The sequence below is a fragment of the Coptis chinensis genome, chromosome 4 (assembly GCF_015680905.1).
Source record: "Coptis chinensis isolate HL-2020 chromosome 4, ASM1568090v1, whole genome shotgun sequence".
Taxonomy (NCBI): domain Eukaryota; kingdom Viridiplantae; phylum Streptophyta; class Magnoliopsida; order Ranunculales; family Ranunculaceae; genus Coptis; species Coptis chinensis.
Genome location: NC_141459.1, coordinates 20,882,582 through 20,947,786, shown reverse-complemented (window position 1 = coordinate 20,947,786; position 65,205 = coordinate 20,882,582). Strand labels below are relative to the sequence as shown.

The 65,205-nt window shown below is 36.2% G+C and overlaps 3 protein-coding genes, 2 long non-coding RNA genes, 1 other non-coding gene and 2 pseudogenes across 10 annotated transcripts; 4 read left to right on the top strand and 4 right to left on the bottom strand.

Moving 5' to 3' along the window:
* Positions 1-5,509: 5,509 nt before the first annotated feature.
* Positions 5,510-10,212, top strand: LOC147502534 (putative choline kinase 2; annotated as a pseudogene). Its single transcript, XR_015221722.1, has 9 exons — positions 5,510-5,667; positions 6,690-6,826; positions 6,926-7,335; positions 7,451-7,572; positions 7,656-7,847; positions 8,368-8,488; positions 8,627-8,674; positions 9,582-9,682; positions 9,865-10,212. The product of XR_015221722.1 is annotated as a putative choline kinase 2 (transcript).
* Positions 10,213-10,583: 371 nt separating this feature from the next.
* Positions 10,584-10,654, top strand: TRNAG-GCC (transfer RNA glycine (anticodon GCC)). The gene has a single exon. It is a non-coding gene; the product is annotated as a tRNA-Gly (tRNA).
* Positions 10,655-11,151: 497 nt separating this feature from the next.
* LOC147502532 (type IV inositol polyphosphate 5-phosphatase 3-like) lies at positions 11,152-20,516 on the bottom strand. 4 transcript variants are annotated; one of them, XM_086607310.1, is made up of 11 exons: positions 20,352-20,516; positions 20,156-20,267; positions 19,984-20,070; positions 15,172-15,256; positions 14,915-15,018; positions 13,886-14,727; positions 13,569-13,753; positions 12,761-12,869; positions 12,052-12,194; positions 11,679-11,889; positions 11,152-11,600 (listed from the first exon to the last, which is right to left on the bottom strand). In XM_086607310.1, exons 1-11 carry the CDS (start codon positions 20,379-20,381, stop codon positions 11,598-11,600), a joined length of 1,911 nt encoding a protein of 636 aa, XP_086463436.1. In that variant the 5' UTR covers positions 20,382-20,516; the 3' UTR covers positions 11,152-11,597. The 4 variants fall into 4 exon arrangements, with proteins under 4 accessions (XP_086463436.1, XP_086463434.1, XP_086463437.1 ...); XM_086607308.1 differs by having other exon boundaries at positions 11,152-11,429; XM_086607311.1 differs by having other exon boundaries at positions 11,152-11,429; positions 20,008-20,070.
* Positions 20,517-31,964: 11,448 nt separating this feature from the next.
* Positions 31,965-32,516, top strand: LOC147502531 (secreted RxLR effector protein 161 pseudogene; annotated as a pseudogene).
* A 2,843-nt stretch (positions 32,517-35,359) lies between these two features.
* NF-YC13 (nuclear factor Y, subunit C13) lies at positions 35,360-36,051 on the bottom strand. The gene has a single exon (XM_086607306.1). It carries the CDS (start codon positions 36,049-36,051, stop codon positions 35,443-35,445), a length of 609 nt encoding a protein of 202 aa, XP_086463432.1. The 3' UTR covers positions 35,360-35,442.
* Positions 35,360-38,400, bottom strand: LOC147502529 (violaxanthin de-epoxidase-like protein). Its single transcript, XM_086607305.1, has 2 exons — positions 37,909-38,400; positions 35,360-37,656 (listed from the first exon to the last, which is right to left on the bottom strand). The coding sequence occupies exons 1-2, from the start codon at positions 38,206-38,208 to the stop codon at positions 36,346-36,348; spliced, it is 1,611 nt and encodes a 536-aa protein (XP_086463431.1). The 5' UTR covers positions 38,209-38,400; the 3' UTR covers positions 35,360-36,345.
* A 5,933-nt stretch (positions 38,401-44,333) lies between these two features.
* Positions 44,334-44,852, top strand: LOC147502528 (uncharacterized). The gene is made up of 3 exons (XR_015220289.1): positions 44,334-44,381; positions 44,467-44,634; positions 44,739-44,852. It is a non-coding gene; the product is annotated as an uncharacterized LOC147502528 (long non-coding RNA).
* Positions 44,853-58,957: 14,105 nt separating this feature from the next.
* Positions 58,958-60,495, bottom strand: LOC147502527 (uncharacterized). Its single transcript, XR_015220014.1, has 2 exons — positions 59,620-60,495; positions 58,958-59,529 (listed from the first exon to the last, which is right to left on the bottom strand). It is a non-coding gene; the product is annotated as an uncharacterized LOC147502527 (long non-coding RNA).
* Positions 60,496-65,205: the final 4,710 nt, after the last annotated feature.

The following is a 65,205-nucleotide window of genomic DNA, read 5'->3' as shown; positions in this document are numbered from 1 at the left end:
CTACAGCTGCAGCAGCATCACTCGCAGCACTCAACCCCAAACCACTCTCCAACTCAAAATCTAATTCACAGCTACAGCTGTAGCAGTAGCACTCGACCCCAAACAACTCTCCCACCAAAAATCTCATTAATAGCTATAGCTGCAGCAGCAGCACTCGCCGCACTCAACCCCAAACCACTCTCCCACCAAAAACTCTCCCACTAAAAATCTCATTCACTACTACATCTGCAAAGGCATCACTCGCCTCACTCGAACCCAAACATCTCCCTAACGGCAACCCTTTCTCAAGCGAAAGCAACCACTCTCTTCGAACACTGCTAGGTAAATTTGTAAAGGAACACACTCACTCTCTCAAGTATAGATCGAGAGTAAGACCAAATTGAAAGGAAACCTATTGTTAAGGCATATGCATTTTGTTAAGTGGGTTTCAATGGTCACAAATACGTATCATGCAACCACAGAAGTTTAAGCTGAGGGGTTGGGGAAAGGCATTGTTCGAGCTACACAGTTCAAACAATACTCAGAGGAATCACAACACAGGAAACGGAAACAGCTCAATATGAGAAGAAATAGCATAGTTATATCATCAAAAAAAAAAAAAAAAAAAAAAGGCATCAGCTGTTTACCACCTCTCAGAAAAACAATGCTTACAGTTCTCATGAAGATAAGCAATTCCATGAGCTGAACAAGCAGCAACTTTAGACGTGGTTCCCCATTCCATAACAGCCCTCCCCTAGCCTGAAAAATGTGAATGACAAAATTAAGAGAAAAGCTAAAGATACAATTCTTGAGAACACATCCACATAATCAGATACAAATCTTACCATGAAAATTGGAGCAATTTAGTTGAAAGGAAGCTGCATGGGAAAAAGAGGTATCAATTCAAATTTGAATTGAATTTGAGATACAATAACCGCAATTTGTTCGGCCCAGGCCCAACAGTAATAGTATGCTTATGGGTTTCTAAACCCAATAGCTTCTACCTAATTAAAAAAAAAAAAAAAAAATCTAATTTAAAATAAGGTGATTTAGCTTTAGGTCGTCCCAATAATATGGGTATTTGCATTGGACACAAAGTTTTACGTTTCTTAGCTTTAGGTAACTCTATCGTTAGTTAACGATTCATTTACCAAGTTTGACCATCTATTGTGGTGTGTCTGGTGTTATGCCCTTTCAAAATGCAACAACTACCCCTCACACGTTTTGCACGTGCCCACACCATAAAACTCAAAATCCAAATTTTAAAATATCCGACACGTGTCATAATCCATGCTCCTGATAGAGTGGAGGTTGCAAAAAAGGATAAGCCCACTGTTCCAAAATAGCAGAATTTAAGAGATATACAAAACTAAAAACCTACAAAAATTAAACTTCCAATCACTTAGTAAAACATAATCTATTAACCTAAAAAAAAAAATTTAACTACACATATCGAAAAAACAGGTAGCTCATTTTCTTCCTCTTCTCTATTATTTACAATTATTTATTGACTTCATTTTATTATGTATATTGTAGATAATGGCGTATGAAAATTACAGCTTATGTAAAAAAAAAATGTTAAAGGAAATTCTAGAAGCAGGACTTAACATTCAACAAGATCCAGTCTACAACACATAATTAGAGAGCGGACGATTCAAAAGCACTGTGACATTAAAGTTACCAAAAGACTTATTCTTTAACAGTGAAGACGTCATAGTTAAAGAAATTGATGGAAGCTTGCCCAACATATTCTGTTGCAAAAGCAGAGGATTCAGCATCTTTTCACGCAATACAGTTTATAAAGGATGAACGTGATATGGAAATTTAAGACTTCAATTTCAAAGAACTTATGAAGAAAAGAAGAGAAGTTGAAGAGAAACATAATCAACTCGACATCCTCAAAAATATTATGCTAGATTGTTTGGTTGATGATAAACACAACAAAGATAAAATATATTATCTCGAAGAAAAAATTAAAGGAATGAAGGGCATGGAGAGTTCCATAATAAAGAAAATAAAACCATGAGGATTAGTACTTTAATACCAAAACTTTATTATGTTGGTCACATAGTATTTTTTTAATGGCCGAGGTTTAACGCTTCTTATTTATGAAAGTTTGTCACTATTGAGTCCGTTAATTTTTAGTTTAAATTTATAATATTAGCACGCTCACTTTTCCAATTAGACTACTTCAAGTTATATTGTGTTCGATATCGAAAAAAATATAAGTCATTTGTCACCTTTGAAGTAGGTATTCGTATAATAGCATTGTTTCGTTTGCTAACCTTCTAAAAGAAGTGAGTAATTGTAAATAAGTGGATGCCCTGAGCATTCAACAATGTAAATACTGGACAGTGTCTTCCAAATATTAATGAGTTAGTTAGTTCCTCCTTCAGTATTCTAATGCCAAATACCAGATGGTCTTTAAAAAAAACACACACACACCATTGGGAGTGCGAAAGAATTAGGCAGTCAGCAACATTCTTAGATGTCTAGATTTTTTTAGTATTATTGGGGCAGTTTTGCAACTCCATTATATAAACTCTCCTAAATCACCACAAATTACCACAAGAGCACAATCGATTATGAAAATGGTGAAACATCATGTTATCCCTCAACAATCTCTCTCCTCATAATCCAAGACGCACCACACATCACAGTGTGGAAATCCTCACACACTCTGAATTTCTTTACAATCCTAATGGGGATTCCAACAGTCGTAGTAAATAGTCAAAATGATGTCTGTAAAAGATCATCCAGTGCTTCCTTGAACTCTTTTGACTTTGGGTGCGTAATGTCACCAGCAAATAAATCATGTATAATCCCATCCTTTGCTTCCATCAAGCTGCAGCCAAGTTTCTTTCTAACTCCTTTTTCTCTAATCAGGATTTCAATGGATCCGACAAGCACCAAACAGTGCTCCACACACGCTTCGGTAGGCATCATCGCTGCAAGGTTTAAGCCTTCTTCCAAGTATCCAGCACGACCAAGAAGATATACCATTACTACGTCAAAAAAAACACCAAGAAAATTAATATCTAGATTTTGGGCATATTCACATTTTGGACACTGCCTAGCCATATGACTCATTCGGACAGTCACGACCCAATATTGCCTATCAAATTTTTATAATTCTGCCATATCATGTCTAATAAGTTAATATATTGTTCTAAATATGGATCTACAAAAACTATAAAAGGTACGATTTACATTTAGTTATTTCGATTAAAAAAATAATCTTCTACTTACTACAATGTGAACATAACATTTTTTTCTTGGCTATCTTATACAAAAACACATAATAGGATCACTATGGAGATGAGAACAGAGCAATATTCAGGAGGGATTGAAGTGTCATTCAAACCTATGCTGTAATAAATAATTAAAAAGCTAAATCTAGATCAACCTGTTTACGAAAGTTCAATACATAACAGAATGTACAATGCAAGCGTCAGGGTGAGAAATGATGTAGTTGGTGTGGAAGGTGCATCTGAAATCATAAGTTTTAAAGGATGACCATCAAAATTCATTGAAGAGACTGAAAACAATGCAACAAGATGGGCAATTGAATTTACAAAAAAAGTTAATGAATACAAAGTTGTTGACTACAACTTCAAGGAATTGAAAATCAAGCGAAAATTCTTCAAAGAACAACAAGAAAGAATATAACTCCTCAAGAAATCAATGAATATCAAACAACAAACAGAGTCAAGTTTTTTTATTTAATATGATTTTTATATGTTATATATCACTAACTTTTTAAACTTTAGGTTGGAAGAATTGAAGCACGTAGCGGAATATCCAGTACAGATATTAAAAGTATTATTTTAGACAATACCAAACTCATGATCAAGGAGAATAAAGAACGGTACTCGAGTCTCAACAAATTCAATAAAAAGGTAAACAGATTTAACATTCATATTTTTTTGGTTAATTGTAATTTTAAAGTGTTTTACTAACAATAAATTGATCTATAAATTTCAAATTTCAAAAACTTATCCCTCTAAAATTCAAAGATATGATGATACACTACACCAAAATATTAAAGATAGACGACACAGAAGATTTAGAAAATTCAACAACTCGAGAAGATTCAGAAAATTCAGCATCGAAGAAAGCAATTGATTTTCTGCGCAGTGAGATAGACTTTGAAGTAGTAGACTATAACTACGAAGAAATAGAAAATTTTTGCAACAAACTTGAGATTGTAGAAAATAACAACATGCTTAGAAATCAGTACATACAAATTCAGGAAGAAGAAATTCAGAGTCTGAAAAAAAAAAATTGATTATCTAAAGGCAATTATAAATAAGGAATGGTAGAGTTATGATTCTTTCTACGTAATTATCTGTTCAATCTTGGAGATGAGATGACTTATCAGACATTTTTACATATATGGAATCATATATTTAGTAATAAATGTAATCATTTATCTTTGAACAGATAAATTGATCTAATCATATATATTAGAAAAATAAAATCAGAGATTAACTAATAGGTTTTATCAATGTCTGCTGCTTCCATTTTAATTTGAATGAGTGATTATAAAAAAAATTATATCTCATAGCTATGCATAGTTGCTAATATTTTTTAAAATAATTTAATATAACGGCACCCGTTCGTAGGACGGGTTCAAAAACTAGTGGATGGTATTATGTCTGCATAAAACATCTCCACGGAAAATAAACCAAATCTAAAAGTTCTACCATCATTGAGAGTGGAAAACTATAGAATTTCCTACAATTAATGTTCATATTTATTCTGGGTATGAACAATCAATATTTATAACTGGATCAACGTTCATATATGGATAGGTATGAACAATGTTTGTTCATAGCTCAAATAGGTATGAACACTCATTATTCATAACTAATGTTCATAATTGGGGGTATGACCAATTAATGTTCATAGCTAATATTCATACATGGATAGGTATGAACATGTGTGGGTATGAACAATCAATATTCATAACCGGGTTGTTTCGGTTGGGTCAGGCCTTTTATTTTTTTTCTTCAGGGATATACTTGACTTTTCATCTACTCGAGCCATTATTATTTCGTGTCAAGAGTAAACTTGAATTTTCATCAACCCGGTTCTTCTGAGTGATTAAAAAAAAATATGTCCTCTAAAGTTTTTTTTTTCGACCGATTTGTCGTCTAGATTCGCTCCCTGAATTAGATATGGAAACACACTTTTGTTTTGTAAAATTGAACATTGTAATTATTATGACTTGGGAAAAATAAAAGAAGAAGAAATGTAGTTATGTAATGTAGATATACCAGAATACCCATATACTCGGTGTTTTCTATTTCAAAGGTCGACCATTTTATAAAATATCGCGATATCTATTGAAATTTCAACAATAGATGCAATAATATCAACTATATGTAAAAGATATTTTCTAAATATAAAACTGTAAATATCCGTGATATATCGCTAAGTATCACAATAATAAACTGATATTTATAAATATCGTAATATCTCATCATCTTTTATCCTTGAGAAATTGAGAGTTGCTTTTCCAAGCCAATTCCTCCAAAATTTTACAACACTTGAACATTTTATTTTTCCATCAATTCATAACCCACCTTCAAAATTGTTAATTTTTTCTTCCTCAAAAAGATCTCAAAGATAAAACTAATTAAAGATGACAAATTGGAGTTGTGTGTGGTTGAATGAAGCTCAAAGGTAGGGTTTTTGATGAAAATGGAAGATGAATCAATTATATTTTTCTTTTAAATCTCGGATCAATCAATTGATCCAAATTTTCTCATTCTTAATAATTTATTTTTTTTCTTGGTAGTTTTTAAATTCCTTTTATGTGTCAATCATCATCAATTTTAACGTGAAATTGCCAAATAAATCATTATAACTTTGCAACAATTAAATTAAAAACTTATCACAAAAGACTTGATTTACTAATTTAGTTCATTTCCTTTTATTTAACATTTTAAATTTTCACTAATAATCCTCTTATATGTCGATATATATTGTATAAAATACCACTAATATCTCTTATAGTGTCGATAAATCATCACAAATCATTGATATTTTCAATTGGCACAGTATAAATTATCCCCGATATATCGACTATATATTTTGAGATTTCAAAGGTCGATATGTCCCTATTTCCTAATATTTTGTACTATGATCTGGTGTACTTTGACATTGTCCTAATTAAATGAGAATGACAGATAGTAGTCGTAGTCTTTGATATTTTTATTAAATACGTAACCAACACTTGTTCTTCAGCTAGGAGTCTAACTTGTACCTAATATGTGGAACCAAATGAGTTAATGACCTTTTCTTTTTATAATGGCCCATTTTATTAGATTTTTCTTGTAAGGAATTGCCAAATAAAGAAGGTGAAAATGACATAGCTGTGCTTATCTTGTACGACTTTTATAGTGGATTGCATATGCCGACTAGCAAAGTCGGTAAATCTTTGCGTGATGATGTTAGAGGTATAGAGCTAAAAATTTTGGGTGATGATCTGGGGGCTCGAACCCCAACAAAAAGTTACTGGTCACATTTAAAACAGATTTGTCAGTAATTTTTTTTTTTTCTAATGGATATATTTTTTTTATTATAAGTGATTGAAATTTGACAAAATTATCTAAATCTAGGCCTGGCAAAAACAACGCGGTCTAGAAACGCTATTGCCTAGATTTGAGATGTTGACTTGCGGAATCTACTTTGTGTTGTTATAGCTTTCGTCAACGTTGAAAAAAGGAGCAATAATATTAAATAAGGAGATGCTGCAGCAGCTCTTTTACGCTAACACACCGACGTCGTCCCATTACCCGAACACACGCCCCACTTATCTCCCACGTTCTTTGACTCACTGGTAAACGTTACCCCACCTCTGTTTTAAATTTCAAGATTCATATCATTGCAAAACTTTATATTTTGGTTACATCCTTTGATTTGATTTTTATTTTTACAGACAAAGGGTCACTCATAGTATAGTGGAAATTATTGTAGGTGTTTTTTCTGATGGCTGTAGAGAATGGTGATGTTGTGAACAACAGTGTGGAGGGCCATCTTCCGGGAGAAGCAAAGAAGATTTTGCATTCACTGGCTTCTGCTTGGGATGATGTCGTTGATTCCAGTGCTTTGGAGGTGACACCTTTGAAGGGGGCAATGACAAATGCAGTTTTTCAAGTAAATTGGTCCACGGAGAAAGGAAAGCTTCCTCGAAAAGTATTGGTTAGGATTTACGGTGAAGGTGTGGAGGTTTTCTTTGACCGGAATGACGAGATTATGACATTTGAAAGCATGTCAAAGCATGGGCAGGGGCCTCGTCTTTTGGGACGATTCCCAACTGGCCGTGTTGAGGAATTCATACATGCTCGGGTAATATGCTATTTTGATTTCTAATTTTGAGTCGTTTTCGGGGTGAAATTGTACAATGTTTATAGCCATTCTTAAATCGACATCATTACGGTTATGTGTTCTATTGGAATTTCAGACATTATCAGCCACTGACTTGCGTGACGCAGAAATATCTGCTTTGATAGCAACCAAACTTAGGGAGTTCCATGATCTTCACATGCCCGGTCCAAAAAATGTAATGCTTTGGAACAGATTGAGGTACACATTTGTTCCCCCGAAGCTTAAGCTCCTGTCAGTATTAAAATTTTGAAGTTGAATGATCCGTTTCTTGTTTCCTCCAGAAATTGGTTGAGCGCATCAAAGCGGTTATGTTCCCCTCGGTGAAAGCATTTAAGTTGGATGCCATAGAGATGGAAATTTCTAGATTGGAAAAGGAGTTATCAGGGGAAAACCAATGCATAGGATTTTGTCATAATGACTTGCAATATGGGAATATCATGATGGACGAAGAGACCAGAGTAGTAACTATCATTGTAAGTACCTATACTCAAATTGTTAATTGTGCACACAGACACGTTATCTCACAGTCAACATTGTTCAATCCATGGTTTTTCTTATGATGGTTTTGTGAGAATAAGAAATTTTTATATTTGTTATATAGTTTTGTATTAAAAAGGAGCTGTAAGAGAACAATCAAGGTCGCTTTACCATTTGGACATGAGAAAGTTCAAATGTTCCTATTGGACTCTGTAGAGTCTCTTATCTCTAGAACTCTATAAATATATAAACTGCTAGATATTCCACATGCCATAAACCTAGATATATTGTAGAAAGCTTCCACAACATATCTATAAAGAAACTCTCGGTAGAAAACATCTAAGGAACAATCTAGTTCTTGGGTCAAATTATGGGCCTATATCTAGGGAATTTATGGTTAAACCATTGGGCTGTAACATATCCCCCCCCCCCCACTCTGGTTTTCTGTTTGCAGCTACAAAGGGAAGATAAATCAATTTAAAGTTCAATATGTTACTGATTCTTTATTCTTTACAGGACTCACGAGTATTAGGTATTTACAATCCCATAGCGTTTGATCTTGCAAATCACTTCTGTGAAATGGTGGCAGATTATCATTCTGAAACACCTCATGTTCTTGATTATGATAAATACCCAGGTCAGTTGAGAAAAATCTGTTATTTAGATGCTTCCTTTCTAAAATGCTAAAGCTATATTATGCATGCTTGCACCATAAAACGTTTCACTCCAACCATAACTAATTACTTCCAGTCGTTATGGGCTGCTTATGCAACAGGTTTAGAGGAGCGTGAAATATTTGTGCGTGCATATCTGAATTCTTCAGGTTAGTCGACTATGTTCTGCTATTGCATGTCGCTACCAGATATACAAGTAGGCCCTGAACCGTGTCGGACTTGATTCAAAACTAGGCGTTAATGAACTAAACACGAACAATAGGAAGGGCACATTACAATTTTATTTAAAACATGGTTACGTGTTTGAACAAGATAGCCTTTTTTGGCTACAATGTCAATAGTATTTGAACAGCTAAAAAAATTTAGCGCGAAGCAGCTTGTTAAATTGTTTGCAACAAATCCAATTTGATTATGTGTGTGGTAACTCATTGATCCAAATTCAAATGCTTTGGATTCCACATGGGTTTGATATGATTGATTCAATGTCAGTTCTCCAGGATGATACATATTTGCTTATATTGCTTTGACAAATACCCTAAGTTACCTTGATCAGATGTCAGGCTGACCGATATTATGGGCTATCATATGGTCCAAGCTATTAGACTTCATCTTGGTTCATATACGGCTTTCTTGTACGAGTAATTTCACATTCTCAACAGCAAAAACTTTAAACAGTATTAAATTGAACTTTAGAGAAAGGATTGTTCGTCATGTATATTATTGTTCTAAGTTCTAAAACATATTTTTTTGAAAAGATTGTCATAAAATCTAAGAGCCCTGGATCCCTTTATTTGTTATTGAAGAATCATATCATTTAGTAACCATTATTCTTTTTCTTTCGTGGGTTATGGATATTATGGACTTGCACATTGAAGGAGTTTTCTTTTTCATTTTGGGAACAAAAAAAAAATCCTGAACTTATACATATAAACCTTAACCTTCATGGGATGGGCCAAAGTTTGAGATATTGTGGTCTTATACTCTTATTATGGCTTCTATTAATCTGTTATAGTGACATACTAACTTTGTCAATGTGAAAATTGCATTACCACTCAGGCAATGAACCTAGCGACTTTGAAGTGCAGCAGCTGGTCCAAGATGCAGAGAAGTATACACTCGCCAGCCATCTACTTTGGGGTTTATGGGGAATAATATCGGTAAGATTGACGCTAATTCTTATCACACACTCACTCGCATATAATATCCCATCATGAGATGGAGCATCCTAGCAGATCGTCTAGTTCGAAAGGCAACTCAACTGCTGATCATAAAAAACGTCAATTATCTTCATCTTTATTGGAACTAATGGTACTTCCTTTTACATGGTATTACTCAACAGGAAAAAGTAAATGAAATCGACTTTGATTACATGGAGTATGCAAGGCAGAGGCTTCAGCAGTACTGGTCAAGTAAATCCGTACTCTTGGAAGATTCTAAAGATGTTGCAGAGGATGGTTGTATAGTAGTTTCTTAGTACCTGAACCATGTTTCCTGGGACCAAGAGTTCGTGTAAATATTTTCATTCCATTCTATAAAATCTTGTAAAATATAGTTAAAGTACGTGGTGATAATTTTTCATGAAGCTTGTAATCTGTGGAATGGATTGTTGTAGAATAAAACTCATGATTGCTAAGATTGTAATAATTGTTAAATGAATAAAACGTTGGTTGCAAACTTATAAATATAATTGGATCTGCAGTTGAGTGCATTTCTTCTGTCGATGCCTACTATCTGCACTGATCCAACTAGAGACATCCCCAAAATCTATGAGTAGAAGATGTAAAATCTGGACAGAATCTTAATCATCAGCTCGTCTGTGGACATGTCAGCTTGCCCCTGTACACAATGTCAACGTAGACTGCCCCCACAACATAGAGCCAACGTAGAAGACTTGAAGCTTGCCGTATGCTTCAAAACCGTCTCTCTCGAATATGTAATTTGATGATGAAAAGGCCAGTTCAGTTTATTAGCCTTAATTTTATCTTTTGTTGTTTCTGTTGCATTGGTTACTCGTTATATTCTATGAAATTATTCTGTATTCGTTTGTTAACAACGGAAGCACCAGTGGTCTAGTGGTAGAATAGTACCCTGCCACGGTACAGACCCGGGTTCAATTCCCGGCTGGTGCAATAATTCTTGTGTGTTTTAAAAGATTTTTATTTGGAATGTTTGTGGTCTGTACTCTGTACCATGGACCAAAATATCGCTGATATATCCGATATATTGTTGATATATATTGGTATTTTGGTACACAGATATCGATATTTTTGACATATATCTACCGAATATAAAACTTTTTTTTTTCCGATATATATCAGAATTTCCAATATAAAATTTTATATTGCTGATATAATCGATATATATGATATTTATAATATATATCAGTTGACTTTTTGACTATTTTTTAATATAAATCCAATATTTCTAATATATTTTCGATATATTTCTGATATATCTGATATATATGATATTTTAAATAATTTGGACTAATCACCAAAAAAAAAATATATCCAATATATATCAATTTTTTAGTACACCAATACATTCATCGATATCGATATTTTGGGCTTTGGTCTGTACTCTGTTTATCTGCCCTAAACTTCAAGAACACTCACTCACACAAAAATTGAGAACTCACCTTATTAATGTATCATTCTAGTGCAACTGTAGTACATATGGAATCAGATAGATTTTTTTTACATTTACAACGAACATATATCATATACAGTACACACAAGACAAGCTTTACAACTTTTCGCGATGAAAAATGAATCTCCATCGATGGAATACGGATGAAGACACAAACATTCTGGTACTGGAACCTCTTGCAGTCACCCTATTTGCCAAGCATACAAGGTTTTATCTATGAAAATTACCATATCAATGCTCACACCTGGAAAAATCCTGCATCAGCAAAAAATCAACACATTGGATGAGATAAAATGCAAAGGACAGGCTGGCGTATTATTGTCTTCAAAAGTATGTCCAAAAGGATGTACGCAATGATATTTGAGTTCGTAATGTTAACAAGTACAGCATTCTTTGTCCGCTTGCTTGTCAAGTAGTATACCCTTACTGCAATAACACATGCAATTTGAGACTGAAGCAACTTTGATTAGTTCGCTAGATCTATGCATAAGGCAGAATGAATACCTCTCCATATAATTCCATATCTTCTATGACATCATCGTCTTCCATCTCTGCATCGGTGTATGTGAGGGCTTTTTGTAGTTTCCTATGACAGAACACCTCAACCTCAGCCACATAAACAGCAGTCACAGGCCGATGATCAGAAAGCATTTTCTCAGTACTCTTATAACTCACAAGCTTCAATCCTTTTCCAAATGAAAGAATGCGGTCACACCTGAATGTTTGAAGAAAGTTTAGAAGACCAGTTATACACCATCTAGGTTCTTTCTTTCTTTCTTTCTTTTCCGTGAGCATTGAATTGTACCAAATTGCTATTACAACCGGCCAGCTACATGAAATATCAACTAAATAACATGAAGAAATTAATAATACGTACCATGCAGGTACTCGTCTCCCAGCCTTTGGATCCTCTCCATAATATCTAGCAGAATTAATCTCATATTTGTATGTCGGGGGGAAGTTTAAACTTCCTTCTGTCCAACCATCAAATGCACGGTCTTTTTTTAACTCTCTGACCAGCTGCCACAATAAGGTGAAAGAGAGTCTATACGATTAACAATTTAACTTGACAATCAATGATTTAGCGAAAGACAGACCACATTAAAAGAATGAAATACATGATGGGGCCAAAAACTCTAGAACATTATGTCTAGACTAGACTAGGTAGAACATATACTTTCCTTGTTGGTCACTTGGTAGATGACAAATGGACTATTTCGGAGCTGTTCTGTTAAGGCCAGAAAGTCCATGTATTTGTGTATGAAAGTTCATGATGATCTAGTCCTATCCTTATCTTTTCAGAATTTTTCCTTGAGGAATTTATTTTTAATTTTTTGATACCAACTATGGAATTACTCTGTGAAGAATGCATGACTTACCAACCTCATTTTGTATGTGATGCACCTCAATTTTTTATGTTTCACCGTGTTAGACACTTTGTATCCATGTTGGATATGGACACACATATTTGTGTCAATGTAACTTAGCATATTTACAAGTAATTACGTAAATTTCAAGGAAATGAGAACTTCACATACTGCAATAAACATTTGTCGTGCATGTCCATGATAAACAATGATTCATACCTGGTCCTTCTCAGCCAACTTGGACCATTCTTTCTTGGAGATGAGTTCTCGTGCTTTCTCATAAGATATATTGAGACGATAGTTCAAATCTCCAAGCCATATAACTCTCCTGCAAATAGAACAATGGTACTTATTTATATAGAAAGGGGGAAGACCACAGATAACCAATTTCACCAGTAGATAACCATCTGGATGTAAATGTTCTTATACGCATATAGTTGAGGCATACACATTTGCATCTCCGTCAATGTGAAGAAAAGAAGACAGTCATACATAAATATTGCACAAAGTTTTCTTCTCTCAGAGTCCATCTACAGTATACATATCCTTTTTTTTCTTTTAGTTTTAAAGCTTAATTACTGAGGACTGGGGCTTTGTCGTGGTCTTGACTCTTAAGAATGTTTTGTTTATGGACAGATTATTAAGTGGGAGTAAATTAAAGAAAAACAGAAATTCATTGAGCCATTTGTGTCATGATGTTATTCCTGCCAGCTACATCCAGATAATTTGCTCAAGATATTCAAGAGTAAGTTAAAATTGTCAGTTGAAAGGAATCACGATGTTGTGGAGAGGAAAGTGCATATTAATCAAGTTTAGAAACAGGGTACACAAAAGGAGCTTGCCTTGTGTACGTCTTCATTTGCAAACCGAACCACAACTGTAGGATCTTGGAAAACTATTTTCATTTGAAAATATATGCATCATTGGTGAAATCCAATCCATTTGCACCATTACCAAACATCGTGATTCCTTTCTACAACACTGTGATTTGTGAGTCCTTTACCTATTGAAGTTGCTTTTTACTTACTCATGGTCATAAATATTTTTGGGAAAGCCAATGCCAGAAAATGAACGAAACTGGGTCCTCCTATGTATTTCTTGCACATTTGCATTTCTCCGAAGTTCATCGCCATCTTTTTCACCTGATGATAGGTGAGTACAGATAAAGCAAAACGGTGTCTGATATATAGCCATGCTGACAGATATTGATCCCTGTAACAACAATTAATAAGTAAGATATATCTACAACTACGAAGACTGCCATGCTTGCAAATAATTGAACCAGAGACTACCAAAGGAGTAAACAATATACTTATGATATAAACAGCAAGAAATGAAACTGACCTTGTTGCCAATATATCCCATAACACCAACACCAACAGTAGATACCTTCAAATTGTGAACATGCTTACGTAAACTTCTACGAACCCATACAGAAAGATATATCCCAACCATTTGCTTGCTTACTATCCTAACAAAAGGTGGTTTTCTCTTCCGAGCCATCATGGTTTCAAGATCAATTTGATCGAAGAATGATGTTTCTTCTAGTCCTATGTTATTCTCATTCGAAGAAGTCTTGAATGACTTGACTGATCTAAATGATTTGACTGATCGAAAGGATTTAACTGATCTAAAGGAATTTGGCTTCTCTAGAACGTGTTGCGTAATTAAGTCCATTGGTGGCTCAGGCCAGCTCAAACCTATCTTTTCTGAAACACTAAGTGTTCTCGCCAATATGCTTTTCTGTTGGTCATTTGAAGTTTCTGCACAATCTTCCATCCGAAGGCAATTCAACCTACTTAATCTCTTTCGTGAAGAAAATTGTTTCTGTAATATCCGCTCCTTTGATGCATCGAAGTTGGCATTTTCAGAGTAGACTGTGCCTTCAGCGCATGTGAACTCATTTTCACAAATAAGAGATAGATCATCATTACTGTCACCCTCATCATTCAATGGGTGAACCCGGCGGCCGCCACTGTCACTGTCAGTCTCATCGTCAATATCTGGAAAATCATCTAATGGCTTGAATCTGGATGGAGAAGGAGGATCACTAAAGGATTTGAACTTCTTGACAGATTGATGTTTGTTTAATGTCTCACGAATGATATTTTCCCATTTTGGAACTGGCCTGCTGTCCTCCGCGCCAAAGATATTCCCAGCATTTAATGGAACAATCTCCTGAAGGCTGCAACAGTTGTGAAGCATAAGTTGGAAAAAAAAAAAAAAAAAACTAGTACACTCAATAAACACATGGAACCAACAAAATTGAACTTCTGAAAAAAAACACACACACAAACAAGCACACACACAAATAAGATTAAGATTATGTTGATTTGATCTAAACAACTGTAATAATCTATGTGTGAGAGTTACCAAGCACATAGATATCCCGAGGCTGGTTCATATCTAACCAATCACTTATATCCAGGTCATCTGCTGGTAATTTTCCTCCAACATTCCATGTCCCTACACAAATTCTTGAATAAAAATACACCAATGATCAGAAAAATAGGACCACCCCAGGTCCTAACTCCGTGATCTTCTTATATAATTTCGATAATGTTGATTCAGGGGAAAACACATTAACAGCAAAGATTCCAATATAGTGTAAAAAGGATGAGGAGTAATGCCTGAGTTCTTTGCTATTGATATATTGTGCTCGTAGGGTCTCTGAATTTCGCCGTCTTAACTTTGGAATAGTCTCAGAGAATATCCCTGCAGAGTAATGCCTGGAAGTTAATCAATAGAATAACACGTCTAACTGGAACTTTTAGCAACAACAATAAATAATATGAAAGCTGAATAAAAGAAGATATTGATCACTTCAAACTACACAACTAAATTGGTGTTCTCAATTAAAAACTACCAAATGAAGCAAAAAAGAAACATAATAAAGGAGCAACACCAAGATAGCTGCTCAAACTGGTAATAGTTAACAACGGTGAAATAATGATAACTAATCATTTTACGTAAGCCATATGTGACTAACTGTGATAAATTAGAGAGAGTGATTGATTATTTAGCAACGGGTGCAAAAGTGTCATGATAGTCTTGGCCTTCAATCTGATTGTAACCCTTGGCAACAAGACGAGCTTTGTAATGTTCAATAGAACCATATGAATGATATTTAATCTTAAAAACCTATTTACAACTAATAGGCTTATGATGAGAGGATAATGGAACAAGAGTCCATGTGTTATTCTGTTCCAAAACTGCAATTTCAACAGCCATAGCAGCTCTCCATTCTGGAATTTTGACAGCTTGAGAAAAAGATGTAGGAACAACTGAAGATGACACTTTAGACAAAAAAACTTTATGACAAGTAGAAAAATTAGTGTTAGAAACATAGAAAGTCATAAGATATGGAGTGGAAGACCGTGTTACCTTAGAGTCCGATTAGATAAGGTTGGCCAAACGAGGGACTGTAGGTGCCTTGGTGATAGTAGGGCAGTGATAATCTTTGATGAGAAGTGGTGGGGGGTTTCGCACTCTAGTAGATCGAGGTGAAGAAGGAAAGTTGAGTTGTGGTGGCTGAGGGAGTTCCGAAAATTGCAGGTGATGGAGTAACAGATGGAAGATTGCCAGGAGGGAGGGCGCGGGCACACTCGATTTGCGCTAGATCAGAGGGCGTGTGTGCTCTTATTACTGGAGCTACAGGAGAGGATTGAATGTCGAAAGTTTTATTATGCAGGATGGGTAAAAGGATAAACAAAAGATGTGATGTGATGGTGGGGAAGATAAATGTTGATAGGGAATGCATGCTTATGGAAAATCACGTCACGGGATGTATAAATTTTTTTGGAAGATAGATCATAAATGTCATATCCTTTCTGAGCATAAGGATAACCAATAAAGATGACAGGTTTACCTCGGTGATCAAACTTATTTTTAATGAAAGTGTTATGAGCAAAACATAAACAACAAAAAACACGAAGATGGGCAATAGAGGGAGGTGTTGTAAACAAAAGCTCATGAGGTGATTTGCCATTTAACAAGGGGCTAGGAATTTTGTTAATGAAATAGCCTGCGGTGAGAATGCATTCACTCCAGAAAGATAACGGAAGATGAGCTTGAAAACGTAATGCTCGTGCAACATTGAGTAAGTGATGATGTTTTCTTTCAACAACAGCGTTTTGTTGGGGAGTAACAACGCAACTACGTTGGTGGATAACCCTATGTTTGGAAAAAAAATTGTTGCATGTTATGGGATATAAATTCAGATCCATTGTCGGATAGAAAGACTTGGATTTTATGAAAATGGTCATCAATGTTGTCATGGCCAGATATGAGCGAATCTATTGTAGAATGAAATGGAGTATGAATCATGACAAAAAAATATTGTAAATGCATGACAGTTTCAAATTTGACAATCATAAGATAAATCCATGTAGCACGACTAAAGTCATCAGCAATAGTTAGGAAAAAACAAGCATTGAAATAGGATGGTAAATGAAAAGGACCCAAAATATCACAATGCATCATTTGAAAAGGTTTAATAGTTTTTATTGAACTATGAGAAAAAGATAAACGTGTTTGCTTAGCTTGCGGACATACATGGCAAGTAGCATTATTGAAACTAGAAATAAAAGGAAATTGTTTAGCTAAAATCTGCAAAAGAGTGGAAGAGAGATGTCCTAAACGATAATGCCATAAATTATTAGTGGTGAAGTTGTGAGAAGAGCAAACGAAAGCTAGTTGAAGATGGTAGAGTCCCCTATTAAGCCGTCTCAATCCAATCTTCTTCTTCGATAACTGGTCCTGAAAAAAGCAATAATCACTAGTGAACGTGACAGAGATAGGGTGAGACTTGACTAGTTCACTAATGGAAAGTAAGTTAAAATAAAAGGTGGGAACAAACAGAACGTTGTCAAGACGTAATAAAGGAGAGAGGATAACACTACCAACATGAGTGATTAAATGGTCGGTTTCATCCGGAAGTTTAAGAGTAGAATGTGTTAAACAAGTATGATAATGAGAAAACGGATGTAACGATGAGCGACATGATGATAGGTAGCACCATAGTCGATGATCCATATGGATTTAGAAAACACGAGAGAAAATACTGTCGGGTTTGCTTGTGAAGTGGTGCTATCCGAATCGAAAGCAAACTAAAGTAGTTGTATTATTTTGTGGAGAATGAAGAATTGGAGTCCAGAGCAACCGAATTGGCTTGGAAAGGGGCTTGGGGACAACTATGCGGTTTGTAACATGTACCAATATGATGTCCAACTCGGTTACTGATGATTGAATAGAATAGGCGGCGTCTGCCGGGTTGCCACCAGATCCGTAGACGCGTGCTCCAGTCATTCGCGAACGGTGTTTTGTCGGAGGTTTAGACGGGCCTGATTTCGAAGAAGAAGCCCAATTAGTCTTTTAAAAGTGGGTACTCAGGGCAACAATGTCTGGAGCAGAAGGAAGAGAGAGTGCATGAATCTCTTGTTGCTTCTCTTCCTGTCGGATTAAAAAATAAATCTTGGACATACGAGAAAAAAGATCCATTAAGAAAATTTGACTACGAATGGATTGAAAACGAGTATCTAGGCCTTGCGTCAATTTCATAGAACGACCATCTTCAATCTCTTTGGCAAAGATAGATGTATTACCACAAGTACAAGCAGACATGGTAGACAAATAACTTAATTCATCCCATAAAAATTTAAACAAAGTGAAGTAAACAGATACCAGACAATTGTCTTGTTTGAGAAGAGTGACGCAATCCTTTAGTTGAAAGACCTTGGGTGCATTAATTTATGAAAAACGGTCACCTAGATATTTTCAGATTTCGGATGCAGAGTCGGCATAAAGGATGTTTCTACGGATATCTAGAGTAACAAAATTGAGAATCCATAAAGCAACGAGGTCATCACATCACGACCACTTGTATTTTTCTTTGGGAGTAGTGGGAGGTATGACAGAGCCATCGACAAAACCAAACTTATTCTTTGCTCGGCGGCTCAGAGATAGACCGTAACCAAGTCGGATAATTATCACCGGATAATAGAGGAGAGACGAGAATAGTCGTGGGACTATCTGAGTGGTGTACAAAGAAAGAATCATCGTAACCTGGAGGAGAGTCATTATTGGTGTTTGAGGCATCGGCCATTGAGAATTGAGAGGAGGCAGAAGTTTAGAACGGTTAGGGTTGGGGTTTGGATCGAAATTAGGCTGATTCCATGATAAATTAGAGAGAGAGATTGATTTGAGAGAATATTTACTTGATTTATTTTTAGGTCTCATACAATTAGGGCAGGGAATCTGGTCAGGTTTGACCCGAATCCGACCCGACCCAAACCCGAATAGTTAGGATTCGGGTCGGTTTTTATATCCGTTTATTTATTCGGGTCGGATTCGGGTTCGGGCCCGGATATATTTTTTGGATTTTTTTTGAATTTTTAGTGTTATCCGAACGGGTTAATCGGGTTCGGATATTAAATTTCGGATATAATCGGGTTCGGATATTATGAAACTATTCGGATTCGGATATAACCATATCCGACCGGAACCCGACCCAATCCCTGCTCTACATACAATGGTTTATATAAAGATTACAAGTCCTAAGATTGATATCAATCTTTACTATACACGTGAACAAGAAAATATAAACAAATAACAAAAATCTGTATAGTTTTAGAAACAAACGGTGCAAGTTACGCTATCGGAACTTCGGCGAGGCGCTTTTCGAGTTATCACGATGTCGAGCGTCGGCTTCTTACTTATAATCAAGTGAGCGGAGCAAACGCTTTTGGGAGGAGTGGAGGTACGTTGAACAAAAAATTGTTTGGTAGGTTTTTATCTGTCTGTCCTCACCTATCCCTCTCTCTCTCTCCCTCTCCTTCCTTCGTTCCCTCTCCCTCTCAACCAAATCCTAACTCTCTCTCTCTCTCCCCACCCACAAACCCATCTCTTCCTCTCTCTTCTCCACTCTCCGCTCACGCCCCCACTGCTTAGCAGTTATCTAGTAAACCGAATATTTCAAAATTCTCCATATAAGGCTTTGATAACTTCATTCATAACTCATAAGTAGTTCCATTTTACTAAAACTGTACCACAAGACTCTTGAATATAATAACTTCTTCGATCAAAAACTACAAGGAATAAAAAACGTGTCCTTGCACATATACAATGACACTTCAAAAGGAAAATTAAAGAAGAAAAAAAAGAAATTCCCATGAGGCATATAATTTAGTAAAAAGGAGAAAAATCCATGTGACTTCCAAAGCTGATATTCTTTTACCATTCTCAATCACTTTAATGAGGTGGAAACTTTAATGGAAAAGGGAATCCACACATTTTAAGAGTATAGCTGTAAAGGTGGACCTCCAGGAACATAACGCCTCGTTTTTTATGAAATAGTTTATTTTTCAAGAAAGAATATTCATTTTCTTACATTTCCAACAAATGAGACTAAAAATTAATCAACTTTGAGTTATAAAACAAATTACCATTAGATTCAAAGCCAACTTCACCTTCCTTGTTGTAATTCAAGCCTGACTTCACACCAATGAACTTCTCACTACACCCACCAATTTCTGCCAAAAGAAAAACACATAACTGGGACTGAAATTTCAACTCAAGTTAAGAAACTGTCCCTCAGTTAAAGTAGTCCATTCTCACCTTCATCATCAGAATTGGAGTCACTTTCACCTTCATCAGAGTCAGCCAAGAAATCAGAATCCTTAGTGCTAATATTAAGCAACTTCTTCAGAACAAATTTTGGCCAGAGGATCTGATGTTTTAAAAAACAGAACACATCAACAAAGTGAGAATACCCATTAACAAGAAACACACACACAGTAAGCAAAGTACATACCTCAGCTTGTTTCCTTGAGTTTGACTTCATTAATGCAAAAAAGTACACTGAAGTAGAACACAACTAGCTACTGGCTTTTACTAAAAGTTGACAGAGATTTTTAGTTAATAGTTTGAAGAAACGGAACAGGTGTGGTTGACCTCTTGAGTAGAAGAAAACTGTAGCTCAAATTTGAGAGAATGTGATTGGCGTGTCACTAACCTTCATACTACTGTATATATGTTTTGGTTTGCCATTTGGACTTTGGAGCAGGATCTGGGAAGGTTCTGTTTTTTATAGCCCCTACTTGTCGGTCCATCAATTAAAATTTTATAATATGATACTTCGTACTTGGCTCTTTGCTAGATTTTGTATTTAGTCAGTAGACACTAACAGGAACCAATTCCAGCCTCTGTAAATGGGAGCAGAACATTATTGTTAGTTTGTATAATTTGTAGCATTTGTAGGAGTTTTTGTTTTTTTCAAATAATGCGTGGGTGGTCATTTGTCTCTCTACTGTGCTGCTCACTAGATATCATTTGTTATTTTATAATGGCTGAGTATGAGTTTGCCTTCCGAGGTCTGATTAAACATTAAGTCCTGGTTAATTATCCATGGCAACATGTGTTTGTTGATGTATGTCAGGTAGTGGCATTGTTGGACAGAAAATGTACAAAAAAAAATGGCTAAAATGGGTATCAAATTTTACAAATTTTGACAATATGGGGACCAAACTGTTTGATTTTTGTAATGTAGGAATTTCCATCAAATTTCTCTAACACCGTTTATAATTTGTATTAATTTTCATTTTATAAATTAATACAAATGAAAATTAATTTGTAATGTTGAAAAAAAATTAATATAAATTTTATAATTTGCAATGTTGAAAAAAAAATACAAATTAATACAAATTAGAAACGGTATTAGAGAAATTTAATGGAAGTTCCTACATTGCAAAAATCAAACATGTCAGAAAAAAAATTTGGTCCCCATATTGTCAAAAGGCGTAAAGTTTGATACCTTTTCTAGTCGTTTTTCGGAAAATATAATATACTTGAAAGAAGTCCCTCACAATTATAATTGTAGTAAGATGAATAATAAGGGGTCATTTGTTTTTGCCTCTTATAAGACTTTAACCTCTTATAAGATGTAGCCTAGTGATTTTGGACATTTTTTTTGTTTGTTTTTGGCTTCTTATAAGAGTTATTCTACTAGAAATGTCTTATAATAGGCTCCAATTCTATAAATATCAAAATTGGATATATTTTCATTCTATAAGTCTTATAACTTGAAAAATGACTCAAACACTCCCGTCCATATACCCCTAGCCTCATTTATCTCTTCTTCTTTTTTCATTATATTGTTCTTCAAATAACTCCATTACCCTAGCCACCACCACCACCACCACTGCCGCTACTACCACCACCACCACCATCATCACCTCCACCACCACTACCATCGTACTATTGAGACTATCACCACCACCACCATGCTATTAAGACCACTACCACTTCCACTATCACCACCACCACCACCGTGTTACCACCACCATCACTACCACCGTGTTATTAAGACCAATATCATCACCTTCACTGCCGCCGCCGCCACCACCACCACCACCACTATCACAATACTATTAAGACTATCACCGTACACCACCACCACCGTGCTATTAAGACATCCACCACTTCCACTACCACCACCACTGATATTCACTTTTTGTTACGTTAGAGATTTGAATCTCTTCTTATGCGAAAGTACGAATTCAAATATTTTTCTTACTTACGATCTTCGTGTTCATATAGTTTGGAATAAGAATTCGAACCAATCTAAATTCTAGGACCACTTACAACTTGGTTTTTACTCTTTTAGGGAACTAGTGAGTAAGTTTAAATATGATTATATTAATACTAAATATTTGATTTCTTACTACACAAAAATTAAAAACATTAAGTTACGAAATCATGCAACTAAGACACAATAAAATTTTACTAAAACAAAAGTAGATAGTTAATTCTCTTCATGTGAAGATTACTTTTGTTATTTGATTTTTATAAGTGCGTTAAAATCTTCCTAGAACTCATAGACAAGTTCTACTAAAAGAAAACTTGATCCCTAACAAATATGACTCATCTCTAAGCTCATACATGCTAGCATGTGGAATCAAACAATGACTTATCTCTAAGCTCATCACTTAATTTCTAACTAGACTCTACACCAACTATCATTTTGGGATAGGATGTAGGCCTAGTTGTTCTTCCTAAACACTTACTAAACCAAATAACAAGACTTTTCCCTCACATGAGTGTTATTAACTCCCCACAAGGAGAAGGTTTAGCTCATGATCCTTAGGCTAAAACTAAAACAAGTGTGGAATGTAAAAAGAAAGAGAACTAAAAGAAGAAGAAAACATATATTTATACACTCACTTGCATGAAGAAGTGGGGTTTCCTCCATTAAAACTATTACAAGCTTTTGTTTTCAAAAACAAAAACAAAAACTATCTAAAAACTAAGGAACTAAAATAATACATGGTAAAGGAAAATAAGTCAAGAGAGTAAATGGCGCCGCTGCCATTCTAAAGACCAAGGGCTTGTGCTACAGACTGGAAATTGCTCCAAAGGGAACCCCCACTCTCATCTTTCTTTCCTTTTCGTTTCTTTTTTACGTTTTTGTTTTATTTTTGTTATTTTTGTCTCGAAAACAACCTGACCTCTCTCGAATTTTTGGTTGTACTTCCAAGGACAAAAAGTTAGGACCGGGAAAGTAAATTACACAAATTTCTAAGGTTTCTGTAAAAATTTGAACTCATTGTGGCATAATCGACATGCTTGCGCGGTACTACTGGACTCATGTCCGTAGGTGTAACCCGCGTCCGCGGGTGTATTTTCTCTTTTGTTATTCCTGTTCTACCTCCAGCATCCACTGATAAATATTGATCCATATCCAGGCCTAACTCTCTGGAACTGTGACATAAAATTCGAATATCTTCTGGGATTAATTACGTTGACGGATTGAAACGTCTGTTTCACTTCTTTGGCGGACTTGCGGGAAGCAACAGGTTCCAAATTTTTATTGTTTTTGCATGAATGTCATGTACGTAGTTATTATGTGCTAATTTATGGATTATTATTTACGTGTTAGCCTAGACATATGCATGAATCATATTCATATACCTGTAAATATTTATATACGATTAACTGGGCATGAATTGCATCTTAATGTATATATACATATAAATGGTACTATTTTGCATGGTTATCTGTCTTTCTACGTATAAGTGTCTATTGTTGCATGTTTAGTATTTCTCTACGTATAAGTACACGTCTTGTATAATACTTCGATTTTATCAAGAAAGAGGAGAACATTCCAACGAAGGTTAAAATCTGAGTTGGGTAAGTTGTTTCTAAACCCTACGGGGTGAAGCTAATCTCTATATGACACTCGCAATCTCAATGAGTATTGCCGAAATCGTTTTATTATGCAATACAAGCGTCGATTTTTAGTATATGTATAATACGTTGCATGTTTAGTTTTAGCATTGTCTTATTTATATGCGTACGTATACTATATTCGCATTTTTAGGACACGCATGTTTCTATAGGAGATTTATTCAATATTTCTCAAAGGTTGCTCGACCTTTAACCAATCTCTTGCTTAAAGATGTCGTTTTTTACTTCAATTTCAATTGCAAACAAGCTTTTGAGACTTTAAAATCCGCCTTAACTACCGCTCCCATAATTCAACCACCTGATTAGTCTAAACCTTTTGAATTAATATGTGACGCGAGTGACTATGCTATTGGAGTTGTACTAGGGCAACGCCGAGAAGATAAGCCAATTGTCATTTACTACACGAGTAAAACCCTTAATGAAGCTCAACGTAACTATATCACCACTGAAAAAGAATTTCTCGCCGTTGTATATGCATTGGATAAGTTTCGTCCTTACCTAGTCGGTTCTTCCACAATTGTCTACATTGACCATGCGGCGCTTCGTTACCTATTAGCGAAAAAAGATGTAAAACAGAGGTTGATCTGATGGATTCTCCTTTTGCAAGAGTTTACTCTAGAAATTAGAGATAAAAAAGGTTGCGAAAATGTGGTTGCAGACCATTTATCAAGACTTGTCAGTGATGTTGATACTAATACAAAACCTATATGTGATTCCTTTCCATATGAACACTTATATTCTATTTTTTTCGTCCCCTTGGTACGTTGACATAGTAAATTACTTAGTTACCGAGGAAGTCCCTTCATCTTGGTCTCGTAATGACCGAAAAAAGTTTTTATCCACTGTGAAATTTTATTTTTGGGATGATCCCTACCTCTTCAAGTATTGTTCCGACAAACTAATCCATTGTTACATTCCCGATTGGAAACACAACGACGTGTTATCCTTCTGCCATGAACAATCTTGTGGTGGTCATTTTAGTGGTAAGAAAACAGCTGCCAAGGTTCTACAATGTGGATTTTATTGGCCAACACTGTTTAGAGATGCACATGAGCATTGCAAAGCATGCAACCGCTACCAGCAGCTAGGATGCATTACTCAATGTAATATGATGCCCTTAAATCCCATTTTAATTGTGGAAATCTTTGATGTATGGGGCATCGACTTTATGGGTCTCTTTCCAAATTCTCATGGTTTCCTTTACATACTGGTAGCAGTCGACTACGTGTCAAAATAGATTGAGGCATTGGCATGTCGTGCTAATGATCATAAAATTGTCGTTTTTTTCGTAAAAGAAAATATTTTCTCTCGATTTGGCGTTCCAAAAGCTATTATTAGTGATGGGGGAAAACATTTCTGTAATAAATTTTTTAAATCATTAGTAAAGAAATATGGAGTCATGCACAAAGTGGCAACTCCGTATCATCCCCGGATGATTCTACTATATAATTCTTCGTCCAAAAAGACATATCATCAATGGGTGATGCAACTCTCGACACCCTTGGATGAGAACCTCTCACATCACAAGCCCAAACAGCTCCATAATGATCCACAGCATAAAACTGATCTCTACAATAAACAATATCATCAATCAATGTGCATTCAGAATCAAGAGAAGTCCAACAATCATCACCAGGCTTGTAGAACGCTAATTTGAATTGCAACATCCACCATAAATTGCCATAACCACATAATTATCAGGATCTGATGTTGGACTTGCAGATAAAACAACCTTGTATAGATACGCTTCATTGACACTCATATCATCTTCATAAAGCTCAAATGCAGTCAAAGGTGGTAGCTCAATTTCATTATCAACGGACAAGAACGGGTTTAACAAACGAACCACTTGTTTCTCATACACAGTAACCAACCATCCTTCGCTAGAACCACGACAGTAGTAATTATGTGGCACTGGTAATTGGAAATCATAGACTCTTTTTTCAGACGGGTCATATAAATCATATATATATTTGTTTACACTTAATTTTAAGAAACTTAGTGATCATTATTTGTTTGCAACATAATGTGAATTGACTGTTTCCTATAGACAGGGTTAATAGTACACATGCACGCTTAGCTTTTTGTTAGCTTTTTGTCAGCCTTTTTCGTTTTAAGTGCGTAGGGGCATCCATGGATGTGTCATGTGGAAAACGGGGCTATTATTATGAAGGCAAAATACTTCCCCAATAGCCGGTTTATGTTTTCAAAGTGTCCAACCTCAGCGTCAAGAATCTGGAAGTATATGCATCTTCTCAGGTCCTTGTTAAACATGGGTCTTAGATGGCAGGTTGGTAGTGGGATTTCTATTCGTGCTTGGCGAGACGCATGGATTCAAGACTCTCCTCTGGGTTTACCACTTCTTGAACAACCACAAAATTGCACTCTTGACAGAGTTGCTGACTTTATCAAACCGGTCACTCGAACATGGAATGTGGAGTTAGTCAATGCTTGGGGCCTCCTCAATATGCTCGCAAGATTTTATCTACTCCATTGGCACTTGAATTCCATGATGATGAGTTAATCCGGGGAGCAAACAAATATGGTCTATATACAGTTAAATCAGCCTACAACCGTTTGCTTAGACGATTGTGATCCAAGCTTGGTTAACCGCATTTCTATCTTGATAAGATTTGGAAGCGAAATTACCGCAAAAAAATCAAGTTCTTCCTATGGCGGGGCCTAAACCAAGTGATACCAACCGACCTCCTTAGAAGATGCAAGTTCGGGGGTGGACAAAACATGTGCATTCCGCGATTCGATGAGTCACGCGGTTACATCTTTTTATCCACCGTCCTTTTGCAAGGGCAGTTTGGTTTGGTCTTAACCTACACCAAAAGGTTTTAGAACCTAATATGGTGGACTTCAAAACTTGGCTTTCGTGAGATTTTACAAACTCTTTGGCAGCGGGATGACGATTTAAGTATAACCTTTACAATAGGTCTATGGCAAATTTGGAAGGATCAGAATGAGAATAGATTTAAATGCAAGCGGTCGAGCCCGTGCAATGTCTTTTCGAATTAGAAGACTAGTGGAAGATATAAGCAAAGCTTTTGTATAGAAGATCGAGCCCAAAGTTGAAAAACACCTCTTTAATGGTAATGTGGTCTTTCCCACCTTTGGGTTGGTTCAAACTAAAATCTTGATGGATCATGCATTGGGAACTTCGGGACCGGTGGACCGAGCTGGTTGTGTCATAAGAGACGATACTAGTCACTTCATGTATGGAATTGCCGATTCTATCGTGAAGTCGGCTCTTCTTTGTTGGCTGAATTCTATGCTTTAAAGTTGGGACTCATGGTGGTCGCCAGAAGCTGAATAGAGTGGTGATTGAAGTGGACTCTAAAGCACTATTTCGGATGATTACTAGTACTGACTAGTCATTGTATGCGATGGAGGTTTAGGTGTTACTCAAAGATATTAACAAGTTATTGGCTCAAATTCCTACCACAACTTTATCATGGACATATAGAGAAGCTAACAGGGTTCTTTGATGCACTTGCGGCCATGCTTCTTCAATAGCTATGGATGATCAATGGTGGACCAACTACATACCGACTAGACCATTGGATTATCGCCAAATCTCCAACGTTGTTCCTTCTACCTGTTCATTTTGGTGGCTGCATCCACCATCTTTTCTTTTTGAATGTTTAGATTCTGATCTTCGTGGTGTAAAGTTTGAAAGAATGATCAGACAATAAAACGCTGCCTTTACCAAAACAAAAAAATGTGGAAAACGGGGCCAGGATTTTGGAGCCAATGGTGGAAAACTGTTTTACATTATCAGCATCCTTTGGGAAATTATCCCCGCACTCACAAATCAAACGCATCTGTGTTTTACAAAATATCGACATCAAGCTAAAAACACAAGCAATCGAGTTTTAGATGTGTCTGGCAATCATATAAATTTAGGATTGGTTTTTAATGCATTGTTACATTATATTAATTGATTGATTGTGCAATTTTCAGATAATCACAATCTCAACACGCGTGCAAGAACACCGTCTCAATCCACAAGGCCAGCAAGGATAAGCACTGGGTTTCATATATAGATGTGCCAGGTGTTCTATTACATGCAGTTTATGGTGGGAACAATTACTTTAGGATTGTTTCCGTCCCCAATTTTCCTTTTTAGATTAGAATGTATGGTCTTTTACGCCTTTGTAAAAAAAATTAACATATAGTATTTGTTTTGGTTTCCAACTTTCCATTTAACATGTAGAAAGCTTTATATATATTTTTATGTATAGAGCTCGACTTGCGCTCATATAAAGCATGATGGAGCGCGACCTGCGTCTCGGGTATAACCGATGTCCAGTAGCTGAAACGCGACCCGCGCTCTTCTCCAATACAAACAGAGCGCACCCCGCACCTCGTGTTTCTCAAGTCACACCAACTGTTTTGTTTCTATTTTTTGTAACCTCTATATAAACAATTGTAATCTATTTAGAATTCAATTAAGTAAATATATAACTGAATTGAATTGAATCATCTGGTTTTACATAGTATCGGAGCCAAACCATTGAAATCCGCTGCGTATTACAACCATTAATCAAACCATCCTTGAATCTCAAACCCAATTTTTTTTCCCCAAAACTTAAACCTCAAACCCAAATTTTTCGCATATTTTTTTTTTCTGCATTGGCTGAATCTGACAACAATTTTTCAAACGTCATTCATCACCACTACACCCCACAAGACAACTCAGCATTCCCAAAAACTATTTCATTGGATGAGTCCAACTATACCATATGGGCTCCTCTCATACGGATGCGTATTGGAGCAAAGGGAAATATTAGTTTTTTGACTGGCGCAATGGTTGAACCGGATATGAATTCGCCCGACTATGAAGTTTGGGCAACAGATAATGAAAATGTTAAAAGTTGGCTTATTGATTCTATGGATATTTCTCTTATGAATCGATATATTCGTATTATTACTGCAAAAGACATTTGGGAGGCTGTGGAAAAGACCTTCTATGATGACTCTGATGAAATTCGAATTTTTGAATTGAATACAAAGTGCTTTGAAGCAAAGCAGAATGGGAGACCTATTCCTTCCTATTACAACGAATTGGCGGCCATGTTCTAGGAGATTGATCAAAGGGTGACCTCCCAAAATAACAATGTTGCAGATGTAATCCATGACACGTCAACAATGTCCAGATTGCGGGTTCATATGTTTTTGCGTGGACTAGATTCGGAGTATGATCAGGTGTGTGGAGAGATTCTTCGCAAGGAACCTAAATTTTCCTTGGAGCAAAGCTATGCTTACATTCGCAAGGTGCAATTGGAGAAACAGGCTATGGGGCGCTCTGTATCAACTGAATCCTCTGTCTTGGCTGTTCATAGCAAGACATTTACTCCACCCGGTTTCTCTGCTCCTTCACGCCACCCTAAAGGTAAATCCAATCCTTATGCAGATAAAAAGTGCAGTGTTTGTGGAGAATTGGGTCATAGCAAGGAGAGATATTATGAAGTGATTGGCTATCCTGATTTGTGAGACTTCGCAAAGAGGCCACGAAAGAATATAAGCAAGGCTACCATTGCTAATGTTGTGCATGGACATCTAGATCATGCTTCGACTACTGTAACTCAATCAGGTATGAATGGTAAGGTTATTTCGAATAGTACGTGGATAATTGATTCAGGTGAATCTGACCATATGACAAATGTCCCTAGCCTTGTGGAAAGTCTTAGAACTTCACCTCAAACCGCTGTTTCTACTGCAGATGGTACTCCAACTCCGGTTAGCGGAGAAAGTTCTATTGTGTTATCTAAAAGCCTCACTCTTGAATCTGTCTTAGTTGTTCCATCCCTTGTTTATAACCTATTGTCTGTTTGTCAAATCATTCTAGCACTTGCATATACTGTGACGTTCTATCCATCCTTCTGTATTTTTCAGGACATTCTGACTCGACAAGTCCTTGGTTATGGTGTTAGAAGGGGGAAACTATACTATCTGGATTTGACATAAATTGGAGAGAAACAGAAGAATTCTCTGGGGCAAGCTAATCAGGTCAATCGGGTCGAGAATGCAAAAGAAGTTGTGTGGTTATGGCATCGTCGGTTAGGTCATCTTTCGTTTAGTTATTTTAAGAGGTTGCAACCTCAATTATTTTCAGTTGTTAGTGATTCTGAATTTCATTATGACATTTGTGAACAGGCCAAGAGCCACCGTATTTCTTATTCACCAAGTATTAATAGATGTTCTGTTCCTTTTATGAAAATTCACTTTGATGTTTGGGGTCTTGCCAAAGTTTCTTCATTTTCTGGAGTTCGCTATTATGTGACTTTTATTGATGATTGCACTCGCATAACTTGGGTGTCATTACTAAAAACAAAAATGATGTATATGGGATGTTTACTATTTTTTACAAAATGGTGGCGACACAGTATCAACAATATATTAGGGTCTTTCAGTTTGATAATGGTGGCGAATTTGTGAATGGCCTCATGTCTGAATTTTGCTGGTCAATTGGAATTTGTCATCAAACCTCCAATTCTGATACCCCCCAACAAAATGGTTTAGCAAAACGGAAGAACAGGCAGTTGTTGGAAGTTGTTCGTGCTTCCTTGTTTGGCATGAATGTACCTTGATCGTGAAGCAGTGAAATCAGCAGCCTATGTTATAAACCGTACTCCCTCACGGGTAATTGAGTTCCAAAATCCTTATCAGAAACTCCATACACTTTTGTCCATCCCATCTATGCCTAACTTGGAGCCTCGGGTGTTTGGATGTACATCTTATGTCCATATTCCACAACCAGAACTAAAGTAAACTTGATCCTCGTGCAAAGAAGTGTATTTTTGTGGGTTATGCCGAGTTTCAGAAAGGGTATAGGTGTTATGATCCACTTAATGACAAGATGCATATATCTCTTGATGTCTCATTCTATGAATCCGACCCGTATTACTCAAGGGGAGTTTCCCAGTCTTCTCTTCAGGGGAAGAGTGACGGTGAAGGGAATCCTGATGTCTTTGGGGAATTGGAACACTTGGAGGAACGATTTGAAGTTCCTGAAGCAGAAATTGATCCTGTAGCAGTAGAGACAGAAGCACATGATTCGGATGTATCTGAAATTGTAGTACATGAGCCGGATGTATCTGAAACTATAGTACACGATATTTTTCCTTCTACATCAATAATTGAAGATCTCGACCTGAATGATCCGCCTTAAGTACCTCCTATAACCGTTAATGAATATGTTGGGTTAGAAAGTCTTGAACCTAGACAATCACAAAGAGCTAGTAAGGGAGTTCCTAAGAAACAATATGAACCAGACATCAAAGCCAATGTCAAATATCATATAGCTAACTCTATGTCTAACCACAGCCTTTCTGAGTCACATGCACTTGTCATAAATCAATTATCTATTGTATCTATTCCTAGTAACGTGCAGGATGCTTTGAAAGATCCAAAATGGAAGAAAATAATGAATGAAAAATTGGAAGCCCTTCAAAAGAATGTAACATGGGAGGTAGTTGATATACTTGTTGGAATGAAGACTGTTGGATATCATTGGGTGTTTAATGTGAAGTTTAATGCAGATGGAACTATTAATATATATAAGGCGAGATTGGTTGCCAAGGGATACACACAGTGTTATGGAATTGATTATGAGAAGACTTTCGCACCTGTAGCAAAAATCAATACGGTCCGAATTTTAATTTCACTTGCAGCAAATAAAGATTGGCCCTTGCACCAACTTGATGTGAAGAATGCATTCCTAAATGGGAATTTGGAGAAAGAAGTATACATGGATTTGCCTCCAGGTGTAAAGAACCATCCCAAAGATGTTGGGAAGGTGTGTAAACTAAATAAGGCTTTGTATGGCCTGAAACAGTCTCCAAGAGCTTGGTTTAGAAGACTTACATAGTCAATGTGAGTTTTTGGGTACAAACAGAGCAATTCTGACCATACCTTGTTTATCAAACACAAGGATGGTAAGATTACAGCTCTAATTGTGTATGTTGATGACATGATCGTTATAGGAGATAATCCAAAGGAAATAAATGAATTGCAGAAGTATTTGTTGGAAGAATTTGAAATGAAGGATCTAGGACAACTGAAGTATTTTATGGGTATTGAAGTTGCAAGGTCTAAAAAGGGGATTTCACTCTCACATAGAAAGTATGTCCTAGATTTGCTTGCTAAAACAAGAATGTTGGATTGCAAACCAATGGAGACACCCATTGAGATGAATCATGGACTCGCCATTCATCCTGATCAAGTTCCTACTGATAAAAGAAGGTATCAACGTCTTGTAAGAAGGTTAATTTATCTCTCTCATATTAGACCTGATATTGGTTATGCTGTGAGTGTAGTTAGTCAGTTTATGCATTGTCCTAGTGAAGAACATATGGATGCAGTCTCTCGTATCTTGAAGTATTTGAAGAAGACACCTGGCAAAGGTTTACTGTTTGGAAAGTATGATGTATTGGACATTGTCGGATACACAGATGCAGATTGGGATGGTGATAAAACTGATACACGTTCTACATCAGGATATTTCACTTTTGTCGGTGGAAATCTTGTAACTTGGCGTAGTAAGAAGCAGAAAGTTGTTGCCAGATTGAGTGCAGAAGCTGAATTTCGAGGTATGGCACAGGGAGTATGTGAATTGTTATGGATCCGTACTGTCTTGATGGAATTAGGATTCAAGCTTCAAAAGCCTATGGATTTACATTGTGATAATCAAGCCGCCATTCAAATTGCACATAACCCAGTTTAGCATGATCGAACAAAGCATGTGGAGGTTGATCGTCATTTTATTAAAGAAAATCTTGACAGGAAGGTTATTCGTTTTCCATTCGTAACCTTAGAGGAGCAATTAGCTGATGTTCTTACCAAAGGTGTATGTCACAAGGTGTTTGACAACTCAGTTGACAAGTTGGGCATGATTGACATCTATGCACCGACTTGAGTGGGAGTGTAGAAAACTGTATATACTTTTTCATGTATAAAGCGCGACGTGCGCTCAGATAAAGCATGATGGAGCGCAACCTGCGCCTCGAGCATGACCAATGTCCAGTAGCTGGAGCGCGAGCCACGTTCTTCTTCAGTACAAACAGAGCGCACCCCGCGCCTCGTGTTTCTCAAGTCACACCGACTGTTTTGTTTCTATTTTTTGTAACCTCTATATAAATAATTGTAATATCTTTATAATTCAATTAAGTAAATATAGAACTGAATTGAATTGAATCCTCTTGTTTTACACAACAGACCTGTATGTATTGCTAAAATTTTAAAACCTTTAATTGATTATATAATATGTTTTTTTTTACTATTACATCTGTGGATATTCTTATCCAATGCATTTCTTATTGACCCACATAAATGACATGTAATGAAGAAATTATTGCTCCAACGACAATGGTACTTTTATAAGTCAACGACCAATTGAACTCTGATAACGTTTCCTAATCAGAATATGGAGATTTGTAATTCTTGGTTCGTAAGCTTTTTTTTCCGCCTTTTTATTATTTATCATATACTTATTTATGAAATGATTATGTGATGTTTATGTCATTTCCTACGCATTCAAGGATGAGGGTTTACAATGATTGTGTAATATATCTGATGTTTATGATTTTGTTTCCATTTGCTTCCTAATGAATGAATAAGACTATTTGATATATTTTTCTCACAATGAGTTATGTATAGTGAATATAAGCCAAGTATGAACGTGTGATGATAAAGATTGGAACAAAAGTATCTCAATAGAATCAAGGCTTGAAAGGATTCTAAATTGTGTTTACCACGGATTGTGTTAAGTGTAAAGCGAATCAGATTAATACAATATATTTTAGCCTTCATAGAATGTGTTAATTGATTGTCAACATTTTCACTTGCATTTAACTGTCGCATAATGTTGAGTTTAATTTACTTTAACTTTAATATGGTGTATCCTATAGTTTCATCATAAATCTTTTAGTTTATAATGTGTCGATATTATCTTTTTAGTTTAGAATATCAATAGTTCTGTTCTAACACATAATGGTCTACATTTTTCAGGCCTTGCATTCATCTCAATCTGACAATGTTGCTCAATTACATATAATAGAGGATTGGGAAGAAGCCGAGTGTTACAGCCAAGAGCATCAAGGTCAATATTGAATACCTTCAATTCCTCTCATTGTTGTACTTCTTTTGGATATTCCATTTGTTATTGCTTAGTTATTTGTTTACCTATGTACTAGCGATCCTCCATTAAATGGAAATAGGACGTGGAATACCTTTTCAAATGTATTAAATATGGGAAGGGATAGAGGCACATTCACTGTAGCCACATTGTAAATTAATCAAAACAAAATCGTAGACTTAAAAGTTGAATTTTTGTAGATATAATTTCTCCATCATGATGAATATGCTTACAAAAATTCAGCTCATTCAAATAAATCTAACTTTAGAACATGCTCACAAAAATTTTGGACCGTTAGATGAAAAACTCAAAAATAAACACTAATTTTTATATAGTTAGACATATCCAAATATTATAATTTTTTGTGATAATGATCTTCATGGTGGGAAGATCATCTCCACAAAAAACCAAGCCTTAATTCATTTGTATGTGAAAAATATGGTTATAATGTGCACATAAGAATGTGCCTCTATCCCTCCCCATTAAATATTGGCATGAAAAATCTAAAATTATGTTGGACGTGGATGAAACTCACATTGGCATGTAGAAAGCCAAAAAGTATATACTTTTGAATAATTGTCTTTACGTATATTTTGTCCCTCCTATTCCATTCACTGGGAAATAAAATCAGTTGCTTTGTATACATTTTCTATTACAACATTCATAGTTTCATATTTATTGGGCAAAAAGAATTAATGCTTATAACTCAAAAAAATGTATTCGACAAAGTAATTTCTTTTAACAGAGATCTTTCTTCCCAGAAAGTATAAACATTTAAGTATTTAACTATCTTCACAACACGTGCCCATTTACTAGTGAAAATAGGAAGAGAAGATAAAACAAAATTGGTAAAAGCATGCTTGTAAAAAAAAGAAATTGTAATGATTTGGATTAATTGACTTCAAAATGAAGGTCAAATAACTAATGAGTTGATAATAAATTTCTTCAATCTTCACAAACAGGATTAAATAATTTTCTTATTGAAAAGAAAAACCTAGAATAATTGAAACAAGTGTTAGTGATGAAATCTGACACTAAATGAGAAAAGAAAATGTAAAACTTAATTTGTAATCTTATTTCTAACAAATGAGCGCTGCTATGGGGGACTTACTTTTCCAATCTACTATTGTGACTCACTAATTGGATAAGGTTAGTTTGTAGTGAAATGTCTCCATGTAAATCAATTGTTATTATTAGTAGGTCAAATTAGTGCTAACAAAGTGATATTGATTCAATTTGTCTAGTACGCCTGCAACTTCAAATATATTGACAATTTACAAATGAAAATTTTGATGCCCAGTAAAACTTTGACATAGAAACTGTCTATACATTCCCTGCGTTGTTGATCTTGACCTTCTGTGCATTTTGCATTGCGTATCTGGGTGTGCGTATGAAACTAAATAGTAAATACCAACGATTAACAAAAAAAAATGGACATGGCAAGCAATGTCATATAATATTATGCAGAACAGTAATTGCAAATAAACTTACAATCAGTACAGTACAAGTAAAAAAATTAATTCTCTTGGTTTACAGATTTCTGAAAGATAGCATCAATACGACGAGTACCCAAAGGAAGAGGTTTCTCAACAGGCTCAGCTCGTTTTTTCACCACTGAGGACTTATTCACCGATTCATTCGGAACCGGGAGTGAGTCAATGAGAAAATCATTGGTGGGTTGGTGCCGTTTAACAGCACTTGTTAAATGATCGAGTTTGATAATCTTTCGTTTCTTCTCGACAGCGACTTCTGATGATTTCTCGGCGAGAAATTGAAGGAAAAGGACAGTGGATAGAGATATTAGTAAAAGGGCTTCTGATGTCACCTTCTTTATGTCTTGGTCTAGTTTCATTATCTTCTTTACTCGGCCCAGTGGGAATGATGGTCGAAGAATCTCTGTTTCTTCGTCGTTGTTTGTGGTGGGGGTGTTGGTGTTCTCTTCTTCTGCCATTATTGAGTGAGTTGAAGGAAAATAATATTCTTGTGTTGAAAAAAAACACTTTTTAGAAGGAAAAAGTTTTCCCCGCCAAAACAAAGCTGATCTCCCGCCAAAAGCAAAATTGTGACATTTCGCAAGATTTGTGCTGAATTTACACTGAGGTGTTGGAGTGAAATATCTGCACATTGGCAATTTGGCATCCCAAGACAAATTACAACAAATACATTATATGACAAAACCTGAAGGGAGTAAACGATTACATCTCCAACAATTGAATCCTGAAGTCAAGGAAGTTGGACGGATGGATTTTAATCGCCACAATTAACCAGTTTGCGAATTTAAAATCCAATTATTCAGCTACGAAGTATTCAGTTATCTTCATCTGTTCCTTACCAAGGTATCTCATGGTTTCTCCATTTTCTGTGAGACATTATGTAGAACTCCTAAATTCAGAGTCCTGCAGTATCACATTCACTCTCTCTATACAGTAAATTGTTCCTTCTGTTTAACTTCAATCTTAATATGCAATCTAGATCCTTCAGGAATACCCAAAGGCGGATCCTGACATGAACAGTTATCAACTATATAAAGCTCCCATTCCTTGATGCCACACTTCTCCAGTGTAGAAATCAACTTCTCTTTCTCTATCTCATCTGGGTACTCTCCATTTGGACTAACAAGTACAGCTCCAGTATAAGACTGCCCTGCAACCTTAGCAGCGCCACTATAATGAAACAAACCCCAGCTCAGATCATCAGAAACATCAACAATTGTCCAAAATTCATTTGACACCACACCATTATCTAAAACACTAAAATAAAATGTCCCTGGAATATTTCCTCTTTTAACTCGATATCGCCGCCTTCTCCAAACCAACTTCCCGTCCAAAGTGCTAACTTGAAAAACTGGCTCATACCAAAATGACCCTCTAGCCTTCCCTCTATAAAAAAGCTGGTATTGACAAGGAAAATGATCATACGCAGGGTTCTGCCCTGCCACAACACGCCAACTCCAATCTAAACCTCCCAACCAACCCACAAAGAGATCCTCGGCAGCCTCATGACACAAGTCCTGTCCTCGAAACTTTTCCATTGGAGGCACATAAGGTTTATCAGGAATCGTTGCATCCAGTTGGAGACAATTGTGTTTTTGCAGTACACATAGAGAAAATGCCTCCAGAGCTGGACTCTCGTATGATGCTATACACCGATAATTACAGACCTGGTCGACCGGACTGCATTTGTTCAAGCACTGGAGAGCATTCCTACAGTTAGGATCCAAGAGGCAGTTCAATACTTGCATTCCACAATTCGTTACCATGCAATTAAGTGTTGAGAAGCCCTTTGATCTCAAATTTTGCAACATAGGAACAGGCCTTATGTATGCATTAATGATCACCAATAAACAAAATCTTATATCATCAGAATTACGACGATCCCATGCCTCAGATACCGTCTGTGCTACTTCTTTCGACTCAGTTGTGCTATTTCCTTGTATGATGCTGCTCACTTTGCTAAACAGGCTCCCTTTCACTTCTGTATGTAAAGATAATCCTCCTAGTTTATTTGTAAGTGCTGGTGAAGACTCAAAACAAATGATGTTTGAAATCTTTTTAGTATTTTCTTGAATCCAGTTGATTGCTTCTTGATTTGTAACAGCAACAACCATCAAAATATCAGTCTGAGATAAATTGCTACGCAGATCTTCTATCTTTCCTTCATCGAACCGAGCGATATTATCACTGAATACGCACATTTCAAATCCTTCATCAACCCATTTTAGTTTATTCGCCTGCATATATACTTCAGTTAATCAAAACCTTAAATAAATTTCGTTTCTAGCAGCTATGAACCTCTCCTTTTTCACAAATTTCATCAATTCTACTTCTAGTAATATGAATATTTTGGTCAAATTAAGCTAATGTGGCCCTTTGCGTCATGAATGAATGCTTCAAAACTAAGTTCCATTTAAGGGTACCAGTTCAAAATGCAATTTGAGTCAGAACAAAAGGAACAACTAATAGTGAAATAGATATATACATACAGTGTGAACCATAACTTCCTCCCAAGGTGCACATTTAAGCGGGCTAACACTTTCTTCACCAAATAAAGCCATAATTCTCACAGGAGAAGTTCTCACACTTGTCTCCTCCTTTGTGTCCAAAACAGCTGTAATCTTACTCACACCATGGAAAGCGGCTTTTGGAGAAGAAAACATGGGTATGGGGAAACAAGCTGTTTTACGGTGTTGAGAAAGTGAAGGTAAAGATGTTTTGAAGATGGGAATTCGGTGGTTTTGAAGATGGGAATATGGTATGAGAAGAAGAGTAGTTTTAGTAGCCATGATGATTGGTTCTAGGAGCTGGAGATAAGTGGAAATGAAGATTCCACATAACGGATCTTTTTAGTTATGTTTTAAATTTTAACACGAGTGTTAGTGGGTTGGGTTTGGGCTATCATAATCCAATTGCCGGATCCAAAAAAGATTTAGCAGAAGGACATTCACATTCTTTGCTATTTATTATTATTTTTTTTTCTGTTTTATTATTTGTTTTTGTGATTATAAGAGAGAAATAAAACATCTTTTTTTTTTTTTTTTTTTTTTTTTTTGATAAGTAAATTTTATTCAATTGGTTGCACAATGTGGTACAAGTGTGTGAAAAACTCACTTACAACTTACAACGTGCAAAACCAGTGCACAAGTGGACTAGATACCTCCTAAGACCACTTAGCAAACCCCAATACCATAAAGCTCTTCTCAACGAGAAATTACGCCCCAAACGACGATCTGTAGGCCCCAAGATTCCACCCTATCATACTAGTAACAAAGTTATTACTAGGGGTGCACCTAGTTAGTCAACATGATCAGCTTCATGTTCCCTCTCTAAGATAGACTGAAGCCCCACAGTTTGTTCATTCCCATAACTCTTAGTGTTATTCACCTGTATTTCCTCGAAAAGCTTTTCAAGGCCCATTCTTTCTGATCCAGGTGTTATTCCCAAGTTGGTTGCCACTTTCAAGCTTCAGCCTATTTACCAGCACATTCTTGCAACATACCACTCAACTTACAAATTAAACCAGTTTTCCATTCCCACTTTTATTTACTTGCCCAATCTAACTTTGGAAATTGGAAACACTTAAAATTGTCGACCTTATATATGTTAATCTCAGCTATTACTTTGGCATTTGATCATAAATACCCGGTTGTTGCAAGCCATGAGCGTTTTAGCCGAATACTTCTCTCAAAAAATAAGAGTGCTGTATTAGGCGCCACTGAAATTAGATTGGGCAGCCTCCAGCCCAAGTCCAAACAACAAAGCCCAACTAAAGGCCCAGTACACCCCCACCAAATCGCGAAACCGGAAAAACCTCTTCAACCGGTCATCTCTATCACAAGAAAAATCCTTGCTAAACCCTAACAAAAATACCCAAAATCAATTTCGTGAAGCAATCTAATCCATAAACAATCGCGAAATTACAACCTTACAACATAAACAATCAAACAATCTATTGTTTATTATAAGAACTTGAGCAGGTTAGTTCGAAATTTGATGGATTTCAAAATTTGATGGATTGAAGAACTTGAGCAGGTTGGTTCTTCGCGATTGAACTGATTTAGTTCTTCTCACTGCCCAATCTCTCGAAATTTGATGGATTGAAGCCTAGCAACAGGTTAGTTCTTCGCGAATGGTCTTCAAAAATCAGCTATTTCGAAATTGAAGCAAAACATAACACCCACAGCTATTTCGAAATCAGCTTCTTATCCACACTCACAGCTATTTCGAAAAAGTCACTCCAACTTCAACTTCAAAATCACTGCCGATTGTTACTCCAACTTCAAACCGCGTCGTCAGGACTCAGGCATCAATCAATTGAGACAAATTTAAAAGTCATCAATCACTGTGGAAAGATATAGGTAAGTTCCTTAACAGTACTTTAAGTTTCTAATGTCAGTCAAAGTTCTTGTTAAAATATCGCATTATAATTGGTACACCATTCTATATTTCCAAGTTCGCCTTTCTCTCTCTCTAAACGAGCTTAACTCGGTCTATACGGAACATTCATTAAAGATGTCAAGCGTGTCGTCGTTAAGGTTCATTTTTGTCGTTGATTTTATTTTTAGGAAACTATAATTATTGAACTATAATCATTTTTGTCGTTGTAATTGAGATTGAACAGTTGTCTTTATTATTGTAACAATTCAACATTGTGTAGAGTAGATTGTTAGTTTTTTTTTCCAAGTAGTGACAAAGTTTGACAACCAATGCCAAAGTTTGATGATCAAATTTCTTGCTAAATTTGCCTTTTGACCTGTTACCAGTGAGAACTCAAGTCAAGATCTCTTTATTGTTCTTATAAGATGCATTTTACTTGATTTGTTTATATTTATATTTCATCGTGGCTAAGTTTAGGTCAGTTATATGAAGAGACAATTACTAAGCTAGATTGGCCGAGTAGACAAATATTGTATGGGCTCTTCTTGTGCCATTATTCGACGGGAAGCTCGGGCACACTAACTAAAACTTATTGATTAACCGAGCTTGTACTGTTGTACATATTGAAGTTCAGTTGGCTCGAATCGAAGTCTTGACAGTTGATACTTGATACTAGCCTTAGTCTAGGTTGGGGCCAAAGGTTATTGCATCCGTCGTTGTTGGTGCAAGATGAAAGAATAAAGTAGCTCAGAGCTCCATTAGTTAAAAAATCTCGGGACACATTATTCTTTATTTAACGTATATATAAGATAAAGAAATCATATTGCACGCAATCATGATAAAAAAGCACCCAGTTGAATTTTTATGACGAGGAAGAGTAATGCTATTCTAACTGTTAAGTTAATGTAAGTTATACAAGCTAGTTTTTGATTACCCTAGGTTTTTGAGTAGTGTTATTTGTATAGTGGTTATTTAACATTATAGTTTGTTTTTTCGACCAATAGAAATGATATCGGTGTATATTATTATCTTTTTTTATACATTTGATGGTAATAAGTAATAACGATGATGGTATAGTAGAGTTTTTGTTTAGTTTAGCACCATTCACTGTTATGATGATAAATGGTATCATTAATTTCCCTTTAGTTGCATTTAATCGAAAATCATTTGTTTTACCAATTTTAAAGAATTTCCGTGTATTTGGGATTTGGTATAATGTATGAGGCGATTATGATAAGGATGACTATAGAGTAAATAAGGATTAGGAGGTATATCAACTTGTTTATCAATTGGTTTGAGTGTCTCCCTCACATTTTCAACAGTGTGAGTTTAAAAGGATTGAAGGAATTGTGAATATGTCGTAGTCTTGATTGCATTATTGAGTGGCGTTAGAATCCTTTAGAGTTGTAGCTGATAGCTCCTCGTGACTTGATTTGCACAGGGAGTTTCACCAGATAGCCATCCAGCTTACATCTTCTCACAATCCAATCGTCTCACAATCCAGGTATGGCGCACTAGATATAACTGTTATTTTCCTCTCACATTGCACTCGAAGTATGTCTTCTACTCACATTTTTTCTGTAATGTTTCTATTCTTGTCTTTGGGTTCACCAATTTTTTGGTGTAGAAACCGAGAATCTCTTATTAGCTTCTACAAGATATTTTATTTGCTTTGAAAGATTAGTTTTTTTTATGTGTGAGTGGTAAGCGTGAAATTAAGAAATGGGTTGTTCACCATTTTTTTTTTGTTTTGTAGTTTTATAAGTGTGTGTTAGTAATTGAGTTTGTTTGAGAAGTAGAATATTTGTTCAAGCTCAAATGAATTTTGCAGTTTATACAAGTGACCCAACCATGTACTATAAAGCATTACATTATACATTGCATATGCCAATTAAACTAAAGAAAGCTATTGTTTTGTTTTTAGGATGTTGATGGAATAATGACAATTGCAATTTGGCACATGCCATTGTGTTCTAAATAGTATTGTTGTGGCTGAACAGTTATATTTGAACTAGATGCTTAATCAGCCCACGCCCATTCCGTGTGGGTTATATTGAAACAAATTTACAAATGGTAGACCGGAGGGATCAGAAGCTAAAACAGAGTCCAACAAACCCACACCCACTTTCTCATGAGTTAGGACACAATGAGGTTTTCAAAGCTTTAAGACCTATAGACCATCCAACATGCTCGACCTTTAACCCTCTCAAAAAGCAATACTGCTTTCCAAGCTTTGAAGCCTTAGTCGTAAAAGCTATATTCTGCATTTTTCTGAAAGGTAACTACTAACTAAACTAATAATTGAAACTGAATGTTTTAAATTATGAGGCTCATTATTTTAATTCTGACCAATGGACTTCACTCACTTTGTATATTTCTCTCTTTATTGTGTTTATGAATTCTTTAGCATGCGTTTTAAAATGTAATGGTTTGTGTTTCACATATAGGATTTAAAATGTACATATATTTAGCTAAGATTGATCTATACTTGGGTGTCGGCAGAGTAGTTGGCTTCTCTTTAAGGAGAAGTTAAGTAGCAAAAGCCGAGCTTGAGATATTATAAACACTTACCTGTTTTACTACCTCTGCCAGTGTAGAATGTTAGACCCAAAAGCACATATGACAGAAGATTAGGCTTTGATTCTATCCAAATTGATGTTAGCAATGCCATATAACTAGACCCAAAAGCCGAAAGTGTGTTATCCTGGGGCATTGTGGTGTTTTTTGATTTGTTTGCCCTTCCTTCAAACTTCTTGAATGTATGTTATCAAGGTGGTTTCCCCTATGCTTGACGAGGGACAGAGTCAAGTTCATTTTGTTGCAGAGAGAGTCCAGTTATTTTGTTGTAATACTTGATGCACATAAATGACGGTTCATACAAAAACAGTTTTGTATATATATACATTTTCACTGTCGTGTAAAAGTTAGGTTATATGTACATATGGTTGTTGGAAGGATGTCATTATTGATTTCCAGGTTATGACAGGTTTAAGTATATGAAACGTTGACCAAACAAAGGAAACTCTGCCCAAAATTCGATAGAATTTGGATAGCGTAACGCCTCATTCTATTTCTTCATATATACTTGGAGTTATCATAGCAAGCTTATAAGTCTATTAGTTTTACGACTGGGATGATCTCTTTTTTCTAGTGTTTTTCTTTGTACATTGTTTCTTTAAATATGGTTTACTAATACTTGTTTTATTTTTCTTTGTAGCGATGGGTCCTCGATCAAAGAATGTGAAGAATGTAGCGAAAACTACATTCAAGGGTGTTAAGAAATTGTTTGGTGGCGGTTCCTCTAGCGGTGATGCAGTTGGAAGAAAAGACATAGGCGTGACGGCTTAACGGCATCGGTAGCGTAGGGGACCATTTGGAAAAAGAGGTTCCCGAGGTTCCTGAGGTTGATTCGTTTAGTGAAGATAGTGTAGATAGTGTAGATAGTGATACTAATGTAGGTTTAGATGTAGGTTTAGACAAAGGGAAGAGTATAGTAGAAGAGGAGAGTGAGGAGAGTGAGGAAGAGAGTGAGGAGGAGAGTGAGGAGGAGGATGGCGGGGATGATGATGTTGAAGAATATGTGGTAGAAGGCGTACCACCGATGGAAGAAGCACCTCCGGTATTGGATTTCGTAAGAAAATCCAATGATGATTTGGAGTTTCAAAGAGGTGTGTATGGGGAGGCCCGTATGAGCGAGTTGTTGTATGACTATGCGGTGCATGTAAATTTCGCGATGTTTTGGGAGAGAAGGGTAATATTTTGTTTTCTTGTGTACTTTGATTTTCTTTTTTACAAAATCTTTTTTGTTTCGTTCATATATATCTAATGCGTGCTTTCGGTTGTTTTTGAGGAGGATCATGAGGCGTTGAAGTGTGTTTCACACTTAGCGAAGTTATCCCAATGGAATTTCAAAATGAATGTGAAAGGTCTCCGAGATTTGATGCGATTGAGAAGGATTTGGGTTGTTTGATCTCGTGGAAGGTTATCACGAGCATATGGATCCACCATTGATCTCTACATTTGTGGAGAGATGGCATCCGGAGACCAACACCTTCTATATGCGGTTGGGGAGATGCTGTGACTTTGGATGATGTTGTCCAAATCTGTGGAGTCACATTTAGAGGAAAAGCGGTGCAAAGGGGCAGTGAGCTGAATTTACAACAATCGATAAATCTCTTTACATCTTGGTGCGGGGCCCTATTGATTTGATTAGGGGGAGATGGAAGCTAGCAAGTTCACTTCAAAAGTAAGGCTAGAATTCATCCGGAAGCATTTTTGCGAACAAGATTCATGATAGCCCTATATGTGACGCTTCTTGGGAATGTGGTAGAAGGCCTCGAGTTTCGGGATGTTCAACGGATTTGTTAGAGCTTTTATTCGTTTTTTCTTTGGATGTGCCGTTTTTCTTCGACAAGTCCGGGACCTGGAGTGCCTATATGTTATCACGAGGCCGTTGTTAAAATTGATTGAGATAGAAGAGTATGCATGGGGTGCAGCAATTTTGGCGTTTTTATATAGAGGTCTCGGCCGGCATACATGTGCGAAGGTGAAAGGGGTTACAGGCTATATGACTCTTCTACAGGTAAAACTTGAGTATTTTAGAGTTTATTTTTTTTAATGTTAATTTTATTACTCTATCAATATGTTAACTATTTGTGTATATCTAGGCATGGATCTATGAGTATTTTCCGGTATTCATGACAGTCCCAAACTTCAACTATATCTCGTCTCAGCCGCGTGCTCACAAACACATCCCAGTCGCTCCACACTATTACGACACAACGTATGCATTGCAGTTTTATCGAGCGATAATTGATGATTTGAATGAGTTCAATGTAAGTATTAAATTCAATGACAATTTGGTATTTAAGTTTCTTTATATTTATTTTTTAGTAATTGATCATTAGAGTTGTTAATGACACATTTGATTTTGTTTCAGGTTGTTTGGCATCCCTACAAAAATATCAGAGATACAAACCCGATCGATGACATTGCATTTTTTAAGGGATTGCTATGTTTTTTCAACATTGTCGAGCTTCTGTTGTCGCAAAGGGTGGTGCGTCGGTTGGGTCGCGTGCAACTTGTACCTCCAAAGATCCTCCAATGCCAAATTGGAGAACAAAAACTGGGGACGCGGGTATGAGGTGAAATTTGGACCAATATTGGGCCCTTTTTTTGGGAGTCGTGGCAGAATCCGTGATTCAACTCTGCAACCGAGGACCTATTTCGTCTTTATCCATGGGAGTGTCATCAAAACTACATGACTTGGTATGCGAGGAATTCTCATGTAGTTTTGGTGAACCCCGAAGCTTCTTCCTATTCATCCCTCCACGGAATAACGCCTAGCTTGTTCGTTTCATTGTAAGTATTGTGATTTTTAATTGGAGTTTTCTCTAACCGCGTGATTTTTGCATTCGATTGGTAACTTATCTTGATTTTTCTTTTTAAATGAGTAACGGCGTCATCGATGAAACCCGGTCGTTTGCTAGAGAGGTCTGCAATTGGCTAGGAATGATATGCGGAGGAAGCAAGGTCCTCCTTCGATTAGGCGTACAACTTGACTAGGTGCAAGTACATTGGTGGGCGCTATAGTTTATTTGTTTCAGTTTAGGGTTTGTAACTTTGTAATTTAGTTTGATGGATGTAATTTGTTTCAGTTTAGGGTTTGTAATTTTGTTAACCCGAATGAATTGATGGATATGATGTTTGCATGAATGTTTGAATGGAATTTAATGTTTAGGGTTTAGGGTTTAATGTTTGAATGTAATTTGTTTCAGTTTAGGGTTTAATGTTTGAATGGAATTTTATGTATGGATGAATTTGATGAATGAGAGTGTTTGATATCTGATGTTTGAATGAAAAAGTGGAATTTGATGAATGAGAGTGTTTGATATTTGATGTTTGAATGGAAAAGTGGAATTTGATGAATATGAAAGTGTTGTAAAACAAAAGCGAATTTTGAAATTTTTTTTCTTCCAAAGCGACCAACCCGCGTCGTTTAGCATAAAGGCCAAAGCGACCTCAATGATCGTTTTTCCTTTATACCAAAGCGACCACGGCAGATCGTTAAGCTTTTAATCTCAAAGCGACCCGGTCCGATCGTTTGGTCTAAAGGCCAAACGACATGGCCAGATCGTTTGGTCTAAAGGCCAAATGACATGGCCACATCGTTTGGTCTAAAGGACAAACGACATGACCGCATCGTTTGCCCTTTAGACCAAACGATCTGGCTGGGTCGTTTTGTATTAAAGCCAAACGACTTCACCGTGTAGTTTCGGTCATTATTGACAACATACGAACGTTATTTCAAATCACTTTCGATTGCGGTCCGAATCAACTAGTCGATCACTTTCGATTGCTATCGAATCAACTTAGTCGATCATTCGATTTCAAAATCACTTTCGATTGGCGTCGAATCAACTTAGTCGATCGCTCTATTTCCAAATCACTTTCGATTGCCGTCGAATCAACTTAATTGATCACTCGATTTCCAAATCAAATCAAATAAAAGCCCTAACATTATTTTCAAATAACAAAAAAATAAAATAAAATAACATTTGTTCCAAATTACATCAAAATATCAAATTACATCAATATATCACTTAGTCGATAAATTTCGATTTCAAAATCACTTTCGATTGCCGTCGAATCAACTTAGTCGATTACTTTCGATTTCCAAATCAAATCAAATAAAAGCCCTAACATTGATAACACAAAAATCAAATCAAATTACACTTGTTCCAAATTACATCAAAATACAAATTACATCAAAATATCATATCGACAACATACAAACAACTTAGTCGATAACATGTACTGTTGGGTCTTCAACGAGCTCATTTTCCCATATTAAATTGGGAATGTTCAATGCCATAAATTGCAATTGCCTTACTGTCAATGCCAAATTCCAACTTTCAGCAATATCATATCGAGCTCTAAGCCATTGGCGCATTACTGGAGGAACCGGACAATCTTCAACAAGTTCAACATTGACAAAATGATTTCCACCAACATGTGCGCTACCCAACACTTGGGTCACTCTCTCAGGATTTGCTTGGGTTCGGTGGCATGAGAAGGAAGCACCGACGAGCTCCCTAAATGCATAAGGACAACATTAAATCTTGAAGCAAATAAGTATCCGGCAAAAGGCATGCTCATCCACTTATTTAAGGGCGCGTAACCTTCTTCATGTGTAGATTTCCTTCATCGAATAAAAACCTCACTTTGATTGTACAAAGTACAATAAAGGGGAGGTTGTCGATAAGCTCTTCGTACAACTCCCTTCTCATCGTGGCCATTCTTCTTGACTTCTTCCTAATGCAGAAAGCTCTATAACGCGGTTGCCATCGCCAACATGGTCATGGACTCTAACAATGTATTTATGCATTTATTAGGGAATATCTAACCCGTAATCCTTAGGACCCCTCGTCTTTCCAAAGTCTAAGCCATCTCTCACATTTAGGTGGTGTGTATTTGTTTTGGAGAAGGCTTATTTCGTGGTGTGGTTGTTTTTGGTGTTTTGGGAGAAGGTTTATTTCTTAGTGTGGTTGTTTTGGTGTTTTGGAGAAGGCTTATTTGTTGGTGTGGTGTGGATGTTTTGGGTTGGTAGTTTTGGAGAAGATTTCTTTCTTGGTGTAGTGTGGGTGTTTTGGGTGGTAATGTTTGGTTGTGGCGAGACCCACTCTTCATGGTCACGTTGAGAATGTTCAAAATGAGATGGATCGCTTTGAAGAGTTATCATCTCGGTTTGAAGCTTTTCTGCTGCGGCTACCTTTTCGGCCGACCTTTGGTTTTGCTTCCTCACAAGGCGGTACTAGCCATGTACTTTACTCGGTACGGCAATCTCCATAAGCTTCCTAATCATAACCTGCTCTTCTTGAAACCATTGCAAACCTATTCATGAACAAGTCCGTGAAGGTGCAACATCGGGACCAACACCCACCTGACACGTTGGGAGAAGCGGACAATGTTTTTCAAAAGGGGTCGATAGCGATCAAAGGGATGGACCGCTCTTTGCTCTCTTCAAACTCAATTTAATTCATGAGCACATGGCGGTCCATGGCTCGTGTAAATAACACCAACACCTTATCTCTCCATCTTTAACCGCGCTTTCTGGCGGGTATCTATTTCTTCAAATAACAAGTCTAAACACTTGCGTGAGACAAGGCCTCGAGTTCACGAAACAAAGGAATCCGGTGGTGGTGGTCTTTGAGTTACAATCATACTTCTCTCGAAGGTAGCTCTAATCTCGGACATCACGGATCTCTAGAATCGGGTGGATTAAGCTAAACATACTCAAAAATCATGGCGGTTTGCATTTCCTAGTACCGCTTCACTTTGAGCATGAGACCCTTCAACTCTATTGGTCGTTGTACTCCCCAAAGTGAATGTGTTGGTGGGTCAACAACATACGAATCGATCCACGTGAGGAAACCAAGTCTCTCACAAAAATAACAAACAAAATTGGAGTACTTCTGACCCCCGTAATATTTTTTCCAAATCATCCCATCTTTTTTGGAAAATAACCTCGTCTTCGATTTGACTCTGGTGTTCCACTGGGCCTTCTCTACAAGTTACGTAGTTGGAAAAATATCGTAACATTTTGAAAGGGCATGCGTAGCGATATGCCATCTACATAGATGCTTGTAATGCGTTAGGAAAAACTCTGTCGGCGGCACTCATCGGGGTTAAGTCCTGTCGGACCACGATCCGCGGATGGGCTTATGTCACCAAGCAAAGCCACTAAAATGATGCAGGGCCCACTCATAGTCATTTGTTGTTTTGGTAAGCGGCACGACACCACGGTGAAAGATTTCCGCGTTGAAGTCGCTGACAAAGTATGCGAAAGGCCGCTTTGATACATTGTAGTTTTGTAGGTAGCGTCTAACATGAAAAGCTGTTGGAAAAGTCCGAGCCAACTTAACACTTATACGGATGGGCCCATAACAATCCGTTATCTCCTCGGTATTCTCATCTTGTCTCAACTCCTCAAAATAATGTTCTTTTGCTAACAACTCCTCAATCTCTGCGTAATTGTGTGGAGGCCGTTCATATCGATTTCCTCGCCTTACGCCTGCGGTGTAGACTTAGGATATACTAGAGATGTTATCATGATACCTATTCTTGATGGAATCAATATTTGTTTAGGTTTTATTCCACACTTACTCATCTCGACAAATACCGAACTCTGGAGCGGTTAGTCGGTAGCAAATGCATGTCCTTGAGGGTCTTCGCCAATGGATGGTTGTGAACACCATTAAGAATGACAATTTTTCAACTATCGGCAGTCTTGGCGTTGGAAAACACCTTTTAACTTAAATGGACATCCCGATTTCTTGGTTCCGACCTTCTCTTATTAGCCTTCTCTTAAGCCTTCCTTCTTGTGTGACCGATACACACCCGAGCACTTTCGCAAGCCAAATTCAATCTTGCTACTTTCGGTTTCCTTTGGCACACTCAGACTTTTCAATGACCACAACAACATTAACTTGTCTTCCTCTAGCGGTTGCCCAAATCGATTGCCTTCGCTACGTGTATGAAAGACCTAAATACATAAAAACAACAACTATTATTAATACACTAATAAAATTATATTTAGAAAATTTAAAAAAATGAAATCAATGCCTACTTTCAATCATACCTCTTCCGTAGTAAAATTTACATTTGTATCACTTAAAATCGGGTTGACAATCCACATCATTCGAGTTTTTGCAGAAGATCGGTTCGGATAGCGACAAAGAATTCTACATATAGAAGAATAAAACAAGAGTCTCAAACAATTAGCATTTAGTTTCAAGCGACCCGGCCATGTAGTTTCATCAAGAGTCCAAGCGACCCGGCCATGTAGTTCTATATAGTGTAATGAAACGACACGGCCATGTAGTTCTATAGTGTAATGAAACGACCCGCCATATGGATTCAGTAGTGTTCTTAAACTACACGCCATGTCGTTAAAGTAGTGTTCTCAAACTACAGGCCCATGTCGTTTGATAGTGTTCCCAAGCGACCCGACCATGTCGTTTGGGCTCGGGTTTTGCATTCATTCATTTTGCATCCATTCATTCATTCATTCAATTAATCAAGTGTTTTGTATTCATTTTAATCAAGTGTTACCTCATTATTTAGGTTTGCATTTTGTCGTCGGCGATTTCGAATTTCATTTGCTTTCGACTTGTCGCATCTTCAAATTCTTCACCTTGACCTTCAACATTTTGTTAAAACTTCTTCACTTTCAACATATCTTCTATTTTCTCCTTCTCTAATTTGTTGTTCTTTCTCTAATTTGTTGTTGTACCTCAAACATTACCTCAAATACTTCTTCTTCATCTTCATGTTCCATTTAAAGAAACTTGAGTGTAGAGAAACTTGAGTATGTAAGAAACTTGAGTATTCTATGTAAAAACCCTAAACTCTAAACCGAGGTGAATGAGTATTCTATATATATTTGAAATTTTGATATATTTGAATAATTGAGTGAAATATATTTGTAAACCCCCAAACTAGTTTATTATTTACAATTGAATAAAAAAAATGGAAAATAACAAGTTTAGATATAAAACAAATTATTATTTTAGATTTGGATAATTTAGTGAAATATGTTTGAAATTAAATTTTTTTATGTAATTTTTACAAAATTTGTAAACCTTAAACCCTAAACCCAAACCCCAAACCCCCAAACTAGTTTATGATTCAAAATTTGAAAAAGAAAAATAAAAAATAATAAGTTTATAAATAAAACAAATTATTATTTTGAATAATTAAGTAAAATTTGTTAGCACGAAATTTGTAAACAACTTCGATCTAAACCCTAAACCCCTAAATCTCAACCTAGTTTATGATTCACAATTTTAAAAATAAAATAAAAATAACAAGTTTAGATATAAAACAAATTATTATTTCAAATAATTAAGTGAAATATGTTGAGTGCGAAATTTCTAAACCTTGAACTCTGAACTCTAAACCCCAAACTAGTTTATGATTCACAATTGAAAAAATAATAATAATAACAAGTTTAGATATAAAACAAATTATTATTTTAGATTTTTTATAGCATGTTTGATTACATGTAGCATGTTTGATTACATGTTTTAACTTGGTTATAAAGATACTATGTCATAACAGGATAAAGAGTGTAGAGTGCATGTAGTTTTATTGATGTAATTGTGTTGTTTCTAACCCGATTTTTTAAATCGGTTTCAATTTTTCTAATTCAATTGAAATCGTTTGAGTGCATTTGGAATCGTTTGAGTGCGTGTCCGCGTCGTTTGAGTGTACACTCAAACACGTGACAAGTCGTTGAGTGTATACTCAAATTACATGTCCAAGTCATTTTTGAGTGTATACTCAAAAACTACATGGACAAGTCGTTTGAGTGTTACTCACACTAACACACAAACTTCTGCGGCCATATCGTTAGCGGCCATGTCGTTTGAGTGTACACTCAAACTTCGCGCCATGTAGTTTGAGTGTACACTCAAACTCACGCCGCCATGTCGTTTGAGTACACATTCAAACTACATGAACCCGTCGTTTGAGTGTATATTCAAACTACATGAACCCGTCGTTTGAGTGTTACTCACACTAACACTCAAACTTGGCGGCCATGTCGTTTGAGTGTACACTCAAACTACTGCGATCATGTAGTTTGAGTGTACACTCAAATGCTGTGACATGTCGTTTGAGTGTACACTCAAACTACATGAAACCGTCGTTAAAGTGTTACTCACACTTTACAAACTCTGACCACGTCGTTAAAGTATACATTCATGCGACTTGGCCATGTAGTTTGAGTGCACACTAAAACGACACGCGGCCGCGTGGTTTGAAGCATACACTCAAACGACATGTGGTGATGTAGTTTGAGTGTAAACTCAAAGCGACATGGCCAGCGTAGTTTGAGTGCACACTCAAAAGCGACATGGGACGAAGTTTGAGTGTAAACTCAAACGACATGGACACGTAGTTTGATGGTAGTGTGAGTAACACTCAAGCGACTTCGGCCATCTAGTTTGAGTGTAACTCAAACTCAAAGTAACACTCAAACGACATGGTCATAGATGCAGTGTGCACACTCAAACGACTTGGCCAAGTCTTTTATGTTTACACTCAAACGACATGGTCATAATGCGTTTCAAACCACACTCCACCACAAGCGACTGACGACCGTGTCGTTTGAGTGTAAGCAAGCGAGCAGCGATTACGTTTTCGTGTCGTTTGCGACATAAATGAGAAATGTAAAAAAAACCGGAGGGTTCGTTTTGGCGATACCGGTTGAATTGGTTCTTTGGGCTTGGGCTTTGATGGCAAACTTGTAATATGGTAAATTTGTAAAATTTCTTTTTTTTTTTTTTTTTAGGGGTTGCCCAATCCAATTTGATGAGTGCCCGATGGAATCACCCAAATTCTAGCTTTTGAGTATGTTTTCATACAAAGTTTGCGACAAACAAAATTTTCTTGCTGCTAGAAAATTTGAAATCAAAGCCACACCGAAAAAAAGCCGATGAAATAATTTGGTCACCACTGGGACATAGTATACATTTTTTTATTCTCGATAGTATACATTTTTTTTTTTTTTATCGAAGCGAGTTTTTTTTTTTTAGAGGTCCCCTACCCCCTTTTCATAAATAAAATAGCTTCCTTACATTGGTTATTGCTTTCTGATAGTATACACTTGGTTATTGCTTCCATTCAAATTCGTTTTGTGTGCATGTATCAGTTCAGCATTGTAATGCATTGTAATGCATCTTGTTAACTTTATGTGAGGACACTGGCAAAGTTTTAGTCTACTCCTGAAATCTTGACACGCGTACTATATTTGTAAGAAAAGCAACAACCAACGTCCCCTCGAAGAAACATGTGAGAGGCAATCTACTCGTAAATCGTAATCTCATACTAAAATTTCCTCCTCATTGTCATTAGAGACCATCTAACTTCTAGTGAGAAAACTAATTAAAATAAGTGAAATATGAGGAATACAGTCTTCAATTAGTAAACAGAATGAAAGTGAGCAGGGCCTCATTGATTCAAATGTTCCTCTTTAGTTATCCTAGAGACCTAGTAGGGTGTAAAATCTCAACCCAAGCCCAGACAAAATTTGTTCGGGCTCAGCTTTTCTTGCAAGTTACGAAAGAGCCCAGCTCAAATCCGAGCCCAAGTAACGCGATCAGAACTACTCCCGCCAAAAGATATTTGATCAAATGGCTGAGAGAACTTGGCTTGAATCTCAAGCTGGAAATATTTGACAACCGACAATTATCTCTATAAAGCACGTATAAACATGACGTACACTGGTTGACTTAATCAAGTAATGGTCACATTTGATAATCACCTAGTGCATAATGTCAGCTCTACATAGGAGAAGTGTTGATGTAATGTAGCCTCTGTAAAATGCATAACATCAAAAAGAAAGTAAATCGATAGCCAATATATATGTCCATGCATTCCCCAAAGAACTGATCATATCATCCACTCGCTATACCCTTTCCATTATACAAAAAAATTGTACAAATCTATAGCGAATAAACCAAATTCACATAGCAAGAATATACTACACTTTGAATTTATTTTATTTTTGCACACTATATTACCATCTCAAACCGCAAAATTCATCTAAAGAACTTCCGCCTTAAGCACATAGTGGGCTAAAAAAAAAACGTGAACAAAATATTCTAAAGTTTCACATTGAATTTGGTAGTTATGGTGAACTGGCACTTACAATCACTCCAGTCAGCAGGCCAGCACCATTAGAATATAACCTTATGAAAACGAAAATCAAAACTGAAGAAATTCAACAATGGTGATCAACCATCAAAGAAAGTTTAGCAAAGTCTAAGATTTTAAACTTATACTCCTACCTGAACCTAAACCAAAGTATGTAGGAATTTAAATTTAAACACCTGATGTGCTATATGCTGCTGCCTTCCTCCACTTGGTAGTTGGTAGTCCATCCCAATCATCAGGCTGACCCAAATTCAGTATAGCTAGTGGATATTGCTGTAAGTTCACCCATCCAAATCATCGGGCTTTGTTACTTTTTTTTTTTTTTTTTTTTCCCCTCCATTAACAGTAGAAAAAATCATAGGTAAATGTGCCTTTAAGCTTATCTCCACCAATGCCTGTACATGGTGTAGTGATAGCTTTCATGTATTAGATAAATTAAGCGTTATTATCGAGAAGTAAGAACAGTCAAACTTTTATAAAATAAAAAATTGAATTCTAGGATCACAGATTGTATCAAATGGGATAAACTTCAAAGAAGCACTGTAATACCAAAAATTCATCCCACTGATAAGCAACTAAACTATAGTTCCTAATCTAAAACATTCACATAGTTAGCAGGCACTTTAGTATCAAAACTCCCCCAAATAAAGTCTAATTTTCATTTTCCACACATAACTGCTCAAACCACAACAGTCTAAATTTAAGCTTCATCCTAAGTACTGAAAATAAAATAAGCTCTCCGATTGCAAAAAGACTTAACCCCCACTTAAGGACTTGTCCATGCAGCTGCTCCCCATATTTGTACTTCATAGAAGCACTTAGTGCACTGGAAAGACATAAGGGGTAGGGATAGTACCTGACTTTTTGCATTTCACAAAAGAGATTAAGAGGTTCTTTTTCATGTCTGTTTTTGAGACAGACCAGAGATCATAGCTACCCAAGAAATGTTGTTGTGGAACGACAACTTCTCGAAAATTGACTGTGCCAAACTTATGCCTCCCTCTCTGAATACAAATCAATCAAAGGGTTACATACTATTGGATCAGTTTCAAAACCATAATGTATAATCATAGCGTGAATTTGATCAACATAGTGGAAACTCAAATTCTCACCACTACACACCGAAGAACAGTAGCAAAGTAGCATTGTTAGGACATATACCACCTTCTGCTAAAACCTCGAAATAAAGCCAACACCTGACAGTACAATTTCTTTGCTAGAAACACAGATAGTATACCATTCAAATGTTATATTGGATGAGGTGCTTGTTATCTAAGTTATTGAGACCTCGGCATTTTGCACATCATAGGTTTCTATAAAGATGACATAGATATACGTCAACTTAAGCAATCAAAGCAATTAAAGTTCAACTTACCACTTCCCTCTGCCTTGGATAAGCTTGAAATTATAAACATCTACTGGCAATGCTAATGAAAAATGCCTCCTGGAAGAGTGCAATAAAGAAAATTCAGAAAGACACAAATGACATAAGAAACTTGCATAGTACATTACTAACTCGAGTTATCTTATAAAAAAAAAATAATAATAATAATAATAAAAAAAACTCTACAATGATGAAACCACTGATCCTCAAAATGTTACATAACTAGACAATACACGGTCGCCAACTAAATTCACTGCAATATCTTGCTGGATGATAATCCAGTTGGCATTAGGGTACTTGATTATTCAAAGCAACATAATAGATTGAACACCTTTGTATATTGCCAAAGAAATAACTTATGTAAATGGTTATGTTTACATGGATTAAGTACTATAAAAGGTTCTACTTACACAGGTATATATCAAAGTCAGAATATTTATCAAGCAACCTGCCATTGCAAAATAATCAAAGCAATAAGTCTTATAAATTTTCCAAAACTGAAAATTATTATATGGGGAAGACCATTCAGTCAGTTGACTCGATTCCAAGTGCATCTTATACTAAGCACAGGTTCACGTTTGGTTATAGCTCACCTTTGCTAAGGTTGCAAGCAGAAGAACAGATATGTGATGAAATCACAGAGTTGATCAGTTGAACTTGGTATGCATGTTAATCCTTGTGTCGAAGTCACAAATTTATCCCCACTATTTTGGAACTTGCACCTCCAATTAACCAAAATGATGTTTTATTCTTCATTTAGAATTAAGTACTCATTGTGAAAGCATACATGCATATCTATTAGATTTAGGTAGAAAAATAGAAGAAAACTGTACACCAAAGGTGTGGATTCTTGTTCAGGTAAAAAGATATAGTGCAAACTGCAAAGTGCAAACTAAATTCTAAAACAAAAATCAAGTCGGTCTCCTGATATTTCTCCTTGGTTCACTATCGGAAGTCTTAAGCTATCTCAATTTCTTTAGCTGCGAATATTGATTGTAAAATGGACATGAGGTCTGCTGAAACACTATGTGCTTCTGCAATTATAACATTTATATTCAAACAATCAGAGATTTACATAATTAATAAATAAAACCAAAAAATGACTTTGATGTACAACTGATATACAGTAAAAGTAGGATGAACAATAAAAGCATGACAAAAAGAAAGACATAAAACATGGAAGATGTTACATGAATAAAACCTAAAGATATATATCTTCAACTATTTTCAGCTGTTCTGATACAATCAATGAGTATCATCCCTGACGGACTAAAGAGAGGAATATGCAATGGACGACAGAGGAACTTTTTGGTAAGGAACTTAATGAAAGAATTTAAAAGAAAAACTACAAAATTCTCGAAATATATGAACAATAAGAAAAAGGAAAACAAAGACAAACAGAAAAAAAACGCATCTGATATCTCACAAAATTGGAGACCCCAGGTACCCCGGCTGTCAAAGGATGGACCCTTCACTATGGCAACAATGTTGATCGATCAGAACTACTCCCGCCAAAAAGACATTTGATCAAATGGCTGAGAGAACTTGGCTTGAATCTCAAGCTGGAAATATTTGACAACCGACAATTATCTCTATAAATAAACAGCCCACCCATTCATCAGAAAATAAAAAAATATATACGTAGTGAAGATGTTTCCGATAATTCCGATTGGATATCGTTTTGTTCCAACTGAGGTTGAGATGATATATTACCTACGTGATTCCTATGCCTATGGAGGAGGTTTAGATGGGATAATGAAGAATATTATTGTTACAAAAGACTTATATGGGAGCGAGGAACCTGCCGAGATATTCAACGGAAGTTCGGCAACAGAGATGTACTTCTTGACTGTCATCAAGAAGAAATCAGGTAATGGCGGCGGAACGAATGTAGATAGAACAGTCAGCGATAAAAGGAAGGTGGAAGATGCAGGGTCGTGGCAAGATTGGGGGGGGAGTCAGAGACGCGGCGATCTACGACCCTCAAGATAAGTCTCTAATTATTGGGTATATGAAAACTCTGAATTTTTATGGTAATGATGAATCAAAGAAAGAAGTAAGTTGGATAATGCATGAGTACACTTTGAGTGTTAATCCTCCTGGTCAACAAGTATGGGCTCTTTGTAAGATCATCAAAAATCCAATAACAGCGCATGTTCAAGTTCAGATATCTTTGAGAAGAATACTAGAAAAGAGGGTTCGGGAGGATAACGACCCCTTCCCTACACGCCCAAAGGTTTTCCTATTCGGCTTCAGTTTACTGATTATACTGATGACTCAAGTTCAAGGTTGCATCCTTTAATATGCACACCACATGATGATGGTAAAGTAGAATCTGGTGGTGCTGTGAGCGTGCCTACTGATGTTGATATGTTTTCCAGTCCAGACATTCTCATTAATCTAGATGAGTTATTAGCTTCTCTGGAAGATGAGCCCAAATCTCCGTCTGATCTTCTTGCTCAGGCATCGAGTACTCAACTGTGTGCTAATAATAACAATGACGACAAGTTTGGCTTAGAGGAGTTTTCAAATAAGCTAGAAGAAGAAGAGGAGGATAATGATGCCGGTGAGGTTGATTTAAAATAGCAACTGTGTGCTAATAATAACATCATATCTATTGAAGTGTTGAACAGAGGAAGCAGGAAGAAGCTACTGATGGGCATGTGAAGAAGCTTGTGCCAGTCATTTATAGAGAAGAGAGACAGAAGAAGAAAGAATGAACAGAGGAAGTAAGAAGAAGAAAGACAAGAGAATATGTGCTAATTGCATCTCCAAAGGCAATCCATGTATCAAAACTTGAACTTAATGAAATGATTCTCGCTCCCTGTGGAAGTAGGCACAATGCCGAACCACGTAAATCTTGTGTTGTCTTGATTTTTTGTTTTTCCTTTTTTTCAATTTTTCTTGTTAGCATAGGAGCTTCTCTAGCTACACATACTCATAGTCAACGATATGCAGGAAACATTTGCTCAAGAATCTGGTCTTTCCTTAGTTAAATGAAGAGAGGCCTTCTTGTCTGCCTAGCTCTTTTCCATTCCACTCTAATGTATAGAAGAGTATAGGAACACAGGACCTGTCTGCCCTGCTTTATTGATTATTTATTTTTTCATTTTTTTCGATTTGTTTCTTTGATTTCCTGTGGTTACATCCTCTTTAGTCTTTGTTTTGCTAGGTTTAGCTCACTATCAAAATGTGAATTTAACTGTCTCCGATTATTGGCTTAGTCTGGTTTCAGGAGTGCTTTCTCTAAAAGCTAATGTTCCATGCATGTGTAATGTCTTCTTATTCATGACCTTGGTCCTTGGAATTGGCGTAGTAATCATCATAACAATAACAAGAAGCCGAGAAACAACATAAAACACAAAAAACCAGCCCTTATATCTTCTCATTGTGCACCACAAAAGTGTTTGTCATTACAATGTGTCAGTTTAGTGTATCAACATCTCTCCCCTTACTTAAGCAGATATTCATGATTATGCCTCCTAAACTTGTGCGTTGATCTCAAACTTGCTACTGAGAATTACTTGTTCCTTCCATGTATTTTGTGTTGTGCCAGCAACATAGCGTGTTTATCGTTGTGGGCTTGTGGCTGTAATGGTAAGGTTTCACATGTTTCCTCATGTAGCAGTAGCAATAGCAGTACGTATATCAACTTCGTAGGGTAACTTTGCATTGTAAAACTGAAAGTGATGATTGGAGGGGATCCCACTATCAAATCATATACTCAACTAAGATATTTCTGTGTTATTTATTGTGGAGAAGATTCATAATAGAAGTGCTAATAGGTCGAATCACTAACTCAGTTCATAGACAAACAGTGACTTGGTTAAGCCCCATATTTTCTTTCCATACCTTAGAGAAACAGCATATTAGAGTTGATACGTTTTCATATCACGATCTGAATTAGTTATTAGGAAGGTATAGTACGAATGTGTTTGATTATGGTTGGTGCCTTGGTGGATCTTTCTGTCTTTGAAAACATCAGATGTCTTTTCTTGCTTACAAAGTTTTTGACTGCAGCCTCTGGGAATAGAATTATAGAAGTAGAGGAGGAGCTTATAAGCCAAAGATAAGATTGCACTACCATTAGCCCATTAGGAAACAATGATACATTTACAACAAAAATTTTCTTGCTAAGAGAGCTGAAATCAAAAGCCACACACAAAACGGCCAGAATTCAAGAATAATAATACACAAATCTTTGCACCCGCAGATACCGAAGTCCCCAGAAGGAAACTTCCAAATGCAAGCTTCAAACACACGTAGAAGTCCCTCCATGATGGCTCAAGTACTATCCGCCTCGTTCACCATTTACCAACTTCCAAATACAAGCTTTGAACACCCGTAGAAGTCCCTCCATGATGGCTCAAGTACTTTTCGCCTCGCCCACTGTTTACCAAGCACGCAAGCTAGCTACTAGACACTCTAGATCCAAGACCCAGTCAAGCCATTTTTCAAGCACATTATCATTCATCAATTTATTGGCAGAAGCTTTCTTACATATGGCTGGCCAATCCACATCAGCGCACTTTGCATCTAATGGAATGCAACATTGCAACTATTACATACTAATCACTAGTGCAGGTCTGGAAGGGTAGGGCGTGATCTGACAACATTCAGTACTCCTCTGTTTGATAAGATGAAGGGTCCATTAGTTGTATTGATTTGACCAATGAAACTAGAAATATCATGAAGCACATACAATATAAAGTTTTACCTCAAAGAAGGAATTGAAGTTGAGGCGCAAGAGAAACCTTCTCAAGAAGGGGGCTTGTTGACTACCAACAAGCCTGCTACATCGCAGTATAGTGTACAAAGAATTTGATTTCTTATTAAATTCCTGTGGGGGAGAAAACATTAGGAAACCATAACAGAAGAAACAAAAATAGAAAAAACCACCAAAAACAAAAAAGGATGGAGTAAACACAGTCGCATACAAGATATACTTCCAACTTCCTCTACCTCATTCTGTCAAAACTAATCTTGCGAGAGGCTGACTGAACTCTACCACCACAAGAGCAGTCAGCCAACACATTCTTTTTTTTTTCTGTTTAGATCCATCGAAGTGAAGGTGAAAATAGATCCCAAGATTTTTCCAGAACCCTCCAGGCTTGACATCAGGCCTTTAAAGTTTAGTAACATTTTACCTATATGGAGTTGATGTAACATTTATTGCATTGCTACCTGACATTATAAGGAGCAATTGTTTAACAGCCAACTACAGGTTTACCATTCCATGTTCTCTTTTGAAAATCCCAGGAACTTAAGAAGTCAAATTGCAATAATCAGAAAGCAGACATCAAGATCTTTAGTTGGGTATATAGTAGAAATTAGATACTATGTACGAATGAAACGTATTTGTTGCTAGTTGCTACCAACATCAAAGCATGAAAGAAATTTACTTACTCAACAATCAATATCTTTGTGTTCTAATTTTCAAAAACATTTATATATACATTTTCTTATGTACATTTCTTTTCTCAGAAATACATTAATTTACTACAAGTTGCTACTACTTTAACTACACTAGCAAGATGCACGTTTCAAACAAAACTTACCGAATAGTGTAAACATATATAATTTGGGTGAGCACACTTACAATTAACATTATGCCTGAACAGACACACTAGCAGCCGTTTAAATTGCTTGATTCCCAACTTCAACCTATGAGTAAAGTTCTTGGATCAATCCTTGGCATGGTGTTACCGAGACCAAACTTTTGTTTTTGGGTATCTCTGGCCAGTCCATGGAAGCAACCACGCCTTTCATCTTACCCGCTAAATCAAAATCTATGTGTTGGGCAGTATTTAGGCTCTAGTCATGCCCCACGGGACATTGTCCCACATCAGAAGTATAAACTTTAAAGTCTTGCATAATAGCATATGTGTTCCTAGGTCGGCTCCAAATACTGCAATAGAATGATTTACAAAACGGATTATCTACTTGCAACTCATCATACTTACCAGTACCCACAATAGATTCTAGTTCCTCTAAGAACTTAGAGTTGTCAAGATTTGTGTAAGTCCGTTCCATGTCTTTCTCATTATAAGGGACCCAATTAGTTTGAGCTGGAATATCATGATGATCCATTTGATTATCCTCATCGATTTGAGACTTTGGCTCTTCACTAAGAATGTCTATTGATTCTAAATTAATATCTTTCTCTTCTTGTAGCAGTTCAAATAATTTCAGTAATTCTGCTATGTTAACATCCTCCTTTTTTCTTTTTGTAGTTCCAGTTCTGATTCTAATTGTGTCGTCCTAAACTCGTTTTAAACCAAAGTCGTTGTCATTGTTATTATCATACGGAGATTTGGGCTCTTCTTCCTGAGAAGGGAATAACCAGATAGTCTGGATTGGAAAACATATCAACATGTACATCAGTAGTATGCACGCTCATATCTGGTAGTGGGACGATACAGAAGCAACATGCAACTTTTGAACTTGAGTGTATCCTCCTTTTGTCCTCCCACGGCCCTGCATCTTCCACTTTCCTTTAGCACCGACTGTTCTATCTATGTTTGTTCCACCACCATTATCAGATTTTTCTTGAGGGACAGTAAAAAATAACAACTCAGCTGCCCAACTCCCGTTAAATATCTCTGCAGGCTTCTCATTCCCATATAGGTCTCTTGTAACTATAACCCATATAGGTCCCATATAGTTCTCGGGTCTAATGGGTCTGGTCATCAACCCATGATATGTATAACCTGTTTTAAGATAAGTGAATTATTTTTTAAAATCTCACTTTCCCAACAACTTAAAATAAATGACTAAAATGAGAAGGATTAGCCGTTATATTGATTCATTCGATAAATATATGTTTAAGTTATTCAATTTTCATTGATATGTAATTGAATTATAAATGATTTTGATAATATATATATATTATATTTTGATAAATAAAATCGTGAAATACTAAATATTTTGCATATAGGTTGTCTGTGAATCCGATCCGAACCCGATTTGAAATTGACCCGCTTTGGCTTAAGCGGGTCACATTTGGGTAACTGTTATATAGGCGGTTGGGTTTGGGTTTAACAAACTCAACACGATTAATAATTGGGTCGGATTTGGGTTTGCTCTCCTAACACGTGACCGGATATGACACAACACTAACCCGACCCAACACGCATCTGACCCATTGCCACCTAGTTAGAATCAAGACTGTTTCAAACCTTAAATCCTAAACATAAGTAAAGTTGCTACTAATTCTGAAATAAAAATTACAACCCAAACGTTTTATTATAGATTGGATAACGGGTTAATTTAAATAATTATATCATCTAATCCAATTTTAATATGTAGGTAAAAAATTTAGATATTAGATTTAAAGTATAGTTAGAACTGTACTAATTCAAACTTTTTCCGAAATAAAAAAATTATAACCTAAACGTTTTATTATAGATTGGAGAATAGGTTTAAATTATATTATATAATTCAATTTTAATTTGTTGGTAAAAATTTAGAGGTTAGATTCAAAGTCTAGTTATAACTATATTTATTCAAACCTTTAGAGACATGTACAATTGCTACCAATTCAAAATAAAAATTATAACATAAATGTTTTCTACTTGTGGGAACTAAGTTATCACCTAAAATAACTACAAATAAGTTAAAATATGCTAATTATTAATCAAATTATTATCAAATAGATGATGAAATATTTAAATATTAGAATTTGACAACACAACAACAAGATACCGAATGGTTTATGAATTTTTGTGTCTATTTGTTGTATCTTTACTTGGTAAATGGTAACCCATTAATGTAATTTATGGTTATGTTTCAAAGAACCCGTTACCGTGGTTTATAATATTTTACTGACAATGTGTTACCGTTCATGAAAATAGCACATACATCAAGATTACACAAAAATTTATTTTGAAATCTAAGATTCAAACTATCATAATTCATTTAGTTTCAATTCCATTAGGCAATTTCAATTACATTAATCTCCAATTTATTTATTTTTCATGTTCAATTGATTCTTCTAACATCATATAATCTTCAATTTATTCGAGATTGAGATGTGGGTATTTGTAGTACGATAAATCGCTCATTTGAGAGTTGGATAATGATACATACTTCATTTTAGAGTTAAAATATAGAGGTATTGAGAGTTGAGAAGTAGAGGGAAATTGAGTTGAGTTGAGTCAAGGAAAATTGAGTTGAGTTGAGTCAATGAGAAAATTGAATGAATTGGATGTAGATAATTGGAGAAAGAGAGTGTATTTTGATATCGTATAGAGTTGCACAATGCAAATTAGTTAGTTAAGGGCAATAGGAGGTTACCACTATTTTTGATGGAGAGTGCCCTCTTAGAAAACATGGGTTTTAAGTTGGGACACAAATGTAATAACAAATTCGGGTTGGAGAGTGCCCTCTTAGAAATGGAGAGTGTATTTAAGAATAGCCTATGCTAAAATGAATTGGATTATATATTATGAACTGGAGTGGGGTTGATCTCGGCGAAGATATATATAATAGTCTTCACATAAATTAAAAGTTGCATATTTTGATATTAAAAAAATTGGACCATACTAGTAAATAAAATCACAACATTCTAAACATTTTTTATGAGGATTGACAATTTGCCAATCGACTACCAAAATGTGCTTACCTAAACAACTTAAAGAGTATAGAAAATACAATATTCGCTTCACATTTGTTCTTTCTTTGTCAGGTCGACCGGGCCTTTACTCTTTTATTTGAATAGTGAAACCAAGGATCTTGTGAAGACACCTTCATAGGTGGTCCATCTTTTGGTACATCCCCGCGAGTTACGCGATAGGTGTACCAACAACCATCCTAAACACAAGACAAATTGAGAAAAAATAACAAATTTTGAGCAGGTACTTCGAGCTTGAAGGAAGTGGAGACAGAGAGAAGTGATAGTGAACATGCGATTATTAATGTCGGTTTCAATTAGTTGTTTTAGTGGAGTTGTGGTGCGTTGGACCAAAAATCTAGTTTGGTCAAATAATGGGTCAAACGGTCACCAAGGTCGATAATATGTAACTATTTTAGTGAAATAGTCACAAATAGTTCTCCACACATATACACCTTCACCACAACGAGAGCATGGTTTTAGCAGTTGGCCATACCCCATCGCTAAAAGGTGCCTTTGGCGTGGCAAAAGATCTGTCGAACGCACCAGATGCGTTGCAAAGGCGCATAAAAGTGCGCCTCAATACTTAAAATGCAACGCCAAAAAGTGGCGCGGGCAAATGTTCCTTAAGTTTGTTCGCGACGCCTATGGGCTGCTAATACACTAATTCGTTGCTACTTCATTTATGAAAATTAAATTAATTACAAATTTATTTCAAACTATTGCGGCTTTACGCCGCGAAAAGAGAGCTTTGTAACAACTAGGGATGGCATTGCAAAAAGGATACACGAATGCTATCAACTAGGCGCCATAAAAGGCAACCTTTGCTACACTATTTCCATTCTAGAAAGTTTGAATTTTTAGGTCAGATATTTCCGTGGCAATGTATTATCCATAAATTTAGCGACACACCAAGTGTGGTAAAAGGTGTCACGTTATCAGAGAATCAAATCTTTTTAGCTAGGACCAAATTATTGCTTAATGATATAAATTCCAAAAAACACACGCTTTATTTGGGACGATTTAGCATTACAAATGGTGCAATTCATACATATACCTATACATTTTCATTTACATAACCCCAAAACAATTTTTATAGAACACAAGAACCCTATAACAATTCACCACAAATCATAACAAAATGAATTTCATTACTAAATCATCAATACAAAAGATATTAAAGAATTCACATAACTATTTTTTGCTAAAAACATCATCTCACATAATCTTAACAACATTCAACTAAATTTAGACAAATTATTCAAAACTAAAATTCAAGAATAATGTCTATAAGATGCTAATTTGAGCAGCATCCACTTTCGAGACTTCTTCTTGATTCTACTGCAATTAATCGACCAATCCACCAATAATGCAACAACAAATTAAAAAAAAAAATCACTTAAATAAATTTATTAGAAACATTAATAAACCTAATATACACTCAATAAAAATCACTTAAGTAAATTTATTAGAAACATTAATAAACATTAGTAAACTTTTCGACGACTATGCCCATCCGGGACTATCGGTATGTCTGTTGTTGTTAACCATGGGATATACTGCGATTGCCCTAACCAATTCAAATGATGAATTACAGGTCATGTACCTTATCATCCTCTCGATGAACTTCATTCAATGTTTGAGAACCACTCTTGTGCGCCCCAAAATCTTAAATAAATATTCTGGAGTTAA

What these genes read in the sequence shown, in the direction of transcription:
- LOC147502532 (XM_086607308.1), bottom strand. Translation starts at nt 20,381, where the DNA reads ATGAAGTCAAACTCAAGGAAACAAGCTGAG. An exon ending in ATCAATAGCAAAGAACTCAG is followed by an intron (nt 15,019 to 15,171) that starts GCATTACTCCTC and finishes TTTTTATTCAAG; the next exon opens with AATTTGTGTAGGGACATGGA. An exon ending in GGGAGACGAGTACCTGCATG is followed by an intron (nt 11,890 to 12,051) that starts GTACGTATTATT and finishes TCAAACATTCAG; the next exon opens with GTGTGACCGCATTCTTTCAT.
- NF-YC13 (XM_086607306.1), bottom strand. Translation starts at nt 36,051, where the DNA reads ATGTGCAGATATTTCACTCCAACACCTCAGTGTAAATTCAGCACAAAT.
- LOC147502529 (XM_086607305.1), bottom strand. Translation starts at nt 38,208, where the DNA reads ATGGCTACTAAAACTACTCTTCTTCTCATACCATATTCCCATCTTCAA. An exon ending in AGGAAGTTATGGTTCACACT is followed by an intron (nt 37,657 to 37,908) that starts GTATGTATATAT and finishes GTATATATGCAG; the next exon opens with GCGAATAAACTAAAATGGGT.